Source organism: Quercus robur, chromosome 11, assembly GCF_932294415.1.
Source record: "Quercus robur chromosome 11, dhQueRobu3.1, whole genome shotgun sequence".
NCBI classification, from domain to species: Eukaryota; Viridiplantae; Streptophyta; class Magnoliopsida; order Fagales; family Fagaceae; genus Quercus; species Quercus robur.
In genome coordinates, this window is record NC_065544.1 from 53,184,436 (window position 1) to 53,256,524 (window position 72,089).

The window sequence follows — 72,089 nt, forward strand, 5'->3', positions numbered from 1 at the left end:
CTTTGTAGTGGATATATACTCATTATTCTGCTCCATGATTTGGAGCATAATATGAATTGCCACATTGCATTGGAATAACATATATATTTTGAGACTACAAAATAATATTGTCATCTCTTTGGCATTGATCTCCACCATCAATTTTGGGATATATGGGATGACAGACTGATTTTTAGTGGAGGTGATTCTGATCAGTTGTATTTGAAGCTATGTTTGGAGGTGATTTTTAGTGGATGACACACTGTTATGTTTTGAAGCTATGTCAGGATTGAAGGGTAATGTAGCAAATCTTAATTGGTAATGTAGCAATCAGCAAATATATGAAGATTTTAGTCAAAGTATTTTTGCTTATATGTAATTCCTTTTGTTTATGAGTTTTCTTTGATGAGTTTTTGACTAATTTGAGCTGCATTATAATAATAACTTTGTGCTAGCGTTGTATAGCTGGTATGACAACATGGTCCTTAGAAATTAGCTATCTTTAAATATGTATAAGTTGTTTTGAACATGGTCCTAAGATTGGCCTAAAGTTGAGGTTTTGTATAAGTTGTTTTGAATTTCAATTAAGTTTGTGGCTTAATATATGTGGCATTAACGCGGCAATCTTTGAGGGCTCTAGTCAAATTATTTTTTCTTACATGTAATTCCTTTTGTTTATGAGTTTCCTTTGATTAGTCGTCGACATAATTACTGTACTTTTTATATTAGTTCCAAAAGCCATAAATTTGAGGAGGGTTGAGTCAATTCATTAAAGACTGCTACATCAAAATTTCTTAGCCTAGGAGTAGGACTCCAGTGAACTTGCCTTGAGGTTTTTACTTAAGCCAATTCCCAATAGATAGAGTTCTATCATGCTTGTTTGTAGGCGATGGATATGCACTGCCATGCTTATCCTTAACATATATTATAAACATCATTGTATTTTAAAGGGGAGAAAATCCTATTGTCTATCCCTAACTAGCAAAAAAGGAGAAAATGGTCACATAGCATTGTTAACAATACGATTTTAACTCTCTTCATATCAGACTAGAAAACAGATAATACTAAGCACCATTCTCAGAGTCAGAATAGGAAGTTAAATTACAACCATATGGAGCATCTTGAATACGATTTCCTAACATATGACATTGAAAACTTCCTTCTATCCAATAAAACAGTAAAATATAAGTTATCAGAGTTTTGCTATCCCACTATGCTGACAGTGTGGGTCTGCAGTTGTATTTTGCGGCTAGTATTTGAGTTGTTGGGCTTTGTTGTAAATCTGAGTTTAATTTTTTTATTAATAATAGAATCTTATTCATAAAATAAAAAAAATAAAAAATAAAAAGTATTTAATCTATGAACTTGTGTGTTTTTTTTTTTTTTTTTAATAATCTTAATTTAAAAAAAATTATAATTAAAATAAATCCTTAAATTTGACTATTTTTTAAATGAGATACTGTATTAGAACACTCGTTTCTTCATAACATGTATTCAAAGGAACCCAGTAGAATGCATTTTGATTTGTTGATTTAAAAAAATACTGAACTTTAATTTTCATTGTCTTTTTGCTTGCAATCTTCTCTCTTCTACTTTGTTTTATTTCAAATTTGAAGATGAAGTTGACTGAAAAAAGAAGAAGTTCAAAGTAGATGTGAATTGAAATTTAGGTATTTAGAATTTATCATATTCCTATCCTAACAGAATTTTATTTTTGATTTGTTGTGATTTCTGTGATGAGTGTGGACACCAAACAAAAATACTCCAATTATACTAGACTAGTATGGATAATCATCAAATAAAAAGTTATTAATAAGTATTGTATGCATAACCTAAATAATACTCCCTCCATCCCAAAATGGAATACAGGACTATTACATTGTATTCATTACATTGTGTATGCTTCTCAATATAATTTTTGTTGTCTTCAATCAAATGATGTTGCTAATTTCTAATTATTTTGTTTTGTTCAAACCCAAATATCAGGATAAAATGAAGGAGTTGTTGGCTGAATCTTCGAATCAACTGCAATTAGATGACATAAGTGGTAGTATTGCATGGGCACCGGATGATGTGTTTGTCAAAATGATGGGTAAGGAGTGCAAAGGGCGTATTCGTGGGGTAGGCTTTGGTCCAAGCCCAAGTGGCCGAAGTAGCAAGAGTGCTATCACGGACCTTCAAATATGATCAAGTCAATCAAGGGATGACGAAGTTGCACATCTGAAGGCTTCCTTGGTTGAGATGCAGGAGAAATTGTTTGCTTTTGATGAAATGAAGGAAAGACTTAGCCAATTCGAAGAGATGGAGCAAAGAATGGTCCGCATGCTTCAACAAGTGCAACAAATAACTTCACAATGTAGTCAGGTTGGCATTAATGATTTTGATTTTGGGGTTTCTAATGGTTAACTTCACATACATTCATACATACATGCCTAGGGGCTTTTTTGAGAAAAAGACATTGTGCATATCCAAAGAACTAATTTTACACAGAGAGATATTTTGAGAGATCATTCTAGTTTCTTAAAAGATTTCCTGTAATTCATAGGGCTTTGTGAAGATTCAAGTTTGTAAGTTTTTCCTTGTGATCTTGTGACTTAGTTAAATATAAATTATTTCAGCTTATATAACTCAGTTTAATTCAGCTCGATCAAGTTTGATGTTTAGTCTTATGCTTCAATATGAATTGCATGATATATTTTATATTGTTGTGTTTATAATCTTCTTTGGCTTTGATAATTTATTTTTCCAGATTTAATTTTTTGATTTCAAATAAGGTTGTGTCATTGATATTCTTCTTAAACGTCAAACAAGATAGAATTACTCATTAAGAATGGTGCACATTTGTGAGCCTATGTTTCAAGAAAATGGTCAGTTATTTATATGCTTAAAAGCCTATGTTGGAGGGGTTTTGTTTTTAGGATGCAATGATGAAATTTCTGTTTGAATGTAAGTAAGTACTATACACTTTAATTGAATACTAATCCAGTACTAATCTTTATAAAGAATATCATAATGGACCATACTCTAGAGGAAGAAATTCTAGAGGGGAGGCTTGGGATGGTTTGTAGACCCCGACATCCTAGGTTTGATCCCCAATAGGTTGCTTATAGTTTTGGTTGATTTAGGCTGGTTTGTTTAGTTTGTTAACTGTAGGGTTTTATTTTTTTGCTTGGTAGCTGGGTTGGGTAGTTCTGGTATGGTGGTTTGCTTGTTTCCTTGGTTATGGCTTAGCTGCTTGTTATGGGCTATGTGCTGTATTGTGACCATGTATCTGATATAATGTTGAAATGATTTAATGAACTTATTTGAATGGGGTTGTTGTTTCATTGAGCTTGTAAGGTACAGTGGATGGCTGTAATACTGTAAAGAATAATAGGCACTCAAAGTTATACATGGGACTCATAAGTCTGATACCTTTACATGAATTTGTTTACAAGGCTATATGTAAAAAATAAGAAGGAAATTGTTTACAAGTCTGGATTAAGTTGCAATGTGAAATATGAAATTTTCTTTTCAATTTTTATAGTTTCCTCTATCATGAGCTAACAACCTTTTTTTATAGTATGTGATTTCATTGTGTCCTAATTATTGCCTTTTTTTTTTTTTTTTTTTTTTTGTATGTAGGACATTTCTTAGATCCTACAATCCCCAACTCTCCTACAATCATCAGCTGCATCCCATCAACCAGCCAGTTTATAAATTTTATGTTAAGGACATTTAGTGTACAAAGCACCACATTTGAAACACTTTGAAAGAATTTTTTGTGTACAAAGGACATCTTTCTTTTGTTAATTTTATGATAATAGTTATAGGCAATGTACGTAGTTAATATAATGTTGTTTATAAAGGACCACATCTTTTCTTTTGTTATGTATTTGATAATATATTTTGATGTCAATATTATGTTAGTTTGGAGATATTTGTGGTGTCGTTAATTAGTTACATTTGTGGTATTGTGTTAGTTAGTTACAGGTTCTTTGTAACAGGTTTGTAAAAAAAAATAGTGGTTTTAATATAGGCTATTTTGGGCGGGGGAATTCTATAGCGGTCAAAAGCGCCGCTAAAGGCGCATATATTATGATTTAAATGATTCCCCATAGCAGCATTATCCCCCATCGCTGAAATGTTTACACATATAGCGGCGTTTCTACTCGCCGCTAAAAGTTCAATGAGCTCGTTTAAATTCGTTCCCTATAGCGGCACTTAATGACTGCCGCCACAGGTTGCCATAATAAAAATCGATAGACACAAATTTTGACAACATATGACGGCGGTTTTCTGCCCATCGCCATAAACCTCAAACACCACTAAAAGGTGTATCTATAGTAGCGTTTTTTTGTTACTGTCGCAATTGAACTATTGCAGCAGTGCATAGCAGGTGAGTGGAACCACCACAATAGCACTCGTCACAATAGGCCAAATGGGCCTTTAGCGGCGGTTTTTTGGGCTTTTGTGGCAGGCCAAAACTGCCGCAATAGCCCCCTTTTTTTTTTTCTTTTTTTGGTAGTGATGCATGGTTTAATTAACCATGATCTTGAAAAGTGCTCCTCTAAAGTGGATTTTTTGAAATATTGATTTTATTGGTTTGATTTATATATACATAAGATTATTAAGATCTATCAAAATGTCCATTTAGTTTTAAATCCATTGTACGCAAATGCATTTACATATTTCAAAGCAGTGAAAGTGTTTTGATTATCTTTGCAACAAGAAGTCATGCAGATCAAAGGATGAGAGAGTGCTGGAAAGAGACAAATGAAAAACAAGAGAAGTGAATTCAAGAAAGAAAGATAAAAAAAAAAGTTGTATTACTCTGTCAATAAATTATATAGCTGCCTTGTATATATAGCGTGGGAGATGGAATTCTTTGTTCAAAAGAGTACAATTGGATTTGGGATGTGTTTGTTTGTTTAAACCCCTTAAAACAGATTGTTTAATCTAATATATTAGCCAAGTGATTAATTAGGTTAATTATGAGATCTAGGTTAAACAATGAAGGATCGTATCATGCATAGCAGCGGAAAAATAAATAAGACAACGATATGATTACTCAGGAAAACCAATAAAACTAATCGTTTTAAGGTAAAAATCTGGGGGGAATTTAACCCAACCTATCCTCAAGGCAAACAAATCCACTAATAGAGAATTGAAGATTTTACAAAAGATTTAACCCTAAATCTATTGCTATTTCTAGCAGTAATTTATTGACACGACCACATACAAGTTTTGAATCTACGGATTCCTTCTCTCTTGGATTTGTAGAACACAAACTCCCACGTTTGTGACTTTGAGATCCTGCTCAAAGGTTTCGGATTATCATTAGTAATTGATCTTGTATGCAACAACTTCTACAACACCAAATCTTTAGATTTTTCAAGAAATATTGCAGGTAGAAGACTTTAGAGAACTTTGGGTACAAAAACTCGAGATCTACAATTGGAGGCACAAGATGCACTCTTTTCTCTCTAAAAACTTCTAAAAAACCCTTCTAGGGTTAGCTTGTAATGTCCTTTAAATATTGGAAAAAATGGATCGCGATTTGGACTTCAAACGAACAAGTTATGGGCTTTTTACGTTTGTTGAGTTTTGCTGATCCGCGACATCTGATTGATCGAGCCTAATTGATTGAACCAGTCTGATTTTGACTTTCGAAACCTGCAGCTTGTATGTTCTTTGAATTTTGACTTGCAGCACTTTAAGTATAATCTAATATGACTTCATAGACTCTAAGATTTATATTTAAACAAGTTTATGTTCATAGTTTTTCAATTGTTCTATACTTTTAGAACCTAATAGGATGACCTTAAGATACTCACTCCTACACAAACACTGAAGAATGGTTTTGGAGATTGACTCTTCCTTGTAGGGCTTGTTGATGTCCACTCCAATGATAAAATCAGATACATGCCTAAAGTTTCTTAGAGTAACAATGGGAAGCTTTGTCTTTAAGGTTTGCATGTCTCCCTTTTGATATTAATAAATTATTTTATGAAACTTTTTATTGGAAAATGACAAAAGTAATTAATTTTTTAAATAATTTTTTTTAAAAATTTCATAAAATGGATAATTAATGTATATCCTTAGGATATATACTAGTAAACCATTTTAAGAACTTTTTATTAGAAAATGAAAAAGTGATTAACTTTTTAAATAGTTTTTTCAATTTTTTGAAATTTTTTTTTCATAAAATGAATGATTAATATATGCCTTAAACTCTTTCATAATTGTTCTTTGTGAGCTCTTTTCTTGCCAAAAAGCTTTCACAAAACCCAAGCATCGGTTGATGTGATGCCTATTTTTCTGGCTTGTGGGTTGGCAGGGCATAATGGGGTATCCTTCTGGCTTGTTGGCAGAGGAGATAGATCATAATGGTTTTTGTATTTTGCTTTCTTCTTCTTCTTCTTTCACGAGTCAATACCACAGCTGCATCTTCTAATTTATAATTTCCCTAGAAGCATGCGAGTACATGGAAAATTGGTTAGGGATGCTGCTATGTCTGTGGTTGACTGGTTAACTTATTTGACCAAACCATAGTAATATTAGGATCATAGTCGACCGACTCCATTAGACCTTTTTTTGGTCTCAGGCATACATTTGGCCACAGACCAAAGAGAGAGTTCAAGCCATGGCATTGGTTTCGAGAAATTGAGGATTCTCTCATGAAGTGCTATGGTGTTTGGAACTTCGGTGAGAGTGCTTTTATGTCACCCCATGAGAACGGTGAAGCCTTAAAATTGCTATGCTTAAGACAAAATTGTATGAGTAACAAAAACATAACATAGATATGCACCCATCAACGATTGGATGAGGCTGTTATTAGATTTGCAACATACATATTAGCAATAACTATACTTAGCTTGTTGTATCTAAGTCATAATTTTATTTCATATGTTCAAGGGCGATTAACTTAACATTGAAATGTACCATTTCAGCGAGTGATTGGAAGCAATGGAGATCAAATGTATTGGCTTTGAGAAGCTCAATGCCTGAACAAGCTACAACTGGCAAAAATTTGCTGAGAGATTGTGTGCATCAAGTGCCATAAACTCGCGACCCACAATCCTAATTGTCAAACACACACAGATTTCCAGGATTCCATTTTTTAGTGAGAAGGGAACCCTTAACCATTTTTTAAGGACAGGGCCAAACCCGGCCAAGGCTAATAGTTTTCAACCAGCAATACACTTCCGCGGTTAGAACCTAACAATCTGCATCATATAGACCCAACTGCAAAGGTGATATTTTACAATATTGCACAGCTCTTCTTTACATATAGCTACTTATCAAATTAATTGAACTTAATCTGTCTCACCTCTCCGATATGGGATGAAAACTTTAGATATAGCTCTATCCCTCAATTAATTTCGTCTCACCCATGGTTACTTTAGCTAACTGAATATAATTTGACTCATAATTCAAAGAATGTAATAGTTATAGAAAAAAAAAAAAAAAAACCCTAATATTGACCAAGTGGGGGGAATGAAAGATCTTTTTTTGTAAATAGGATTTGGTAACACAAGAAATGATTCCCTTAATTTAGATATATCTTTAAACTATCTTTACTATGTAATTAATAAAACTAAACAACTTATATGGACAATCAGATCCCATCTTTCTTTTATTTATTTATGAAAAATGATAGGACCATAACAAATTACACTACTTTTGCTATAACTCACAACATGACGAGTTGTGATTGATAGAAAAAATGGTAGATTTATGTGGATCCACACATCCACCACATGGTGGTGAGTTGTGACAAAAGTGATATATTTTATCGTGACCCTAGCATTATTGCTTATTTATTTGTAATGATGACACTTTGACGAAATCTAATATTCAAAATTTTTTTTCAAGCAAGTTACAACTTACCCATTTGTAGTTTGGCCAAAATTTAAACTGCCTATTTGTGATTTGAAATTTGACACTTTATTCACTCGAGGTTTGATTGAAATTTAAGTTGCCTACCTATGGTTTGAAATCTCATGATACAAGTGTTCCATTGGATTCTTTTTTATCTTATTTAATCTTGTAATTTTTTTTTTGGTGTTTTTGTGTTTTTGGAGGAGAGAAACATAAAAGTGAAGAAAATCACATATTTAGCTATATTTACAATAGAGGTGGGTTAAGGAAATCTAACTTAACTAACTTAAAGTGGGTAAATTGTCAAACTTCAAACGACAAGTAGGCAACTTAAATTTCGACCAAATCATGGGTAAGTTGTAATTTGCCATTTTTTTTCTTAGAGGTGGAAACCCCCACTCCATGCACGTATGCTAAAATTGCTGTATTCCATTTACAAAAGGGTGTTTGACATATTTTGTGCTAGGTTTCTTTGAGGAAAGTACCATTTCATATGAAGATGATTATTGACTTAGTAGAAAAAAAAATATGTGCCATGTAATATAACTTTAACTAAACTTGGTAAGGGGTTTAGGTTAAACCCTCGAAAAATTAATGTATCCCGCAATAAGTGGCGAGCACACGGTATTCTTTAGTAAAAGGCGAAAGAAAAGTTCGCTTTGTGCTCACCACACGGCTCCATGGGTTAAGTCATCTGATTAGAGCATCTTATAATTAAGAGTTCCCCAATTTTTGTTTTATCTTCTGGACAATGTGGGACTACGTTATATCATTCATTAGGTATTAAACAAGGAGTTATAAAATATTGACCTACGGTATGCTTGATGGAATTTGTGCATACAAAGTAAGATAATCCAAAAGGGACAAGAAATATTGAAACTAAAAGGAAGTTAACAAGAAAGGTGCAAAATTACAAGCGTGTTTTTATTTACATCCATGAAATCAATTATCGTGATGACAAATTTTCAATTCTTGGTTTAATTAACCATGATCTTGAAAAGTGCTCATGTAAAATGGATTTTCTGAAATAGTGATCTTATTGGTTTGAATATTTATACATATAAGATTACTAAGATCTATCAAAATGTCCATTTAGTTTTAAATCCATTGTACGCAAATGCATTACATAAATGTTTTTTAAAAAGAGTCTCAAAAGTATTAGGAGGATATTCAATTTTTTAACAGAAAAAAAAAATACAAAAAATTGGGTTTTGCATTATTTCTCATCCTATTTTTAAGTTGATGTGTCTTTGAAGAAGTCAACAAAAAGCCAAATATCTTCAGTTTTATATATACTAGCCTAAGAAGTACGGTGGTATGATTATGTACTAGTTGAGAATTGAAAATATGCGGTTTAAAATAATAAGTATTGAAATTAGCATTATAATTAAAAGAAGAAAATAAATATCATATATGAATAGTGCACCCTTTGTTTTTTTTGTTAGACAAAGCTTCTTTTATTTTTTATTCTTGATTTATCAAATATATGAAGTTGGAACCATTTTTTGTTAGTATGAACAAAGTTGTGAAGAAACACAATCATTGGCCTAAGCAAAAGCTATGGCCCTTGGGAATAGTGTAACTCCGTCACTGTGTTTCATCTATATAAGCAACTTCCAATTGATTTTTTAAAGTATATAAAATGACATAAAAAAATTACGCTTCAAAAGAAAACTCAGTTACATTAAATCCCAATTGTTCTTTTTGCTAAGTTGAAGCTCTAAAATTCCTCATTTGAGAAGTTTGTTGTGTCAATAGTAGTAGCTATTATGGCGTTTTATGCTTGTACCATGCTATATGGAGAGAGAGAGAGAGAGAGAGAGAGAGAGAGAGAGAGAGAGAGAGAGAGAGAGAGAGAGAGAGAGAGAGAGAGAGAGAGAGAGAGAGAGAGAGAGAGAGAGAGAGAGAGAGAGCAAATCAACCAAAAGTTAAAATAATTTACTCATATATTTCATATGTTATTCATACTTCATTCATACATTTTATATGTTTTTACCAGCCTCCACCGCCTACGTGCGGTGGTTTCGAACAAGTTTGGCAGCAAAAAGCCTCACGAAAACAACAAATTGGCTGCCCTTGTGTGCTTCCAATAAAAGCTAAGAATGCCATTAATACGATCATAAAAGCCTTCGCAACAAATTGTTTGTAGCCTTCCATCAACACTTACTCTTGAAATTCTTTAGATATTAAGTGTTAATCGTCTTCAGTTGTAGAATGAAAGATATGTAACTATTTTATAGAAAAATATGGAACCGGCACAACTAATTGAAAATACTTGTGTTCATAAATAGGTGAAATATTAATTTTGATATGGAAACTCTTGAGAACACACTAAAGAGCTCATTTATTGAATTTCTGTTTTTCCACCCTTATTGAAGAGTTTAAAGAACGTTTCCCCCCTCTCTCTATTGCTCTCTCTCCATATAAATTGTTATTTATTAATCACTTAACTTTAGCCATTTCGTATATCATAAGAGCATTCACATCAATCTCTACAAGGTTTTAGCCAAATTAATCCAAAAAACTTATATGTCACTATTTTAACAAATAGACACCTACATCAACGTCCTTAATATATATATATTTTTTCTTTATCCATCTAATGCAAGAATAGTTAACAAATTTGCATTTAGCTTCAATGGCCTTTAGAATCTGATATCACAAGCACAACAACAGTATACCAAAGCCAAATAAAATCTCATTGCATTGCAAATAATTTTGAAAGGTACATAATGGATTTTAGCTAACCAGCTTCAATATAACATGCTAGAATGTACAAAAGCCCATTAATGTTGGTCACAAAATCCCCGTTACTCTATATTTCAACAATTACATTTATATTATTTTATTTTTATTGGTTCAACCCTCCGACAATTGCCTAGGGTTACCAAATAGAAATGGCCTCATAATTTTGGTCTAAAAGAATATATTTCATACTTATTTACCATTTCTTTTGGAAAAAGTTTTTGTTTCTAGCTAAATTTAAAGAAATCCATAAACATTTTTTTTTCTTTCTATCCCACTTAAATAAAAAGTACTCTCTCTCTCTCTCTCTCTCTCTCTCTCTCTCTCTCTCTCTCTCTCTCTCTCTCTCTCTCTCTCTCTCAAGAATAACTCTCAATTTTGAGAGAGAACAAACCCCCTCGACTTGGACCTATTATACATCCCTAATGGGACTCCCCCACTCCCCATCCCTATGAATCAATCATATCTCTAGATAAACATCAAAATATTGATGTAGACACCACCACCCTAGCATTGCTAATAATATTATTTGATAACTTGACCTCTCTATATTGATAAGTGTAGAAATGCAATAACCATTGATGTCACTTGTTATGAATGATGTATAATAAAGACGATATCAATGATGAATTCATGTAAGTATATGTTACTGATCACAAATTTCTATATTAATAAGTTGTGAAAAGATTTGTATTTATAACATTTCTCTTATATTTATCCACATCCCTTTCAAAAATTTGATGTGCTTTTCTTCTTGGCAAGAAAAAGTTACTGCAATTAATAAGAGTTTATTTATTATTATTTTTTAATATTCACAGGTTAGCAATTAAATAAGACAATAAGTTTTGAGAACTAGTAATTGTAGGGCTTTACCCTAAAGAGGCAGCCGTTCCAGAAATTCTCAAAGGCCAAGGCTGAACCCAGGCCTAAGAGGGGGTTTGGAAATAGTTTTCAACCAGCAATAAACGCACCTCAATTAGAACCTCACAAGCTGCGTCGTTGCCCCAAGCGCAATGATAGATTGTTAATGCATGTGGTTTTGCTCTACATTTATATTCAGCTGTGTAGCACAGTCTGCCAGACATAAACGATGTGGGTTGCAATTCTCTTTTTTAAAGGAAAAAAAAGAAAAAAGAAAAAAGAAAAAAATTTGTGCTCAGTTTCTCCCTTGTTCACTGTAGCCTATATATGATAGGAGTCAGTTTCAGTTTTATAACTAATTTTAAATTAAAATTTTTTTTATTCAGCATGTCTTACTATTTGAATGCACTGAAGTAATATGTGGAAATGTTTATAATTTGATGTAAGTTTGTTAAATTAGTATAAGACTACAAAATTATTTTCTAAACTGTGGGGCATATTTGACTTTTTTTTTTTTTTTTTAATGAATGAAATTTTCTAGCCAAAAAAAAAAAAAAAAAAAAGTTTCTTCAGAAATTTTCGTTTCACCAATGTTTTCATTGAATTAGGATGGAAAGACATAATAAAGAAGAGGAAAAAAAAAATGAAAATTTCGATAGTCATATAGATGCACTTAATACCAAGCAAACTAGATCAACTTAAACTGGTTTTATTGAATTAAGTAGCCATAACAACAGAGCGAAAGAGAATCAATACTTAGGACCAAAGATCCACAATAGTTCATATTTTTAAGTAGAGATAATCCTTATTTCTTAGCTACTTTAAATTATGGACATGCCTCAATTACTGATTGCAAAGCACGAATTGGTTTCACTGTGTATCTACTAAATCCAGCCTCTCCAAGAACAAATCCCCACTCTTTCAAGGTCCTCTCTTTGCATTTTTTAAGGATTTGGATGCACTCGTTGTCTGCCCAATCAAGCAGAACCCGGTGCAATTCTCAATGCAAACTACTTAAGCCAAAGAACCGGATATCATAAAAAGGGTACAGTGTACTTAACTTGAGAAATACCAAACCAATTTTGATTCTAATAGAGAATCATATGCTATTACATTTTACATAAAAGGAGCACGGGAGCCGAGGAAAAATTTAAGCTTACGGTTGAAGTAACAATATTGCCATTTTAAACCTAAGAAGTTCGGACGCCTCAATAAAATCCTTGACCTGTCCTTGTCAAGCATGACAAACAAAAACATGTCTAGGACAATTTTGCGTGTCTGAAGAGAAAAACAATATAACTTCTTATTTAAAAATTCCTTCTATTTTAAACATAATTTCAATGATTTTATTTTGAAAACTTAAACATAAAATATGTTTTTAAAAATATACCGAAAGATATGTATTAATTAATTATATAATTTTCGTATATTGTGTGTCGTGTCTTGTAACTCTTGTTCGTGTTTCTTATTTTCAAATAGAGAGTATTGTCTTATCTAATAGGCTTAATGGCATATATTTCGGAGGTATGAAAGATTTGAAAGTTGAAACTACTTGAAGACCTTTTACAAAACCTTTTATGTGTGTGTTTCAACTAGGTTAACAGCAGGTCTTCATTCTGAAGTGGCTTCCTAAACACATAAATGGCCTATACACTGAGGGCGTCATTTTCATTTGCATGAACTTACCATTATGAAAGCAGCATCAGCCTTTGGAACACTTTCAAACATATCACCCCCAGCATGTTCAACTCCGGTGATCTCTGCGGCAACAGAGACAACATGAGGAAAATCAAAGTTGATGCCACGAAGCCATGGACATGCCTTAACCAACAACTTTATAGTGGTTCCATTGCCTCCACCCACATCTACCAAACTGCTAAGCCCATCAAATAATCCTGGACAACCTTGAATCATCGCTGGCACCACCAGCCTTGCGTCACAAGCCATTGCTTCATTGAAGAGCTAGCTATGATCAGGATTTGCTGCTGTATGGCTCCATAAATCTTCACCATGAGCCTTCTCAAATGATAGAGTCCCATTGGCTAGAACTCGGGCACTTAGACTAAGCCATGGTGCCAGCATCACTGGGCTACTCTCCATCAAAATAAAAGCAGCCATGCTATGTTCTCCTTGTCTCATCAAACGGCAAGATAGAGGTGTTTGTGCATAACCTGGGAACAGTAGCGAGCCAAGATTTAGCATCAGAAGACAAAAATACAACATACTTAGCTTGTCTTCCACACTCACAAACATGACTAGATGCACATATAATGCACACACATTTTATATATATATATATATATATATACAGTATATATGATACTTAACATCACTTTAAACAATACAGTGCTACTTATTTGAATATTACATTATATTTTAATGGTAAGAAAATTCATGGACAGATAGCATATCAAATATATTATGTTATTTATAAAGATACTTTTATATATGTATAAATTGTATTGTCATAATTTTAAATAGTCAACGTTCTAATTAAATTTTTCATAAAATGATTTTTAGTTATTAGATAAATCTCAAATAAAGCTTCCAAGTTAGTTTTTGTTAAATTCAAATAATTAAATGATAAAAAATTTTAATCATATAATTTTTTTTTTTTTTTTGTATATTTAAAACTCCATAATTTAACTTGAAAATAACATCAAATTATGTAGTTTATAATATTATAATTAATCCTAAAATTTATTACTTATACACTCAGTTTGTGAAAAATGATAAAATATTAGATAAAGAAATTTATAGAATGATTAAAAAATAATCAAAGTTGGGGGGTCTCCCCCCTTGCCTGGGGAGCCTTGGGCAGTGAGTTTCTCTTTGAATATTCCACGGTGCATTAGGAACCTCAGAATGCGATAGAGTGGGGAAGGAGCACATCCTAGAGTTGAAGACAAGTCCGAGAGTGTAATGGGTCTTCCATGTCTTTCAATAGCATCAGCTATCCCAAGATCAATGGCACACTTGACTACAGCCATTTCTGAAAAGCCCAGTATGTACTTCCAGATATTTACGTCTGCATGTTCTTCTTTTCTTCACGGTGAAACTCTCTTCGTGTTTCTTCCATCTCTTTCTCTCTTCCCTCCTCTCTCGATCAGTATGAACAATCTATTAATTCTACTTGAGGTAAGACATTTCAAGTTGACGGTTCATATACACAAGAAGAACTGTTGCGCAATAGGAAAGTGAAGCTATCACTATGATTTGCTTGCAAGATTTTACTACTATTTTTATTTTATTTCCTTTAGTGCTAATCCAGCCAAAAAGATTTGTCCTACATTTGGGAGTACATAAACATGATATTATAGTAATATTTGAACTTAAGTCCCTTGAACTTAAGTCCCTTGTTAGACATTAGATGACAAGAACTGCTTGAATTAATTGAAACCATCAACCCCAACAATTTATCAACCACGTGTGCAAAGGTAGATGTGATTAGATGGACAGACCCTTAGCTTTTTGTTTGGTAGAACTCACTAGATGGAGATCAGATTCTTAGGCGGGTATTCTTTAGTAAAAGGCGAAAGAATAGTTCGCTTTGTGCTCACCACCCGGATCCATGAGTTTAATTATTTGGGTATTGCACCTTATAATTATGAGTCCCCTATTATTTGTTTATCTTCTTTACGATGTGGGACTAAGTCATATTCAGCATTAATTAGGTGTTAACAAGAATTTATAAAATATAAACCTACGGTATGCTTGATGATTTGTGCATACTGAGTTATATAATCCAAAAGGGTCAATAAATATTGATACTAAAAAAAAAAGTCAACAGGAATGGTGCAACATTATTAGCGTGTTTTTAATTGCATCCTTGAAATCTATTTTCAATTCATGGTTTAATTAACCATGATCTTGAAAAGTGCTCCTCTAAAGTGGATTTTCTGAAATATTGATTTTATCGATCCGATTTATATATACATAAGATTATTAAGATCTATCAAAATGTCCATTTAGTTTTAAATCCGTGGTACGCTAATGCATTTACATATTTCAAAGCGGTGAAAGTGTTTTGCTTATCTTTGCAACATGAAGTTATGCAGATCAAAGGATGAGAGAGAGCTGGAAAGAGACAAGTGAAAAACAAGGAAGAGAAGCGAATTCAAGAAAGAAAGATTAAAAAAAAAAAAAGTTGTATTATTCTGTCAATGAATTACATAGCTGCCTAGTATATCATGGGAGATGGAATTCTCTAGACAAAAGAGGACAATTGGATTTGGGATGACCTCAAGATACTCACTCCTACACAAACACTGCAGAAGGGTTTTGGAGATTGGCTCTTCCTTGTAGGGCTTGCTCATGGCCACTCCAATGATAAAATCCGTTATATGTGAAGTTTTACGGTTATTTTGTTGAAATGAAAAACTTTATGCTGAAAATATTATAGATAAATGTAAAAGTTAGTTGAAATAGTACAGTTGGACCCAAGAATAGTACCAAAAAGTGCACTGAAACCCATATATAATAGTAAAAATAAGTTAAATAGTAAAGTAAGTTGGCAAAAATAATTTTTGCCAAATGGACACTAATAATGGGAATCTTTGTCTTAGGGTTGCATGTCTCCCTTTTGATATTGGTCTGTTTTAAAACGGATTTTATTAATGTATACCCTTAGAATATATCTTAGTAAATTATTTTATGAAACTTTTTATTGGAAAATAAAAGAGTAACTAACTTTTTAAACAATTTTTCCAATTTTTTATAAAAATGTTTTATAAAATGGATAATTAATTTATGTCTTTAGGGTATATATTAGTAAACCATTTTATAAAACTTTTTATTGGAGAATGAAAAAGTGATTAACTTTTACAATAAATTTTTCAAATATTTTGTAAAATTTTTCATAAAATAGATGATTAATGTATGCCTGAAGGACATACATTAACCAAACCATTTTATAATTGCTCTTTATGAACTCTTTTCTTGCCAAAAAGCTTTCACAAAACCCAAGCATCAGTTGTTGTGATGCCTATTTTTCTAGCTTGTGGGTTGGCAGGGAATGATGGGGTGTCCTTCCGGCTTGTTGGCAGAGGGGATAGATCATAATGGTTTTTTTATTTTTATTTTTATTTTTTATGAGTCAATACCACAGATGCATCTTCTAATTTACAATTTCCCTAGAAGCATGTGAGTATATGGAAAATTGGTTAGGGATGCTCTAACTTTCTTGTGTCTTATAGTCTTGTCTTTGTTGGTATTTTCCGTTACCTCAACTTCTCCTGTCAATAAACCTTTTCGGTGCCCTCTCATTCAGTGAGTGATTGGAAGCTATGGAGACCAAATGTATCGGCTACGAGAAGCTCAATGCTAGAACAACTTGCAACTGGCGAAAATGTGCTTAGAGATTGTGTGCATCAACTGCCATAAACTAGGGACCCACAATCCTAATTTTTAAACACACACAGATGTCATCAAAGGCCAGGATTCCATTTTTTAGCGAGAAGGGAACCCTTTAAAAAAATTTCTAAGGACAAGGCCAAACCCAAGGCTAATAGCTTTCAACCAACAATACACTTCCGCAGTTAGAACCCCACAATCTGCATCATATAGACCCAACTGCAAAGGTGATATTTTACAATATTGTGCAGCTCTTCTTTACATATAGCTACTTATCAAATTAATGGAACTTAATCTGCCTCACGTCTCCGATATGGGATGACTCTCAAACTTTAGATATAGCTCTATCCCTCAATTAATTTTGTCTCACCCATGGTTACTTTAGTTAACTGAATATAATCTGACTCTGGTTATATAATATATTATAAGCCTGTTTAAAAAATTTTATATGTTACTTTCATGTTTGTGGGTTCTAATAAGTATTACTGTTTCATAAAAAAAAAAATATATATATATATATATATATATATATAATCTGACTCATAATTCAAAGAATGTAAGAGTCATATTAAAAAAAAAAAAAAAAAAAAAAAAAACCCTAATAATGACCAAGTGGGGGAAATGAAAGATCTTTTATTGTAAGTAGAACTTGGTAACCGAGGAAATGATTCCCTCAATTTAGATATATCTTTAAACTCTCATTACTATGTAATTAATAAGATTAAACAACTCATAAATGATAGATTTATATGGATTCACACATTTATTACGTGGTGAGTTGTGACAAAAGTGGTGTATTTTATTGTAGCTCTAGCATTAATGCTTATTTATTTATAATGTCAGTACTTTGATAAAATCTAATATTCTAATTTTTTTTCCCTAGAGTTGGAAACCCCCACTCCATGCACCTATGCTAAAATTGCTGTATTCCATTTACCAAAAGGGTGTTCGACATATCTTGTGCTAGGTTTCTTTGAGGAAAGTACTATTTCATATGAAGATGATGATTGACTTAATAGAAAAAAATATATGCCATGAAATATAACCTTAACTAAACTTGGTAAGGGGTTTAGGTTAACCCCTCCAAAAATTAATGTATGCCGCAATAAGTGGCGAGCACACGGTAATATTTAGTAAAAGGCGAAAGAGTAGTTCGCTTTGTGCTCACCACACGGCTCCATGAGTTAAGTCATCTGATTAGAGCAACTTATAATTAAGAGTTCCCCATTTTTGTTTTATCTTCTCGACAATGTGGGACGTTATATTCTGCATTAGGCATTAAACAAGGAGTTATAAAATATTGACCTATGGTATGCTTGATGGAATTTGTGCATACAGAGTAAGATAATCCAAAAGAGACAAGAAATGTTGATACTAAAAAGAAGTTAACAAGAATGGTTACAAGCGTGTTTTTAATTTATCAGACAATTAAGAAGAAAGGATCAGAGAATAAGAAGAAAGAAAAGCAGAGTAAAACGACACCACAAACAAGCTAAGCTACAAGTCTACTTAGAAGAGCAGCTAAACGACATGTAGTCTTAGTTGTTTATTTAATTCAGATTATATCACACGTGTGTTGTAACTGATTCCTACACGTGCTGTAACTAACTCCCTTAGCTCCCTTAGCTTCTGTTATTCCGTTACACTCTGTTTTGGGTATTTAGGTTCAGAGATGTATATAAGCCTAATAAGTGTACAGATTCATTCATTACAAGAATTAGAGAAAGTTTCTTATCTTTTCTCTCAATTTCTCGCTCTTTTTCTTCCTGTGTGTTCACACATCTTTTCTTCCTTCATCTCTATTTTGTTACATGGTATCAGAGCTCGAGCCTTCTTCAATGGTGTCGAATACTCAAGCTACTCAGGCTACTCAGGTTTTCTCTTCTCAACGAGAACTGACTCCGATGGAGGATCCACGAAGTCCATTTTTCTTGCATCATGGTGAAACACCAGGTGCGATTCTGGTTACTCAACCATTAATAGAGGATAATTATCCTATGTGGTTCAGAGCAATGAGAATGGCTTTGGATGCCAAAAGCAAGCTTGGATTCATTGATGGTACTGTTAATGCATCAATGGCTATCACACCATTAGAGAAGCAAGCTTGGTCCAAATGCAATTCAATGATCTCCTCTTGGATCTTGAATTCAGTCTCTCCTCACCTCACTGCTAGTGTGATTTACAGAGACACTGCATTCGAAGGTGGAATACTCTCAAGAAACGATTCTCTCAAGCAAATGGACCTAGGATCTCTCAACTTCAGAAACAAATCTCAACTATGATGCAAGGTGCTGCTACAGTCACAGGTTTCTTCACTGACCTTCAAGCTGCCTGGGATCAATTATTGAATTTCAGCCCTTCACCTTGTTGTTCATGTGGAAAGTGCACCTGTGGTGTGAATGATAAGATCACAACCTTCCAGCATCAAGATTCTCTCATGCAATTCTTTTGTGCCACATTTGTAACCTGCCTATATATTTTGTTGGTGAGATTTTTTCTTAGATGTCGCCTAATGGACGTAGGTTTAAGACCGACCTACATAAATATTTTGTGCTCCTATGTGAATGTCTTTTATATTTTTCGATTTTATTTTTGCATAAATGCACTATTCTTTGGTTGCATGCGCAGAAAGCTAGGTATAAAAGCTTCCACTATCTCAACTAGGGGTAGCAATATTTGACATGATTCGTGAATATGATAAGAACAAGTGTTTTTTATGGATAGTATTTAGTATAAATGAGTTCATGTTAAATTGAGTCGACATGCTTCAACACAATTACTGAATGAGTCAATTATGTGTTGACCTTCTTAGCCCACAATCAATCTAAGATGACATGATTCGTATAAATAAATACCATTTTATCTAACATTTGTTTAAATTTTAATATAATTGAGTAAGGAAAAGAATTTAATGGTTATATTGATAAATTCTTCATTGAAACTTTGAAGTTCCTATATTATATCTCCAAAAAATCACTCTTTTAGCATTATCTTTCTTAAATTGTGTATTAAATGGGTTGAAATGAGTTATGTTTTGTAAACCAATAAACAGTTGTGTTAAGATTGAGAGGTTCTTTCTCAAAAACGAAAAAAGATTGAGAGGGTTTGATGCGATTATTAATTGGGTTGCATTAGGATGACATGACATGAGCATATGACCTGCTAATGTGAATTGTCACCCCTGTTCAAATGATGCTTGGTTAGGGATGCTCTAAAGAGCAGTCTTAAACTGGTCACAGAAAATAAGCTAGTAAAGAGTGGTGTAAAATGCATCACCTTTAACATACATGTAAAAACAGACCCCTAGAATTTGCCAACAACCTGACTTGAGGTTTGTTTATAAGCGAGTGTATTTAATTTTCTATATTTATGTGCTTACAAATAATAAAGAAAGGTCATTGATTTTTAAATGATGTAGCACTATACAAACTATTAAAAAAAAAAATTGTAAACTGAACTCTCTCCATTTTACCATGAAATGGAATTAATGAATCTTATTCTAGTCAGGCAGAGGGCAAAATCCATCATACCATTAAGCCATTTGCAAAAGAAATACTATCATTAAAAAAAAACATAATATTATAACTCTAAGTTTTTCAATACAAATTACATTAGAAATTGGTCAATGTTTTTAATTTTATTTTATATTTAAATCGGGTTACATGACAGTTTAGAAGACCACATATGTATATTAAATCATATGATCTATTTAATAATTTAAAAAAAATTACAAGACTATTAAGTACATCATGTACTTGTTGCAGGAACTTATTCCAAATGGTTTTAGAAGAAAATTCCAAACACTTAGATAGTGACCTCTAATATATACTAGTTTGAACGTGAAAGCGGAAATTTTGATACCACTTATTAGAGAGGTAATTCTTTGATGAGATTCTGATGAAGACTTAAAAGTTAAAACTTTTGAATTGAGTAATATCCTATATTATATTAAGGCCTTAATTGCTATCTTTCCAAGATTTTATCTCCCTGAAAAGTAGATTGAAATACACTTAACTTTTCATATGATATCTAACGGACAACTATTCAACAAATTAATACATAGATGATATCTTGGTATGTTTCAATTAGCCTAGCCTTATTCAATATAAATTTAATAATCTATCTTGCTAGTTGTTTACTCGAGGGAAAATGCTAGAGATATAAATTTTTTTATAATTTTTTTTGTAAATTGTTGATGTGGTGAGTGATTATTAGTAAATAAAAAAAAATGATATTATTGGCATGCCTAGATGAGAACTAGTAAGAACTTAACCACAAAAAACAATTTGTAAAAATGTTGTAAAATAATTTGTGATTGTAGCATTACTATTTTTCAAGTAGTTAATAACCACTAACCAAGTAGGCAAGTAGTAATTATACTATCTAGTTGGCTGATTGAAGACAGGTTTTTCGTGGAATATTCACGTAAAACAGGTGTTTTAGTTTACACTTCTCAAAAAAAAAAAAAAAAAAACAAAAAAAACAAAATAAAACAAAACAAAAACAAATGGTGTTTATGCTTCACACTCCTATTTACAATTCAAAATCCTTAACAGTTACGGTAGATATGGAGTACCAACCCGAAATGTAATTGGCAGGTAGATTTATTGGTTACTTTATATATTGGCTATTGTGTATCTTTGTCAGCCAAAAACTTATTATATGCAACAGAAGCTTCGCAACTATACCGCTAATAGTAATTGGCTATTTTTTGGTCCTTTTCTTTTAGCTAGTAATTGACTATATATAACAAGTTGATACTGGTTATATTCGTTTTTACCTATGATTTAAACAAGATTAAAGTGTTTGGGTGGAGAGCTTGCAATGATATATTGCCAACAAAACAAAATCTGTCAAAGCGAAAAATAATTGAGGATGAGATGTGTCCTATATGTATGAGATTTCTAGAGTCAGCAATCCATGCTTTGTGGGAGTGTGAAACGGCCAAGGATGTGTGGGCTGGTAGCTTGAAAATTCTGCAGAAGGGAGTATTGGGTTTGGCTGATTTTACTCACCTAATAGAGTACTTGCTAGATCGGATTGAGCTACATGACATGGAGGAGTTTCTGGTGCAAGCTTGGTAGATTTGGAATCAAAGAAACCGGGTTGTATATGGAGGGAAATTCCATGACCCGGGATGGTTGATCACTCGAGCTAGGTCGCTGTTAGAGGACTTTTGGACTGCCCAAGATCAGAAGAGAACTGAATCAACTAGGCAGCCAGCTCAGGATACTTGGCAGCCTCCTCTCTTCAAGCTTAACTTTGATGCAGCAGTGTTTTCAGGCCTCAACAGTTCTGATTTTGGTGCTATTATACGCAATGAGAAAGAAGAGCTTATGGTAGCCATGGCAGCTAAGGGTCCGAAAGTGTTTTGCAGTACGGAAGCTGAACTACATGCTTGTAGGAAAGCGATTGAGTTTGCAGTGGATGCGGGTTTCTCAGAATTAGTTATTGAGAGAGATAATAGTTCGGCCATGACAGCAATTTCAACGTTGAAGATTGATCAGTCCTTGTTAGGGAATGTGGTTGGGGATATTCAACATTTGATTCGTAATTTGCAGTGGGTAAGGATTGATTGTGTTAGAAGAGGGGGAAATCGGGTTGCTCATGTATTAGCCCAATTTGCTAGGAATATTACTGAGGATATGTATTGGATGGAAGATGTTCCTCTGATAGCTAGAGAAGCTTTGTACCAAGATGCTAATTTTGTTGAGTGAATGAATGATATGCTTCTGTTTCAAAAAAAAAAAAAAAAAAAAAAAAAAAAAAAACCATCAGGGCCTAAGGCCCATTGTACTCCAAAATTTTATAAAAAGACTCTAAGGCTCTCCATTGGAACAAAAAAAGGCCCCCAAAATGTTTTTTAACAAGAGTCTCAAAAGTATTAGGAGGATATTCAATTTTTAAACAGAAAAAAGGTACAAAAAATTGGGTTTTGCATTATTTCTCATCCTAGTTTCAAGTTGATGTGTCTTTGAAGAAGTCAGTAAAAAGCCAAACATCTTTAGTTTTATATATACTAGCCTAAGAAGTACGGTGGTATGATTATGTACTAGGTGAGAATTTGAAAATATGCAGTTTAAAATAATAAGTATTGAAATTAGAATTATAATTAAAAGAAGAAAATGAATATCAGATATGAATAGTGCACCCTTTGTTGTTTTTGTTAGACAAAGCTTCTTTTATTTTCTATTCTTGATTTATCAACTATATGAAGTTGGAACCATTTTTTCTTAGTATGAACAAAGTTGTGAAGAAATACAATCATTGGTCTAAGCAAAAGCTATGGGCCCTAGGACCAGTGTAACTCTGTCACTATGTTTCATCCATATAAGCAACTTCCAATCGATTTTTTAAAGTACATAAAATGACATAAAAATATTACACTTCAAAAAAAAAAAAAAAACTCAATTAAATTAAATCCCAATTGTTATTTTTGCTAAGTTGGAGCTCTAAAATTCCTTATTTGAGAAGTTTGTCATGTCAATATATAGTAGTAGCTAATGTGGTGTTTTATGCTTGTACCGTGCTATATGTTGAGAGACTAGCTATTGTGGTGTTTTATACTTGTACCATGCTATATGTTGAGAGAGAGAGAGAGAGAGAGAGAGAGAGAGAGAGAGAGAGAGAGAGAGAGAGAGAGAGAGAGAGAGAGAGAGAGAGAGAGAGAGAGAGAGAGAGAGAGAGAGAGAGAGAGAGAGAGAGAGAGCTTTGGAATAAAAAATAATTTTCCTTTTGATGTAGCGATGAATAGTCCTTAATACTGTTGAGGCTGATGTAGGGTAATTTTGGTTGAATTTAGCCAAATTTTTGTTGAAAAACTGTTTAATTTGGCGAGGCTAATGCTAATGCTTTAAGAAAGAATTGGGAAACGTTGTATCAAACACCTGAAAGTAAAAGTAGTAATTGTACACTATTTATCTTTTTATCTTTTTGGGGATACAAATTTGTAATTTTTGCAGAGAAAGTACTCTAAATAGTTGTATTAAAAGTACTCTATAGTGTTACTTATTCAGATGAAAGTAAAGATTAGTCAAACAAAAATAATTGGATGAGTGACATATTTTAACTTATGCAATTGTATTATTATTATTATTATTATTTTATAACAACACATGTATAGAAACTTAATTATGATATTTTACTAATAAATGTTTATTTGATAATCTTTTTGGGTGGAAGAATTTGCAAGTTCTACAAAGAAAATAATCTCAATAGATTATTAATAACATATTGTTTTCCTAATTTGTCCAATAAATCATTGTAAAGTTTCATTAATTTTTGAGTTATATTTTTGGTGTTTTAAATTGTAAGGTAGAAAAAATAGGGTTCGAGAAAATTTGAAAAATTTCCCTAATTTTTCCAACTAATAATTGTTAAGTTTTATTAATTTTTGAGTTACATTTTTTGGTGTTTTGAATTGTAGGGTAGAAAAAATAGGATTTGAATTTAAAAAAAAAAAAAAAAAACTAAAATAATAATTTTGAAATTTTTTATACTTTTTAATGTTATACAAAATGTAATAAATAACTTTCATTAAAAAATGAATATTTGCGTTAACTTGCATTTTGAATTCTTGAAAAAGAAATTTTATTGTTTACATCTCGGTATGTTTGATTCATCTTTTGGGCTCTATAACTCTGACATCGCAGATTCTTTTGATGTAGAAAAGAGCCATAAAAAATGAGTTTCAGTTTGCTCAATTGGTAAAAGTTTTTATTGAATAGAAGATCTAGGATTCATACCTCGTTTACACCAAAAACCAATTAATATCTTGATTTGATAATAAAAAGCAATCATCATGAGTAATAAAGGCTAAAAGGTAGGGTTGAAAATTGGAACGAGAGATAGAGGAGATTAGGAATCTCCAATTCTTTTATAGTACTCTTAGTCTTAATTTGGCTTGCATAAAGAATCCTTGGGCCTTAATTTTGTAGGCTAATTAGCTACATTATTCTGGAGTGGGCTGCTTCCTATATTCTATTTGACCATGTTTTGTTTTGTTTTTTTAAGAAAAAGATAGAGTTTTGTTTCAAGTAATTGGGTTCTAAAGTTATGCATTTGGTCCATTCAAAAGAGATAAGAAATTGAAAATACAATTGTTGTTGGCAATAATTTTGTAGTTCAACAAGAACCTCAAGGTGTTTCTAATGAAAATGTAAATGATTCCAATATCTTTTACTCATGTTGTGACTATTATATAGATGGACAAAATTTATTTATATAAATATATAAATATATATATATATATATATATGCTTTTTTGGACAATTCATTGTTGTTTAACATTTAACAATGGTTCTAAGTTCTAACTAGTTAATTTGGTCATAATTGGAATTTTTTTGCATATTATAATTGGCACCTAAAGTCTAATCTATAAATACTATATAATAGAAGCTAACATTTTTCAAACTATTGATGTGGCAAATTCTTATTAATTTTAATATGAATGTACCACTAATATCACATTTATGTTTACCAATAGTTATTTGAAAATTACTAAAGCCAAATCAGCTGTTTGTAAAAATGTTGTAAATTAATTTGTGTTTGTAGCATTACTCTTATGTTTTAATAGGTTCTACGAAGTAATGAAAATGAACAAATAATTTCATTATTAAAAAAAAAAAAAAATTTATGTTGGTATATTTCACCGTAGAATCTTATATTTAGGTTTTTTTTTTGGGAGGTTGAACCCCCAACTCCACCTTTGCTAGGCCCAGATTTGGGCTAGGTCAATACTATACATTTAAGAAAATCAATTGCCATTGCTTAGAATCTAGTAGTTCTTCGAAATTGTCATTCTCCTATAATATAGAAAACGGGAACCTATAAAAGGAAACTTGGAAAACTTGTAGTTTAATTACGAATAGGGTTAATTTCAAATGGTCAATGTAGATATTACTGGTGCTAGATTTGTTTTGAATTAATTAAAAAAATGTCAATATTGATTTCTTTGCCACGAGATTTGATTAATGTAATGTGCATCACATTATAGTGAATCAAACGCCCCCAGATGATCCTTGGATTGTAGAGAGAATATATATATACATATATATATATATATATATATGTGTGTGTGTGTGTGTGTGTGTGTATGTCATTTAAAAAAAAAAAAAAAAAAACTTAAACTAAATTGGTAAGGGGTTTAACTCAACCCCTACAGAAATTGATGTATGCTGCAAAATAAGTGGTGTGCTGCAAAATAAGTGGTGGCAAGCACACGGTATTCTTTATGTACTAGCCTAAGAAGTGTGGTGGTATGATAATGTACTAGTTGAGAATTGAAAATATGCGGTTTAAAATAATAAGTATTGAAATTAGCATTATAATTAAAAGAAGAAAATTAATATCCGATATGAATAGTGCTCCCTTTGTTTTTTTTGTTAGATGAAGCTTCTTTTATTTTATTTTTTCTTGATTTATCAAATATATGAAGTTTGAACCATTTTTTGTTAGTATGAACAAAGTTGTGAAGAAATACAATCATTGGACTAAGCAAAAGCTATGGCCCTTGGGAATAGTGTAACTCCGTCATTGTGTTTCATCCATGTAAGCAACTTCCAACCGATTTTTTAAAGTATATAAAATGACATAGAAAACTCAATCACATTATATCCCAATTGTTATTTTGCTAAGTTGAAGCTCTAAAATTCCTCATTTGAGAAGTTGTTCGTGTCAATAGTAGTAGCTATTGTGGTGTTTTATGCTTGTACCATGCTATATGGAGAGAGAGAGAGAGAGAGAGAGAGGGTCAACATACAAAAAATGTAACAAATCAACCAAAATTTAAAATAATTTACTCATATATTTCATATGTTATTCATACTTCACTCATACATTTTATATGCTTTTACCAGCCTCCACCACCTACGTGCGGCGGTTTTCTACAAGTTTGGCAGCAACAAGCCTCACGAAAGCAACAAATTGGCTGCCCTTGTGTGCTTCCAATAAAAGCTAAGAATGCCATTAATACGATCATAAAAGCCTTCACAGCAAATTGTTTGTAGCCTTCCATCAACACTTACTCTTGAAATTCTTTAGATAGCTAGTTTTAATCGTCTTCAGTTGTAGAATGAAAGATATGTAACTTTTTTATAGAAAAAAATGGAATTGGCACAACTAATTGAAGATACTTGTGTTCATAAATAGGTGAAATATTAATTTTGATATGGAAACTCTTGAGAACACAGTAAAGAGTACATTTATTGAATTTATGTTTTTCCACCCTTATTGAAGAGTTTAAAGAACGTTTCCCCTCTCTCTCTCTATATCTTTCTCTCTCTCCATATAAATTTTTATTTATTAATCACTTAATTTTAGCCATTTCGTATATCATAAGAGCGTTGACATCAATCTCCACAAGGTTTTAGCCAAATAAATCCAAAAAACTTATATGTTGCTAGTTTAACAAATAGACACCTACATCAACCTTAGTATTTTTTTTCTTTATCCATCTAATGCAAGAATAGTTAACAAATTTGCATTTAGCTTCAATGGCCTTTGGAATCTGATATCACAACCACAACAACAGTAGACCAAAGCCAAATAAAATCTCATTGCATTGCAAATAATTTTGAAAGATACATAATGGATTTTAGCTAACCAGCTTCAATATAACATGCTAGAACTTACAAAAGCCCATTAATGTTGGTCACAAAATCCCCGTTACTATATATTTCAACAATTACATTTATATTATTTTATTTTCATCGGTTCAACCCTTTGACAATTGCCTAGGGTTACCAAATAGAAATGGCCTCATAGTTTTGGTCTAAAAGAATATATTTCATACTTATTTACCTTTTCTTTTGGAAAAGTTTTTGTTTCTAGCTAAATTTAAAGAAATCCATATACATTTTTTTTTCTTTCTATCCCACTTAAATCAAAAGTAATCTTCCTCCCTCTCTCTCTCTCTCTCTCTCTCTTGATTAACTCTCAATTTTGAGAGAGAACAAACCTCCTCGACTTGGACCTATTATACATCCCTAATGGGACTCCCCCACTCCCCATCCCCATGAATCAATCATATCTCTTGATAAACATCAAAATATTGATGTAGACACCACCACCCTAGCATTGCTAATAATATTATTTGATAACTTGAACTCTCTATATTGATAAGTGTGGAAATGCAATAACCATTGATGTCACATGTTATGAATGATGTATAATAAAGGGGATATCAATGACGAATTCATGTAAGTATATGTTATTGATCACAAATTTCTATATTAATAAGTTGTGAAAAGATTTGTATCTATAACATTTCTCTTATATTTATCCACATCCCTTTCAAAAATTTGATGTGCTTTTCTTCTTGGCAAGAAAAAATTACTGCAATTAATAAGAGTTTATTTATTTATTATTATTATTATTTAATATTCAGAGATTAGCAATTAGATAAGACAATAAGTTTGAGAACTAGTAATTGTAGGGCTTTACCCTAAAGAGGCAACCCTTCCAGAAATTCTCAAAGGCCAAGGCTGAACCCAGGCCTAAGAGGGGGTTTGGAAATAGTTTTCAACCAGCAAAAGACGCACCTCAATTAGAACCTCACTAGCTGCGTCGTTGCCCCAAGCGCAATGATGGGTTGTTAATGTGGTTTTGCTCGACATTTATATTCAGCTGTGTAGCAGAGTCTGCCAGACATAAACGATGTGGGTTACAATTCTCTTTTTACAGGAAAAAAAAGAAAAATGAAAAAAGAAAAAATTTGAGCTCAGTTTCTCCCTTGTTCACTGTAGCCTATATATGACAGGAGTCAGTTTCAGTTTTATAAATAATTTTAAATTAAAAAAAAAATTATTCAGCATGTCTTACTATTTGAATGCACTGAAGTAATATGTGGAAACGTTTATAATTTGATGTAAGTTTGTTAAATTATTATACGACTACAAAATTATTTTCTAAACTGTGGGGCAGATTTGACTTTTTTTTTTTAATGAATGATATTTTCTAGCCAAAAAAAAAGTTTCTTCAGAAATTTTCGTTTCACCAATGTTTTCATTGAATTAGGATGGAAAGACATAATAAAGAAGAGGAAGAAAAAAAAGAAAATTTCGATAGTCATATAGATGCACTTAATACCAAGGAAACTACATTAACTTAAACTAGTTTTATTGAATTAAGTAGCCATAACAACAGAGCGAAAGAGAATCAATACTTAGGAACCAAGATCCGCAATAGTTCATATTTTTAAGTAGAGATAATCCTTATTTCTTAGCTACTTTAAATTATGGACATGCCTCAATTACTGTTTGCAAAGCACGAATTGGTTTCACTGTGTATCTACTAAATCCAGCCTCTCCAAGAACAAATCCCCACTCTTTCAAGGTCCTCTCTTTGCATTTTTTAAGGATTTGGATGCACTCGTTGTCTGCCCAATCATGCAGAACCCGGTGCAATTCTCAATGTGAACTATTTAAGCCAAAGAACCGGATATCATAAAAAGGGTACGGTGTACTTTAACTTGAGAAATACCAAACCAATTTTGATTCTAATAGAGAATCATATGCTATTACATTTTACATAAAAGGAGCATGGGAGCCGAGGAAAAATTTAAGCTTACGGTTGAAGTAACAATATTGCTATTTTAAACCTATGAAGTTCGGATGCTTCAATAAAATCCTTGACCTGTCCTTGTCAAGCATGACAAACAAAAACATATATGTCTAGGATAATTTCGCGTGTCCGAAGAGAAAAACAATATAACTTCTTATTTAAAAATTCCTTCTATTTTAAACATAATTTCAATGATTTTATTTTGAAAACTTAAACATAAAATATGTTTTTAAAAATATACCGAAAGATATGTATTAATTAATTATATAATTTTCGTATATTGTGTGTCGTGTCTTGTAACTCTTGTTCGTGTTTCTTATTTTCAAATAGAGAGTATTGTCTTATCTAATAGGCTTAATGGCATATATTTCGGAGGTATGAAAGATTTGAAAGTTGAAACTACTTGAAGACCTTTTACAAAACCTTTTATGTGTGTGTTTCAGCTAGGTTAACAGCAGGTCTTCATTCTGAAGTGGCTGTCTAAATAAATGACCTATACACTGAGGGCGTCATTTTCATTTGCATGAACTTACCAGTATGAAAGCAGCATCAGCCTTTGGAACACTTTCAAACATATCACCCCCAGCATGTTCAACTCTGGTGATCTCTGCGGCAACAGAGACAACATGAGGAAGATCAAACTTGATGCGTTGAAGCCATGGACAAGCCTTAATCAACAACTTTATAGTGGTTCCGGTGCCTCCACCCACATCTACCAAACTGCTAAGCCCATCAAATAATCCTGGACAACCTTGAATCATCGCGGGCACCACTAGCCTTGCGTCACAAGGCATTGCTTCATTGAAGAGCTAGCTATGATCAGGATTTGCTGCTGTATGGTTCCATAACCATGAGCCTTCTCAAATGATGAAGTCCCATTGGCCAGAACTCGGGCACTTAGACTAAGCCATGGTGCCAGCATCACTGGGCTGCTCTCCATCAAAATAAAAGCAGCCATGCTATGTTCTCCTTGTCTCATCAAACGGCGAGATAGAGGCGTTTGTGCATAACCTGGGAACAGTAGCGAGCCAAGATTTAGCATCAGAAGACAAAAAATACAACATACTTAATTAGCTTGTCTTCCACACTCACAAACATGACTAGATGCACATATAATGCACACACTATATATATATATATATATATATATATATATATGGAGATGATTTCAAGTTACACTTGGCTTAATTCTTTAAAATTACACATTTTCTAAACCATTGGATTTAAGTAGATTCAATAGTAAAAAAAGACACTCATTAATACTAATATTCTGATTTATATCTAATTAATTATCCCTTATTTATTGCATTCCATATCTATCTCTAAACTTAAAAAAACACAAAAAGTGTATGTCTCTCTTTATGTTTTTTTTTTTTTTTTTTACCGTTTCTCCAAAAAAAAAAAAAAAAAAAAAAAAAAAAAAATTCCTCCATTACACGCCTCTCTATCTCTGTCTCTTACTCCTTAATCACTCTTCCACCTCCACTGCCAGGTCGCTGACAAAAAAAAGAAAAAGAAAGAGACCAAACAATCCAGTTAAGGTATTGAAAAAAAGAGGGATGGTTAGAGATTATGCTCGACCACCGATTGGTAAGAGATGATGGACGTGGCCTTGGGCAAGAAGTGATGGATAATCATCCTATGAATGTAGTCTTCCACATCCTTGTGGAATCCAACATTTCCACCACTCTAAGCTCGATTTCCAATCCTTTTCCCTTGAGCCCCTCTCTTCTTTCTCATCGTGTTGGTGCTCATTTGAAAAAAAAAAAATAATAAATAAAAATAGTTGAGACTGCTCTGTCACATGACTCACATCTGGGTAGTTGTCTAGTTGACATTAAGGTCAGTAGTCATACTATCAAGAAGAGAAAAAACTATTCAATAAGGTCATGAGTCTCATATGTTGATAGCTGATAGAGTTACATAGAGGCATGGCAATTGACCTGATAGAGTTACACAGTTTCAGTAGTCGTACTTTCAAATTATTTTACCAACTGTACAACTTGTACATTGTCCATCAATCTGATTCCCTGATTGTTGGAGAAAAAAATTACTTCAACAATCTAGGAAAATCACAGGTCAATCAAATTTAAAATTTAATTGTGAAGTATCACACATCTCTATAGTAAAAGTAATAAAATTGCATTATGGAAAATCCATCCCGCTAAAAACATGATAGAAAGTTGTTATGCTGCTACTCTAAGGTTTATAAGACTTATCTTTTCTGGTTTATAAGAAAATTCAATAAAATTGGAGCTGTCATTGAAATTTGATGGAAATTTCCAATTTGGTTGCCCATGAATGAAAGTGTTCGGCTTGGTGTTTTTTTTTTTTTTTTTTCTTCCGCTGGCAACCTGTTGGGGTGGAACAATGGTGGAGGAGCAATGGTGGAGGAGACAAATAGAGAGAGAGAAACGTAGAGAGAGAGAGAGAGAGAGAGTCAGACGTTAAATGTTTTTGGGTATAGAGATAGGTTTAGAATGTAATAAATGATGGTAATTAATGAGATCCTAGTAAGAATATTTGTAATAATGAGAGATTTTTTTAACCGTTAAATCTATTTAAATCTAACGGCTTAAAAAATGTGTAACATTAAAGAGTTACACCAGGTGTAACTTGAACCCATCTCATATATATATATATATATATATATGATACTTAACATCAATTTAAACAATACAGTGCTACTCATTTGAATATTACATTATATTTTAATGGTAAGAAAATTCATGGAAAAATAGCATATCAAGTATATTATGTTATTTATAAAGATACTTTTATATATGTATAAATTGTATTGTCATAATTTTAAATAGTCAACGTTCTAATTAAATTTTTCATAAAATGATTTTTAGTGATTAGATAAATCTCAAATAAAGCTTCCAAGTTAGTTTTTGTTAAATTCAAATAATTAAATGATAAAAATTTTTAATTATATAATTTTTTTTTGTATATTTAAAACTTCGTAAATTAAATTAAAAATAACATCAAATTATGTAGTTTATAATATTATAATTAATCCTAAAATTTATTACTTATACGCTCAGTTTGTGAAAAATGATAAAATGTATGTTAGATAAAGAAATGTATAGAATGATAAAAAAAATAATCAAAGTTGGGGGGTCCCCCCCCTTGCCTGGGGAGCCTTGGGTAGTGACTTTCTCTTTGAATATTCCACGGTGCATTATGAGGCCTCATAATGCGATAGAGTTGGAAAGGAGCACATCCTAGGGTTGAAGACAAGTCCGAGAGTGTAATGGGGCTTCATGTCTTTCAATGGCATCAGCTATCCCAAGATCAAGGGCACACTTGACTACAGCTATTTCTGAAAAGCCCAATATGTACTTCCAGATATTTATGTCTACATGTTCTTCTTCTTCTTCATGGTGAAACTCTCTTTGTGTTTCTTCCATCTCTTTCTCTCTTCCCTCCTCTCTCGATCAGTATGAGCAATATATTAATTCTACTTGAGGTAAGACATTTCAGGTTGGCGGTTCATATACACAAGAACTGTTGCGCAATAGGAAAATGAAGCTATCACTATGATTTGCTTTCAAGATTTTACTACTATTTTTATTTTATTTCCTTTAGTGCTAATCCAGCCAAAAAGATTTGTCCTACATTTGGGCTAGTACTACTTTAATATTCTTTATGATAAACATGATATTATATACTTATCGTTTCTTATCATTAGATGAAAATATTAATTGATTTTTTTTTTTATGTAAGTAATATTTGAACTTAATGCTAGGGTGTAATTGGGATTTGGGTTTCTTGAGAGTATTCTTGTGCACTATTGTATTTTTACTGATAATAGTGAAATCCCTGCAACTCCGTGGACGTAGGCAAATTGCCAAACCACGTAAATATTGTCTTGTGCGTGTGATTATTTTCTTTGACGTGTGTTTTCTCTATTTGTTTTGTTTCTCACAGGTTGGGATTTTAGGTTAAATTCCCTACAACTGGTATCAGAGCCTAGGGTTAGGTTTGAGTGGGAGCAATGGCAGAGGAAGCAGGAAAGACGTCTGGAATAGAAAAGTTCGATGGCACAGACTTCGCGTATTGGAGGATGCAGATTGAAGATTATCTCTATGGGAGGAAATTGCATCTGCCTCTTTTAGGGACAAAACCTGAGGCTATGAAGGCTGATGAATGGGCTCTTCTTGACAGACAGGTACTAGGAATTATCAGGTTAACTCTGTCTAGGTCTGTTGCACACAATGTTGTAAAGGAGAAGACCACAGCAGATCTGATGAAGGCTTTGTCTGGTATGTATGAAAAGCCGTCAGCAAACAATAAAGTGCACTTGATGAAGAAACTGTTCAATCTGAAGATGGCAGAGAATGCATCAGTAGCACAACATCTGAATGAATTTAACACTATCACAAATCAATTGTCGTCTGTAGAAATTGACTTTGATGATGAGATCCGTGCACTGATCGTTTTGGCTTCTTTGCCAAACAGTTGGGAGGCAATGAGGATGGCAGTAAGCAATTCTACAGGAAAGGAAAAACTCAAGTACAATGATATACGAGATTTAATTCTGGTTGAGGAGATTCGCAAAAGAGATTCAGGTGAATCCTCAGGATCTGGTTCTGCCCTAAACCTTGAAACAAGAGGCAGAGGTAATAACAGAAATTCAAATCGAGGCAGATCAAAATCCAGAAATTCTAATCGGAACAGAAGTAAATCTAGATCAGGCCAACAAGTACAATGCTGGAATTGTGGGAAAACAGGTCACTTTAGGAATCAATGTAAAAGTCCTAAGAAGAAGAATGAAGATGATTCTGCTAATGCTGTAACAGAAGAGGTACAGGATGCATTACTTCTTGCAGTAGACAGTCCACTTGATGATTGGGTTTTGGATTCAGGAGCTTCGTTTCATACCACTCCACACCGAGAAATCATACAGAATTATGTTGCAGGTGATTTTGGTAAGGTGTATTTGGCTGATGGTTCAGTCTTGGATGTTGTGGGTATGGGAGATGTTCGAATATTGTTGCCCAATGGGTCTGTTTGGTTACTGGAGAAGATTCGACATATTCCTGACCTAAGGAGGAATCTGATTTCTGTTGGACAACTTGATGATGAAGGACATGCAATACTATTTGTTGGTGGTACTTGGAAGGTTACAAAGGGAGCTAGGGTATTGGCTCGTGGAAAGAAAACTGGTACTCTGTACATGACCTCAAGTCCAAGAGATACAATTGCAGTTGCTGATGCAAGTACTGATACAAGCCTATGGCACCGAAGACTTGGTCACATGAGTGAGAAAGGGATGAAGATGCTGCTGTCAAAAGGAAAATTACCAGAATTGAAGTCCATTGATTTTGACATGTGTGAAAGTTGCATCTTAGGAAAGCAGAAAAAGGTGAGCTTCTTGAAAACTGGCAGGACACCGAAGGCTGAAAAATTGGAGTTAGTACACACTGATTTGTGGGGGCCTTCTCCGGTTGCATCCCTTGGAGGTTCAAGGTACTACATCACTTTCATTGATGACTCAAGTAGAAAGGTATGGGTTTATTTTCTGAAAAATAAATCAGATGTATTTGAAGCCTTTAAGAAGTGGAAGGCCATGGTTGAGACAGAAATAGGTTTAAAAGTAAAATGTTTGAGGTCAGATAATGGAGGAGAGTACATAGATGGAGGGTTCAGTGAGTATTGTGCTGCACAGGGAATTAGGATGGAGAAGACTATTCCTGGGACACCACAGCAGAATGGTGTGGCTGAGCGCATGAATAGAACTCTCAATGAGCGTGCTAGGAGTATGAGGTTGCATGCTGGACTACCAAAAGCTTTTTGGGCTGATGCTGTTAGCACTGCAGCTTACCTGATAAACCGAGGACCTTCAGTTCCCATGGAGTTCAGACTTCCTGAGGAGGTTTGGAGCGGTAAAGAGGTAAAGTTTTCACACTTAAAAGTTTTTGGTTGTGTTTCCTATGTTCATATTGATTCTGATGCTCGTAATAAACTTGATGCAAAGTCTAAAATATGTTTTTCATTGGCTATGGTGATGAGAAATTTGGCTATAGGTTTTGGGATGAACAAAACAGGAAAATCATCAGAAGTAGAAATGTGATATTTAATGAACAGGTTATGTACAAGGACAGGTCAACTGTAGTGTCAGATGTTACAGAGATAGATCAAAAGAAATCTGAGTTTGTCAACTTAGATGAATTGACTGAAGGTACTGTCCAGAAAAGGGGTGAAGAAGATAAGGAGAATGTAAATTCACAGGTAGATCTGAGTACACCTGTAGCTGAAGTCCGCAGATCTTCCAGAAACATTAGACCTCCATAGCGTTATTCACCCACTTTAAATTATCTCCTGTTGACTGATGGTGGTGAGCCAGAGTGTTATGATGAAGCCTTGCAAGATGAGAATTCAAGCAAGTGGGAGATAGCCATGAAGGATGAGATGGATTCCTTGTTGGGGAATCAAACATGGGAACTGACTGAATTGCCAGTAGGAAAGAAGGCTTTGCACAACAAGTGGGTATACAGAATAAAGAATGAGCATGATGGTAGCAAACGTTACAAGGCCAGATTAGTTGTTAAAGGGTTCCAATAGAAGGAAGACATTGACTACACAGAGATATTTTCTCCAGTTGTGAAGATGTCAACAATCAGATTAGTACTGGGAATGGTGGCTGCAGAAAACTTACATCTTGAGCAGTTAGATGTGAAGACAGCATTCCTTCATGGTGACTTGGAGGAAGACCTTTACATGATTCAGCCAGAAGGGTTCATTTTTCAAGGACAAGAGAATTTAGTTTGCAAATTGAGAAAGAGCTTGTATGGCCTAAAACAAGCTCCTAGACAGTGGTACAAGAAATTTGACAGTTTTATGCATAGAATTGGGTTCAAGAGATGTGAAGCTGATCACTGTTGCTATGTTAAGTCTTTTGACAATTCTTACATCATATTACTGTTGTATGTGGATGATATGCTTATTGCAGGGTCTAGCATTGAGGAGATTAATAATCTGAAGAAGCAATTGTCCAAACAGTTTGCAATGAAGGATTTGGGAGCTGCAAAGCAAATCCTTGGTATGAGAATCATTAGAGACAAGGCTAATGGTACATTGAAGCTTTCATAGTCAGAGTATGTGAAGAAGGTTCTCAGCAGGTTCAACATGAATGAAGCTAAACCAGTGAGCACACCCTTGGGTAGTCATTTCAAACTAAGCAAAGAACAGTCACCGAAGACAGAAGTAGAAAGGGACCATATGAGCAAGGTGCCCTATGCCTCAGCTATTGGCAGCTTGATGTATGCTATGGTGTGTACAAGGCCAGACATTGCACATGCAGTGGGAGTTGTGAGCAGATTCATGAGTAGGCCTGGAAAGCAGCATTGGGAGGCAGTCAAGTGGATTCTGAGATATCTGAAGGGTTCATCAGATACATGTCTTTGCTTCACAGGTGCAAGTTTGAAACTGCAGGGTTATGTAGATGCTGATTTTGCTGGTGATATTGATAGTAGAAAGAGTATTACTAGGTTTGTTTTTACTCTGGGTGGTACAGCTATATCATGGGCTTCAAATCTACAGAAGATTGTTACTTTGTCTACTACAGAAGCTGAGTATGTTGCAGCAACTGAAGCTGGAAAGGAGATGATTTGGCTACATGGTTTCTTAGATGAATTGGGTAAGAAGCAGAAGATGGGCATTCTACACAGTGACAGTCAGAGTGCAATATTTCTTGCCAAAAATTCAGCTTTTCATTCAAAGTCGAAGCACATACAGACAAAATACCACTTTATCCGTTACCTTGTTGAAGATAAGCTGGTAATGCTTGAGAAGATTTGTGGATCTAAGAACCCGGCAGACATGTTGACTAAGGGTGTCACTATTGAGAAGTTGAAGCTGTGCGCAGCTTCAATTGGTCTTCTAGCTTGAGGACAGGAGGATGAGTTGCAGGGATGAGGGATTGTGTTATGGAGGATTGTGGCTAATGTTTGCAGCTTGTGAGCCCTTAAGGGGTAAGGTGGAGCTGATGGAGGAGTTTGCTCGTGTAGCTTGATCAATTCAAGCCAAGGTGGAGATTTGTTGAAATGGGCTGTATATGTGACTTGAATTGTCAAGCCCAAGTCCACATAAGTTGATAGAATCCTAGTTGAAAAGGGAATCCCACTCAGCCGACTTTTATAAAGTAACATATATATTAGGTTTTGAGAAGCAAGGTGTAGCCGTGAGATTAAAGAAAAGGAGTAATTCCAATTAACCTAGCCGCATGAGAGAAAATAGAGAAAAGAGAGGCAGCCAACTTCTATTCTTATTTTTTCTGTGAGAGAGTGTTAGGGTGTAATTGGGATTTGGGTTTCTTGAGAGTGTTCTTGTGCACTATTGTATTTTTCCTGATAATAGTGAAATCCCTGCAACTCCGTGGACGTAGGCAAATTGCCGAACCACGTAAATATTGTCTTGTGCGTGTGATTATTTTCTTTGACGTGTGTTTTCTCTATTTGTTTTGTTTCTCACAGGTTGGGATTTTAGGTTAAATTCCCTACACTTAAGTCCCTTGTTAGACATTAGACGACAAGAACTGCTTGAATTAATTGAAACCATCAACTCCAATAATTTATCAACCACGCGTGCAAAGGTATATGTGATTTGATGGAGAGACCCTTAGCTTTTTGTTTGGTAGAACTCACTGGATGGAGACCAGATTCTTAGAGGGTGTTTAGTACAGTTGTTTAAACAATAGTTTTCAATGTTTAAACACTTAAAAAACGATACTAAAAATCTCTAATTAAATGAACCCTAAGCTTTTTGTTTGGTAGAAGTCACTAGATAGAGAGAAGTCACTTGATGGATAGACCCTTAACTTTTTGTTTAGCTATTTAATAAAAAGCCTGATAGATAGAAGTCACTAGATGAAGAGACCTTTAGCTTTTTGTTTGGTTATTTAACAAATTAAAAATCTGCTGGGTAGAAGTCACTAGATGGAGAGACCATTAGCTTTTTTTGTTTGGTTATTTAACATAAAAACTTGATGCATCGAGATATGTTGGTATGTCTAACGATAGGGGATTTAAAATTATTACCAACCTTAATATATAAAAAATATAAAATTATGTGACAATAAATATGATCACTTAATAAATAAATATTTAAATAATTTCTTTATAAGTAGTGATGCACCCGTTTGTAAAAATTATATGGTAAAATTTGTAACATTCTGTCATTGCTCTTTACATTAGCTAGTTCCGTACAATAGACATCTTAATAATCTATCAAAGAGGACTGTTGATGTGGTCCTTCCTGGCCTTTCAAATAATAAAACGCTGTTATTTATGCAAATGTGACATTACCTGTTAATTTTTTATTTTTTATTCCTTGTGCTGATTAGAATAAATTATTAGGTCCACCAGAAGAACTGCTGATGTGGTCCTCCTAACCAATGAGATAAAACCATTTATGCAAATGTGTGGGTGAACTTCTTAATCAACACAAAGAATAAAAAATACTAAAAATTACCAAGTGATGTCACATTTGCATAAATAAGAGCATTTTATTGGTTGGGAGGTTAAGGAGGACCACATCAACAGTCTTTCTAGTGGAACTAATAATTTCTCGCCTTATTAGAATTCTCACTCACATATTTACATAAATGACATCATTTCATTAATTGGGAGCGCCACATCAACAATCTCCTGGTGAACCTAATAATTTCTCATATGAACTAAGCTATATCTAGATCTAGTTGGCTAATTGTGGTACACGTGTTTCACGGAATAGAAAATGTAAAACATGTGTTTTGCTTCATATTTGTCTTTACTATTCCGAATCCTAAATTAGCTCTGGAGTACCAAACCCGAAACTATGATTGGCAGGTAGATTGATTGGTCGATTTATATTGATCATAATGTATCTTTGTCGACCAAATACTTATTATAAGCAACAGGACCTTCTAAACTAGAAGACACATTTTTAGGCCCAGGAGCTGATAGGATACGGAGTTTGCAATCAACAAGCAATATAACAACTCCCTATAAAAAGGCAATCAATAAAACAACATGACCTATCCCATATCTTCAAAGAATCAAAAGTATATTTACATTAAATTTTTTCCCTTTTGTCTTTTCTTTTAGCTAATGATTGAATTTAATTAGCATATACAATTAGATTTTACTTATAGTTTTAAAAATTACCAGACCAGCTAGTCAAGCTTATTCAACCATATGAACGTAACAAAAAGTCAAAAACGCTAAGAGCCACTTGTAACTCTGGGATTCAAATCCCGATAACATACCCCAGTTGTAATTATTGAATTATCTAAAAAATGAACAAAAATTTGAACCAATTCCAACAATATTTTTTAATTATAATTTCTACTAATTGGTTAAAACCCAAATAAATCATGAATAAATTCAGAAATTTAAGCTTATATTATTAGTAAAAAAAGCAGTCCATTTTTTTTAATAATTAATTGAATTTTTGTTCTTTTATTATTCGCCCACATTGATTTGTCCTCCATTATTTGTTTTATCTTCTTTACAATGTGGGACTAAGTCATATTCAGCATTAATTAGGTGTTAACAAGAATTTATAAAATATAAACCTACGGTATGCTTGATGAAATTTGTGCATACTGAGTTATATAACCCAAAAGGGTCAAGAAATATTGATACTAAAAAAAAAAGTTAACAGGAATGGTGCAACATTATAAGTGTGTTTTTAATTTCATCATTGAAATCTATTTTCAGTTCACGGTTTAATTAATCACGATCTTGAAAAGTGGTCCTCTAAAGTGGATTTTCTGAAATATTGATTTTATTGGTTTGATTTATATATACATAAGATTATTACGATCTATAAAAATGTCCAGTTAGTTTTAAACCCATTGTACGCAAATGCATTTACATATTTCAAACCAGCAAAAGTGTTTTGATTATCTTTGCAACATGGAGAGAGAGAGAGTGAGTGCGGCAACATACAAAAAATGTGGCAAATTAACCAAAAGTTAAAATACTTTACTCATATATTTCATATGTTTTTGCAAATTTCAACTATGTATGTGCGGTGGATACATACAAGTTTGGCAGCAACAAGCGTCACAAAAGCAACAAATTGGCTACCCTTGTATGCTTCCTATAAAAGCTAAGAATGCCATTAATACGATCATAAAAGCCTTCACAACAAATATTTTGTAGCATTCCATTAATACTTACTCTTGCTCAGATAGCAAGCATTAATCGTCTTCAGTTGTAGAATGAAAAATATGTAACTTTTTTTTATAGAAAAATATGGAATCAGCACAACTAATTGAAAATACTTGTGTTCATAAATAGGTGAAATATTAATTTTGATATGGAAATTCTTGAGATCACACTAAAAAGCTCATTTATTGAATTTCTGTTTTTCTACCCTTATTATTGCCAAATTTAAAATATTAACCTCTCATGCATCTCTTGTTTGTGGCTGACCCCTGCTGTCTGAGCTGAGCTTTTGAACTCCAATGGTCGTAACATAAAGAGTTTCAAAGTGTGGTTTGATTTGGATGTGTTATTTCAACAAGGAATTTATTAATAAGCAAGGAAATATTTTTTCTTTTGTGATCGAAGTGAAAGTGCCTGGTGGGTCAAGCAAGAAGAGGAACTTGATCTTCTGAAACGGTTTTGTGGGGGACAATCACAGATGGAGTAGTATAGCAGGCAAGAAAGGGCTCGAATCTAATGGCTCATAAAGATTACATCTTGACCAACAGAGTTTAAATTTGGAAGATACTCGCACCATGTGGTCTGTCTGGCTCACGAATTTCTTTGAACGATGTATAGTTACAGTTAACATATTATAGCTGCTTTTGCTTTTGATAAAGTGATGTAGCAGCTGGAAGAAGACAAGGAAAATAAAATAAAGAAATAAGAGAAATTTAATTCATCCAGTTTAATTAGTGCTGCTTTTGCTTTTGCTTTTGTTTCTCCAACGACCCAATTTCATTAAAAGTCACATGCAACTTACATGAGTATAAAATGCTAAAGACATCTATATAAGAGATGGCTAGTGTTAAGTGATTAATAAATAACAATTTATGTGGATAGAGAGAGAGGAAACTTCATTAAACTCTTCAATAAGGGTGGAAAAACGGAAATTCAATAAACTCTTGATATTCTATCATGAATAATGATCTGTTTTTTGTAGGGGTAACAAAATCTAACATGACCCACGAACTCGACACGACTAACCCGTTTAATAAATGGGTCGTGTTCGTGTTTAATATGCAAACCCGTTTGACCCGTTTGACTCGTTTAGCTTATAAAACTATTAGATATTTTGATATTATTGCTTAATTAATGGTTGTTTTTATATGTTTATTACTATATTTATAGTTGTAATTGTATTTTAATTTTAGATATATGGGAATTGATAAAAATTATATAGATTTGGTATGACCTATTAATCATATAGATTATTAAATGGGTCATTTGTATTGACCATTATATGACTTGTTAATTAAATGAGTTAAACATGTCGGGTCGGGTTGACCTGTTTAATAAACAGGTCGTGTTCGGGTTGAAAATTCCTAACACGTTTACTAAACAGGTCGGGTTCGGGTCAACCTATATAGTCGAATACACATGGCTCGACACAACACGAACCCGACCCATGAACATGAATTGCCACCCCTAATTTTTTGGGCCATCAGCATCATTGATACAAAAATGCTTGAACCTGAAAATCTCTTTGATAACTAGATAGGTCAGCACAAAAATGAACATTTGCAGAAAAGAGGGATACTTCGTCACAATTGTTTTTTCCTCACAAAATCGCTTTTCTAATATTGAAAACTGACTTGGAGCCCTTTAGATATTGAGTTTATATAGGCATAAAGATATAAATGCTTCCTACGGGGGCATTTATTTTTAAATATTATGAAATATATTCTTCATAATTTTTAGAGTACAATGTGCACAACTCTTCTAGATATTATCATTCTTCCCATCTCTTGTGAACCCTCTTTTTTTTTTTGGTAAAAAAACCCAACCAATCATGCAACAACTAATAAATATCCATATTTTCATTAATTCTTGAAATTTTACAAAGATATTACTAAGAAAATTTGCTAAATTTAGCTAGGAAATAACTATTATTATTACATTTTGCAAATGCCCACAAATGTTTTCTTTTTTGAGCATACGTAGAAGACAAGTAGTCTTAATTTCTTTTCAAATAAGGCATTTCTAATATTCTATAGAGATATTGCTAAAATCACTTGCTAAATTTAGCCATGACTCATTATCATGATTAAATTTTGGAGATGCTAAAAAATGAGTTCTTTCTTAAGCAAATGTGGAAGACAAGTAATCTTAATTTCCTTTTTAGATAAGGCCTTATGTGTTGTTAATCTCGTGGATACATTCCTTAGGACATTGCTTGGAAGCATTGATAAGTTTTTAATACTTATGGATACATTCGTAAATTAGTTGTAACCAAACCATTTGAAGCTCGAGTTCCATTGGTCATCGAGGAACTCATGATCAATGATTTAATAATCTTTGGAAACCCTAACATTATTAGTTGCCAACCTTCTTTTTTGATGCCTGTCTTGTTCTCTTTAGTTTATTTTATTTTATTTTATTTTTAAATTTTTATTTTTATTTTTATGTGAACTTCCTCAACTCAACGGATCCAAATTTCCATATTGCTAAACTACATGGAAATATAACCGAATTATGGGTGAGGATAGGAAAGTATCTCTCCTTACTAAATATAATCATTTCAATTTTTAGCAGGGTAGGTCTATTGGTTTATTGTATGCTTTTAAAAATTGGATTGGACTAGTTGGTTCAAATGATAATTGGACCCTAAAGCGGTTTAATAAAAACCATTGGTTCTACGGGTAAAAATCGGAAACCGAACCCTTTTTTGGTTCTTGAGTTGGTTTGTGCTAAAAGAAAAATTACATTTTAAACCCTATAGTTTTGGGTTGTAAGTGTGTAACAAATAAAACTTGAGATTTTAAAAAGTAAAAAATTAAATGTTAACTCTGAGTTTGTTGATGATAAATGTAGTTATGTCAAGGTCAAGATGGAATGGTGCATTGCATTGTGTAAAACAAAAAGGAAAAAAGAAGAATAGTAATCCATTTGATGAGAGAGAGAGAGAGAGAGAGAGAGAGAGAGAGAGTACGGCAACATACAAAAATGTAGCAAATCAACCAAAGTTAAAATACTTTACTCATATTTCATATGTTATTCATACTTCACTCATACATTTTATATGTTTTTGAAAATTTCAATATGGTCCGCACGGCCCACGACGACAAGTTTGGCAGCAACAAGCGTCACGAAAGCAAGAAATTGGCTGCCCTTGTGTGCTTGTGATAAAAGCTAAGAATGCCATTAATACGATCATAAAAGCCTTCATGACAAATTTTTTGTAGCCTTCCGTTAACACTTACTCTTGAAATTCTTTAGATAGCAAGTGTTAATCATCTTCAGTTGTAGAACGAAAGATATGTAACCTTTTTATAGAAAAATATGGAATCAACACAACTAATTGAAAATACTTGTGTTCATAAATAGGTGAAATATTAATTTTGATATGGAAACTCTTGAGAGCACACTAAAGAGCTCATTTATTGAATTTCTATTTTTCACCCTTATTGAAGAGTTTAATGAACATTTCCTCTCTCTCTCTCTCCACATAAATTATTATTAATAATCACTTAACGCTAGCCATTTCTTATATTATAAGAGCATTCACATCAATCTCTACAAGGTTCTAGCTAAATTAATCCAAAGAGCTTATATGTTACTATTTTAACAAATAGAAACCTACATTACCTTAATATTTTTTTTCTTTATCCATATAAATATTTTTCTCTCTCTCCTATCTCTACCCAATTTTCAGCCAAAAAACACAAATCATCGTGCTGCACCAACCAGCCCCAAACCACCACCCATACTAGCCACCACAAACCACACCAAAGAGCCACCTACCACCCAAATTGTCACCCACACAAACCATTAGGAACCAAAATCTCTTCAACCACATATAACGAAAATTTTCTTCACTTTTATAATTTTCCCAAGAATATAAGATAGAAAAAACATTAAAAGTGACCTATTAAATCCACAATGATTAACACAAAGCGGTGGTTGTGATGATCATCAAATATCCAATTGCCCTATTATTTCTAGCAATCTCCACATACCCATTTCATAAAATCCATCATCATTAATTTTCTCCTATCCACCACATCTAACCCTAAAAGCAAACCGACAAGAACTTCTAAACTAGTTGATGATTTGGACACCCTTTTGAGTGAATTGTAAAACCCATATTTGGGCACTGGTTTTGTGAAGAGATAGGTTGGTGGGAAACAAGAGAGAGTCACAGATATGTGTGTGTGTGTGTGTGTGTGTGTGTGAGAGAGAGAGAGAGAGACAGAGAGAGAGTCAACTTTGGAATAAAAAATAATTTTCCTTTAGATATAGCGATGAATAATTCTCAATACATGTAGCGAGATACTATTCATTAATAAAAAAAATTGATAAATTGTTGAGGCTGATGTAGGGTAATTTTGGTTGAGTTTAACCATATTTTTGTTGAAAAACTATTTAATTTGGTGAGGCTAATGCTAATGCTCTAAGAAAGAATTGGGAAACATTGTATCGAACACCTGAAAGTAAAAGTAGTAATTGTCCATTGTTTATTTTTTAATCTTTTTGGGGGGGAAATTTGTAATTTATGTAGAGAAAGTACTTTTAATAGCAGTAATAGAAGTACTTTATAGTGTCACTTATTTAGACAAAAGTAAAAGTTAGTCAAACGAAAATAATCAAATAAGTGACATGTTTTAACTTTTGCAATTTTATTTTCATTATTATTATTATTATTATTTTATAACATTGAATACATAGAAACTTAATTATGGTATTTTACTAATAATTTTTTATTTGATAATCTTTTTGGGTGGAATAATTTGCAAGGTCTACAAAGAAAATAATCTTAATAGATTATCAATAACATATTGTCTGCCTAATTTTTTCAATTAATAGTTGTTAAGTTTTACTAATATTTGAGTTACGTTTTTTAGGGCATGTTTAGTAGACTGTAATAGGTAATGTAATGTAATAGTTATTCCTATAGTTTAATTATTCTTTAGTTTGGTTATGTTTTTATTACAAGAAATAATAATTTCTTATGAATAGCTATTCTTCAAAATGAGGAATAACTATTCCTCTTTAAAAGATTGTATTAGCTATTCCTTAGTAAGTGCAATAATTTCAAAACTTAATATATTTCCAAGTAAACAAACTTTCTATATACATCTAACAATTATAAAAATAAAAAATCATAAAAAATAACACATATCTCTTTTAAATTTAAAAATAATAATTTTTAAGGAAATATAATTGTACGAGTAAGAAATTTCCAAAAATAAATATTAAGTTTCATTCTAATGTTATAACTTACAACCAAACTAATGAATAGGTTTAGTTATTACATTACAACACATTTTATTCCTAGTAATAAAGATTACAATCCCTGTCGTAATTCCCATTCAGTGTACCAAACGTATCCTTAGTGTTTTGAATTGTAAGGTAGAAAAAATAGAATTTGAATATTTTTTTAAAAAAAAACTAAAATAATAATTTTCAAATTTTATATACTTTTTAATGTTATACAAAATGTTATAAATATGCTATCAAAAATAAAAAAGTTTTAAATAACTTTCATTAAAAAATGAATATTTGCATTAACTTGTATTTTGAATTCTTTAAAAAAAAAATTGTATTGTTTACATTTTGGTATGTTTGATTCATCTTTTGGGCTCTATAACTCTGACATCACAGATTCTTTTGATGTGGAAAAGAGCCATAACAAATGGGTTGCAAGAGATCTAGGATTCATTCCTTGTTTCCACCAAAAGCTAATTGATATCTTGGCTCGATGATAAATAAGCAATTATCATGAGTAATAAAGGCTAAAAGGTAGGGTTGGGAATTGGAACGAGAGATAGAAGGAAGATTAGGCATCTCCAATTCTTTTATAGTACTCTTAGTCTTAATTTGGTCTACATAAAGAATCCTTTTGACTTAACGTTGTAGGCAAATGAATTTTAGATTTTAAAGCAGTGAAAGTATTATGATTAAAGGGAAGAGAGAGGGATCAAAAGAGAAAAGTACGAAGTATTCTGCAACAACCGCGTTGATGTAACTTGTTATGAATGATGTATAATTTTTTTTTGTTTGAGAGAAATGAAAAGAATGATGTATAATAAAAATAATATCAATAATAAATTCATGTAAAATTATCATAAATATCTATATTAATAAGTTATGAAAATATGATTTTTTTTTTCCATATGCCAATAAAAAGTTACTGCAATTAATGGTACATGGAATTGGCTAAAACAAAAGGTTAGCAATTAAATAAGACAATAAGTTTTGAGAACTAGTAATTGTAGGACTTTGCCTAGAAAAGGGAGCCCTTCTAGAAATTCTTAAAGGCCAAGGCTGAACCGAGGCCTAAGAGGGGGTTTGGAAATGGTTTTCAACCAGCAATAAACACGCCTCAGTTAGAACTATTAGAATTATGTGGTCATAATAGCTTAAGCTTTTAGGTTAATCGATAATTTAACATGGTATCAGAGCATGAGATCTTGAGTTCGATCCTTGTGTGCTCTATTCTACCTCCCATTTAAAATCCCAAGGCTGAACCCAGGCCTAAGAGGGGGTTTGGAAATAGTTTTCAACCAGCAATAAACACGCCTTGGTTAGAACTATTAGAATTGTGTGGTCTTAATAGCTTAAGATTTTGGGTTAATCGGTAATTTAACATGGTATCAGAGCATGAGATCTTGAGTTCGATCCTTGTGTGCTCCATTCTACGTCTCATTTAAAATTCCACGTGTTAGGCCTCACCTATCAAATGGTAGTTTCGATCCACATGTGAGGGGGAGTATTAGAATTATGTGGTTAAATGACTAAATTTACCATATCCCAATAGCTAAGCTTTAAAGACAATTGGTAATTTAATAAGAACCTCACTAGCTGCATCATTGCCCCTAGTGCAAAGATGGATTGCTAATGTGGTTTTGCTTTACATTTATATTCAGTTGTGCAGCTTAGTCTACCATACACAAACGATATGAGTTGCAATTCTCTTTTATAGGGAAAAAAAAATCATGCTTGGTTTCTCCCTTGCTCATTGTAGCCTATATATGAGTTAGTTTCAGTTTTATAAATAATTTTAAATAAAACAAGTTTATTTGGCATATCTTACTATTTGAATGCACTGAAGTAATATGTGGAAATGTTTACTATTTGATTCAAGTTTGTTAAATTATTATAAGAGTACAAAATTATTTTATAAACCGTGGAGTAGATGTAATATGGGAGAAACTTTTTGTAAAGTTGTGATTTACAACTACGTTTTATGTTGGCTTTATTTCATGACAAAAAGCGTTACAATTGCATTAATTTATTTCTTTGTATTTTATGGGATTTTATTGTGTTGGGTTTAGTATTAAGTTGGTGAAGAATCAAGCATGCAATGAAGATTAGTGCGATTTCGCAACTAGCTCTTAAGAAGTTCGCGAGTAAAGGTTGCCGCAAAAGGCCACGTGAGAAGTACATGCTAGAAGCTAAAGAGTTAAGTGCCAGGCTGCATTTCGTGAGTACTTCGTGAGATAGGCCATCTCGCGAGGTACTCGTGAAACTCTCTGCCTGGAGGATTTTAAGTGTGACTTTGTTACCCTTCACCCATACTATATGTATTCTCATTACCCACAAAAGTAAAATAGGCTATTCAGAGAGAAAACCTTAGATAGGTTTCTACAACACAACACACCCACCTTTTAGAGAGAGAGCTACTCATCCTTTAGTGAGAAATCATTGTAGTATCTTCTTCTTCCTTCTCCCATTATTATACCTTGAGAGGAGATTTATATCCAAGCACAACCCACACATTTTCAGAGTGTAAAGAGTGTTTTGGAACTTGGGAAGCATTTGGGATTTGCCAAAAGAAGCCGGTGAGGCTTGGCGGATGCAATTTGGCAGTATTGCGGGATCCGAAAAGCTAATGAAGACAAGACTCAGAGAAGTCCGTTAGTAGCAGGAGCTTTGAGGGTTCAAGCACATTGGGTAGACTAGGTTTGGAATGTCTTTTGTTATTCGTGTACTCTAACTTATTCACTAGTGGATCGATTTTGACTTGGAGGGTTGCAGATGGGTTTTTTGTCAAGTTTTTCGGTTTCTCTTCGATAGTACATCTTGGCATTATTTTGTATTTGCATCTCTCTTCCCTACTCTTAAATCTTTACTTTTATTGCTCATTGTGGTTGCATATGGCTTAGAGTAATGTTACCGGTTTATTGCGCACATTTACTCTTGTTTCGCACTTTGATAAGTTAGAGTAAAAACAATTTAGCTGTAATTTTAAAATTTAGGGTCTAAACAAGTATTAGTGTTTTCACACTAATTGAGCTTTCACTTTCCAAAGGTAATCTATTGGATTTAAATATACCACGTAAGTTTAAGTTGGGTTGGGTGGGGTGGTTATGGTTACACTATTCCAGTCCCAATCCTTTTAGGAAAAGGATTTGGGAGATATATATAAACACAAGGGGTGTAGGTATAGACATCTTAAATTTATTTGAGTGAGTGTAATCATGGATTAGAGAGCTTAGTAGATGATGATGAGCGTTGTTGGGAAAAGAATGAGCAAAGTGGAGGAAGAGGAGGAGACAAACCCGTTTCTGTTTCTGGAAGAGGAGTTTAAGGAGGAAGAGGCGGGGTTTGAGTTTGAGATGGTGGAGAAGGAGGATAAGTTTGATGATGAGATGGAAGAGGATGAGGAGGAGGAGGAGGAGGAGGAGGAGGAGATGGAGGAGGAGGATGAAGAGGAGGAGGAAAAGGAAGAAAAGTTTGAAATGGTGGAGAAGGAGGAGGTGTTGGGGAAAAATCCTAATCCCCTCAATGTCTATGTGTGAATTAAAATTAATGACTACCAAGCAATAGAAATATTATGGAAACAAAAAAATTCCAGCAAGCACCACATAAACACAACCACACAGGAACACCAAATCTTACATGAAAAACCCTCCAGCGTAGAGGGAAAAACCATGGGATAGCTCTGAAAAATATCTACTATGAAATAGAGATTACAACTATCAAGTTTGTACTAAACTTGAGTCCACAATAAATTGGATATACAACAAATAAATCTCAAGGAGTAAATACAATCTCACCACAAAGCCAGTAGCGAAATCTTCCTCTAAATACTCCAACTCTCCACGGTTGTAGCACTCAAAAACTCTATGAGAATTCCACCAATTTTATCTTCCTTGTGTGTAACTTGAGTAAAGAAAAATGTCTCCTTTTTCTTTTTCACTCTCTCACACTCTCTGCGTTTCTCTCTATCTCTTCACACAGATTGCATCTCTCAAGCTGAAGCTATCTCTTTCTCTGTGTCTTGCTCTCTCTGGAACTCACACCAAAATGGCCAAATATGGCTCTCTTGCCTCAGCTCTCCTCACTAGGCCGAATGGCCTCCGTTTTATTTCTTTCCTTCTTTTTCAGGAGCAACATTTGGTGCGCGATCCCATTGTTGAGGTGTTCTATGATTTATCATGGAAACATGCAATTATCTGGAAAAAAATGTAAGAAAAATGGCCGTTTCTTGTTTCGGTTGCGACTTAGGGACAATAAGAAGAATTCAGTGAAGCAGGTGCAACTCCATAAATCCCTTATCAGGAGCTGCACTATAAAGGTGTCCCGTGACTGGTTGCGTTGCTCGCTATCTCAAAATACATCTGCAAAGTATGAGGGGAAGGGCAGAAATGAAGGGGTGCTAATTTGGTTATTATCATTACAACGTTGTTTTAGAACATGGCTTTGGGATAATGAGAGTGACAACTTGGACGACGACCAAAGTTTTGTGTGGGGTAGACGGTTGGAGCCTAAGCTTGAGCCTGAGCCCGAACTCGATGATGCTCAAGACACCAGCAATCTTGACTCAAAATCAGATTTGGCCTTAGAATCTGATCAGGACCGGCACTACATCCACATGCTGAAAGAGACAAGTGAAAAACAAGGAAGAGAAGTGAACTCAAGAAGGAAAGATAAAAAAATAGTTGTATTATTCTGTCAATGAATTAGAGAGTTTTTCTATTTATGAAAGAGATTTTTTTTTTTGGGTATATTTGAGTTTTGAATTTTTCTGAGAGTGCTTTTGTGCCACATTTGTAATCTCCCTATATATTTTGTTATTGAGATTTTTTCTTAGACGTTGCATTGTGGACATAGGTTTAAGACCAACCTACAAAAATATTTTGTGTTCCTAAGTAAATGTTTTTTATATTTATCAATTTTAATTTTGCATAAATGAACTATTCTTTAGTTGGACACGCAAAAAACTAGGTATCAAAGCTTCCATTATCTCAACTAGGGGTAGCAATATTTGATATGATTCGTGAATATGATACGAATACGTTGTTTTTTTTTTTTTTTTTTTTTTTTTTTTTTTAATGGTTAGTATTTAGTATAAATGAGTTTGTGTTAAATTGAGTCGACATGCTTCAACATAATTACTAAATGAGTCAATTATGTATTGACCTACTTAGCCCACAATCAATCTAAGATGACATGATTCATATAAATAATACAATTTTATCTAACATTTGTTTGAATTTTAATATAATTGAGTAAGGAAAAGAATTTTAATGGTTATATTGATAAATTCTTCATTGAAACTCTAAAGTTCCTATATCATATCTCCAAAACAAAGATTAAAAATTCTCTCTTTTAGCCTTATTTTTCTTAAATTGTGTATTTAATGGGTTGAAATGGGTTATGTTTTTTCAACCCACATAATAAACATGTTGTGTTAAGATTGAGAGGTTTTGGCACGATTATTAGTTGGGTTGCATTAGGATGACATGATATGAGCATGACCTGCTAATGCGAATTGCCACCCCTGTTCAAAAGATGCTTGGATAGGGATGCTCTAAAGAGCAGTCTTAAACTAGTCACAGAAAATAAGTTGGTAAAGAAGTATTATAAAATGCATCACCTTTAACATAAAAGTAAAAACAGACCCCTGGAATTTGACAACAACCTGACTTGAGGTTTATTTATAAGCGAGTGCATGTTATTCTTGTCAGGAAAAGCGTAAAATCTATCATACCATTAAGCCATTTGCAAAGATATACTATCATTAAATAACATAATATTAAGTTGTTCAATACATAATTAATTAGAAAATGGTCAGTGCTTTTTCATTTTATATTTAAATCGGGTTACATGATAGTTTAGAATACCACATATGTCCTTCTCAAAAAAAAGAAGACCATATATGTGTATTAAATCATATGATCCATTTAATAATTTAAAAAATTACAAGACTATTAAGTTGGTCATGTATTTGGTTGGAAGAACTTATTCCAAATGGGTTTAGAAGAAAATTCCAAACACTTAGATAGTGACCTCTAATATATACTAGTTTGTATGTGAAAGCAGAAGTTTTGATACCACTTATTAGAGAGGTAATACTTTGATGAGATTCGAACGAAGACTTAAAAGTTAAACTTTTGAAATGAGTAATATCCTATGTTATATTAAGGTCTAATGAAGACTTAAAAAGTTAAAACTTTTGAATTGAGTAATATCCTAAGTTATATTAAGGTCTTAATTGCTATCTTTCCAAGATTTTATCTCTCTAAAAAGTGCCTTTAGATTGAAATACCCTTAACTTTTCATATGATATCTAACGGACAACTATTCAACGAATTAATACACAGATGATATGTTGGTATGTTTCAATTAGCCTAGCCTTATCCAATACAAAATTTAATAATCTATCTTGCTTGTTGTTTACACGAGGGAAAATGTTAGAGATGCAATTTTTTTTTTTTTTTTTTATAAATTGCTGATGCAATTGTAAGCGACTAAATTTCTCGGTTCGAAATAAGTCAAACAAGTGAAATAGTTTCACAAATGTGAATTTGTATTGATGATTGTGTGATACAATTCTCTGTAATTACAAAAGACTGATCCTCTGATTTGATCTCCTTGAAAGATTTGTTGATTGGATTTGTAGTGATGTGATTTTGATTTAAACACAAGATATCCTTCAATTTGGTTGAGGGATGGATCGAAGATCTTTGGAACAGAATTACAATGAATCTTTGGCTATGAGCTTGTTAGAAATCCTTTGTTCTTCACGTTCTTTGTGTTCTTCGTGTGTTCTTCGTCTTCGAAGATTTGTGGTGGAAGTTCTTCGGGGCTTTAGAGGCTTGAATCCGTGGAGCTTCACCGATTTGTGGTTGTTTAAGGTTTCTAGAGGCTTTTGGGCTTGATTCCAGTGACCTTTGAGATCTAGACAGGTAGTTTGGATGATTCTGCTTCGAATGTTCTTTGTATTTGAAGGTTTGTGATGGAAGTTCTTCAGGGCTTTGGAGGCTTGAATTCGTAGAGCTTCACTGATTTGTGATTTATTGATGTTTTCGGACCTTTGAGCTTGATTCCCGTAAACTTTTGGATCTAGGCAGATGGTTTGGATGATTCTGCTTCGAATGTTCTCCAATTTTGGGGTTGAAGTTCTTGAAGTTCCTGGAGGCTTCAGGGCTTGATTCCAACAGAGCTTTTTCACTTCTAAATCTTGGTCCTCCTAAATGTCTTAGGAAGGCTTCTATTTATAGGAGTTTGGAGGTGGGTGAGCAACACATGGCGAAGTCTGATTGGTGACACATGTCACAGCCTAATTGGTCCGCTTATGTCATCGCTTACACGTGCGAGGCTGCTTGTGTCATCGCTTACACGTGCGAGGCTGCTTGATTGGTTTTTTGCATGACAGTTGGCAAATTTCCGTTGGTTTCTGAATAGTGATAGTAAAACCTAGCAGCAATACTTGGTGCTTTGTAATTAGCTGTATTTTGTGAACTTGGAAATGTGACGTGTCAGTTTGTGATAGGTCGGGAATTTTCCCTCTCTACAAATGCCCCCTCGAGACTCGTTCACGCACATAGTCTCGGAGTGTGGTGTGGGAATGAGTTTCGAAAAATGGATTTTTGTACTTGACTCTGGTGGTGGAGCTTTCAGAAGGATGAGATAATTTTCGAAGAGTAAACCCACCCATATGAAAGGCTTTGATGAGACCAAAAAGGGGTCTGCTAGTATTTGAATGTACTTGCGTGACCGAGCCTTCTCAGCATAGTTTAAGCTGAAGTAATTTCAAAAACATTCTATGGTATTTGAAGTGGGTTGGTGAGGCTGAAAGTTATTTGAAAGAAGTTGGATGTACTTGCAAGATTGAATTATTTCAGCAGAGGTTAAGTTGAAGTAATTTCAAAAGAGTATTTTGGATCGTGGCGATCACAAGATGTTGAAGATGGGGAAGATGAGAGAATTGTGGCTGGATACAGCATGCAAAGTCATGGAGCTAGCCTCGTGTTCTTAAGAACTTCTGGTGAAGTTATTTCAAAAGATCATGCTTTGGATTACGGCTAGGACATGTGGGAAAGTGGTTGAATGCGCATGCGTAATTGTTTCACTCAGTTTAAGTTGAGGTAATTTCAGAAGAGTATGGATTTTGGGTATGCTGGCGTTGAAGAAGACGAGGATGAAGCAAAGCGAATGGGTGAAACATATGCCACCATGGTGCTGCCCCTATATGCTGGGGACCTTCTGGTGTAGATGTCTATGGGAAGTACACCTTTGAATATGGGACTGACTGTATGTTGAATGAGGTCCGACGACAAGTAGTAGAATGTGCATGCATGATGGGACCATGCTGACGGACGTTAAGTTGAAGTAATTTCAGAAGAGTATCTTCTGAAATTCTTCAAGCTGATTTTAAGTTGGAGTAATTTCAGAAAGTGAGTTTTGAGGTACCAGCAACGATGACCTTTGGGTCCCATAGTAGTGGGGACATGGAATGAGGCTTTGGTGACCATTTACCGGCACCAAAGGCTAAATTCTGATGAGTTGGTGCCTTGGAGGTTGTTTTAAGTGTTGGATGGAAGACAATTTGTAGGATACCCCAACACTTTTTACCATCTTCACCTACTACCACTTGTTGGAAAAGCACAGAAAAATGAAAGATGGAGCTAACTTGTGATTCTGGTTTTAAAAACCAGCTAAGTTGCTGTTTGTTCCGAACCACTGCTTCTGCTGGAAGACCAAGCAATTGGAAAGAGACTACGGGAGCCCTGAGGTTAGGAACAGGTGTGTCTGCTGGACTTGGAATTCCTGGCCAGTCAAGTCCGAGGAAGCATGGAACCAAAATGCAAACCTTGTTACGAGTAATTTTATGGGCAAATGTGGTCATTAAGGGGAGAAACAAAATTTGCTTGGATCTCAAAACTGTAATGATGTTGTAAATAGGGTTTCGACCGAACCATGGGAGGGTTGATCTCAAATCGATTATGAAGCAAAATCGGTTGCTAGGTGTTGAGAATGATGAGGTCATAGTGAGAAATGGCTGTGAAAAGGAGGATTTGAAAATTTGAAAGAAGCAAATCTTCATTTCATGATTTAGTGTTTTTTTTTTATTTTTTATTATTTTTTTTATGAGTTTTTAATGAACCTGGCCCTCCTATTTATAGTAGAGAGATGAAGAATGGTAGATAGGTTGTTGAGAATGGTAGTTGAGAATTTTTGGTGAGAACGTTAGATGGGAACGGTAGGTGGGAATGGTAGGTACCGAACGGGAATGGTAAGTTGGAGACTGGTAGGCACTGAACGGGAACAGCAGGTTGAACTAATGACCCAGTGTAATTTCAAGACACACTTGTGAGAGTTCATTTGCACTTTGAAAGGAAAGTCTTAATGAAGTCTGGAGAATAACCCTAAGGGGATCCCAATTAAATGGATGAATATCAAATTTTGATCTTGAGAGCCTAAGTTTTGAACACTTGGAATCGAGTCATTTGTGCAAGTTCCGAGTCTTAAATGATGGAACGGGCTCCAAAATCGGAATGTATGTGAAAAATTTAGCAGGATAGGTCCATCTTAAAAATTTTGACCTTTGGTCAACATTTGCACAAATGCCAACTTTTTTTTTTTTTTTGGGAAATTGGAAATTTGCACAATTTCTGAGCTTCCAATGAAGAAACGGGTCCCAAAATCGGAATGTACTCGAAAAATTGAGTGGGACAGGTTCGTTTTGAAAATTTTGACTTTTTGGTTTACATTTGCATAAAAGTCAACTTTTTGGAAATTGGACGTTTGCACAATTTCTGAGCCTCGAATGAAGAAACGGGTCCCAAAATCGAAATGTACTCGAAAAATTGAGTGGGGCAGGTCTGTTTTGAAAATTTTGCCGGCGCGTGAATCGACCCTGGTGATTACCAGTCCCTCTTATGGTGCGTGGCAGCGCGTTACAGCGTTTTTGGTCCCAAAATTTTTGGCCTTTGTAGTTCTAAGGCCGTAGAAGACCCCTGTATGGTCAGTTTTGTGAAATCATAAACAGATATACACAATTTTGAGGGACTAAGCCGCTGGTCATCGCGAGTCTGTGGCGGCGCGTGGTGGCGCGTGGTGGCCTTGTTTTTGATGACTTTTCTGGGTTTTGCTCATCGAGGGCCATTGGATTGAGTGGTATGCTTAGTTTATTGAAATGATGCCTGGATTTGTACAGACTTGTGTGAGAAAGCCACGGGTCACTTACGGCCTTTTCGTCTACTCTTGCGGCGGCCATTCTGACAAGGCCGTGCTTGTATTTAGACTTATGGGTCTTGAGATAGTTGGTGAGCTACCGTAATCTGTATGTTACCTTGCATTTCAATATTCGGTGCAGTTTTCTTTGATTTTGAGTGCATTCGAGTTGCAAAGTCTGACTTTGAATATTTTGGTGGCAGCATTTCTCCTTTTTTTTTTTTTGTCTGTTATCACTGAAATTTTCTATATAAAACCACTCGGGTATGCATTAAGCTGTGCAAGCAGTCCCCAGTAAGTAGCATGATACTTTGAGTGAAGAGAAATTATGCAGAAAAATTATGCCTTCTTTTTTTTTTTTTACTAACCCTTTTTTTTTAACAGGCTAGTGGTTAAAATTGGAGCTCTCTCTCTGTTTATCAATTTTATTTTTTTTTAAAGGCGTGCTGAAAGTTCAAAAACGTGTACAAAAACACTTTTGAACGTTTAGACCCCCAAAAACCAAATTAATCAACACACGCAATATGTTAAACAACTAGTGTGCGGAAACTTAACATATGCTATAACATGGTATTGATTAAACAACTATCTAAGCCACAACAAAATAAACCACAGCAGATAATGTAAAGGCAGAGATAGAGAGGAAGGAAGATGCAAACACAGCGATAACACCAGATATGTTATCGAAGAGGAAACCGAAGACCTCGGCGAAAAACCTCTCCGCCGCCCTCCAAGCGGTAATCAATCCACTAGAAAATACAGTTGGGATACAAGGACAGCAATAGACCCTCCAAGCCTAATCTACCCAATGCACCTAAGCCCTCCAAGCTTCTTGCTCCAACGAGGTTGCGCCGAACCTTTTTCTTTTCTAGCTTTCCGGATTCCGCTACTACACCGTAGCATCAACCAATGAATATTGGCTCCTTCCTAACTACTTCCCAGAACTCCAAACGTCTGTCTCACAGAGATGATAATGGTGAGAACCAGGTTTGGTATAATGGCCTCTCAAGGATTTGACAATGGAGAGGAAGAGAGTGAGGGATTTTGATGAGACTCTAAGGTAGAGATTGTGGGTGAAACAATCTGGTTTTTCTTTAGGGTTTCTCTCTCAAAATTCTCTCTCGAAGCTCTCTTTCAATCGTGGGTTAAAAGGGTATTTATACTGAAGAGGAGTGGAATGCGAAACGTCAGGTTTTTCCAAAACAGGGGTGGCTCGCGGCTTGACCTCGCGGCTTGACTAAGTCGCGAGTTCCAGTCGCGAGTTAACCGTATGGCCAGTTGTCCTGTTTTGTCCTGTAGTGCTCCAGCTAGCATGACTGTTCATCTTCCAGCATGCTTGGCACGTGTGCATCTTCTGGCGGGTTGAAGCCGCGAGTCCAGCCGCGAGTCCCAGCCGCGACACTCTGTTTTCATGCACACTCTTGAGCAATCTTCACACTATCTCACTCACTACCCTTACAACAATCCCACCTAAATACAGGGTTACTAAATGCTGAATTACAAGCAAATTTGGCACGGAATAAAGCCAATTAGATGGTTGAATAAATTCAACCTTACACGTGCCATGAGATTTTCTTCTGACAAGTTTTTTTTTTTTTTTTTTTTTTTTTTTTTTTTTTTTTTTTTGCAACACAGTTTCCTTGATCTTTAGGTTTTGACCTTAAACTTTACGTTGACATTCTTATAGAAGTGTTTGCCTTCATTTATCAAATTATTGCCCTTTGTCTTAGTAATTAAGCTGCACAAACACTTGTCTTTTCAATGCAGCCATCTCAAGACTCTTTGCAATGCAGCCACGTCAACACTTCATTCGCATCGAAGCAACCACGTCAACACTTCATTTGCATCGAAGCCATGCCAACGTTCATCTTTGTCATCAAGTCACGTCAACACTTCATTCGCACCAAAGCTGTGCCAACGTTCATCTTTGTCATGAAGCTATGTCAACACTTCATTTGTGCCGAAGCCATGAAGCCACGTCAACACTCTATTTTTACCGAAGTCGTGCCAACGTTTATCTTTGCCATGAAGAAATATTTGCACTTGCATCTACTATGAAGTCGCACTATTATTTGCATTGAAGTCATGCCAATATTCATCTTTGCCATGAAGCCATGACAACACTTCATTTGTACTGAAGTCATGCCAATGTTCATTTTTGCCATGAAGCAATGACAATACTCCACATTAGCACTTGCACTCGCATTGAAGTTGCACTGATATGGACTTTTATAACAAAGCTACAATGGCACCAATTTTCAAAGGCAATATAGCACAGACATCAAGGGTACATAGCACTATAGCCAGATATCAAGAATTCAGAGATGCCAACAAGACTTTGAAGATGCAAGGACTTCTCATTAAGATTTCGGAGATGCCAATGAAACCTTGAAGTTTCAAGAAGAATGCCACTAAGACTTTGACATTGCAAGGAGCTTTCATTAAGACTTTGAAGATGCAAGGAGATGTCAACAAAACCTTGAAGTTTCAAGAAGAATGCCGCCAAGACTTTGACATCGCATGGACATGCCCTTGGAGGAGAGATGATGCAACACCAACTTCAGATGCTGGAGGAAGGTGACATTGTCCAACTTTTGGAGACATGATATGAAACTGCACCACTTAGAAGGGAGATGATGTAGTTCAAATTTCAGAGTTGTGAAGTGCCACAACCTAGAAGAGAGACGATGTAGCTTAGACTTGTAAGGTACAAGAAGATGCCCCCAGGAGATAAGTGATGCAAAGTATACTTCAGAGATGTGGGAGGATGTCTACAGAAGATAAGCAATGCCATGAAGACTTCATTTCTTGCAAAAGAGGTTGGAGATTTTATTTTACTCCATAACCAAGCATCAACTTATGTTTATCATCATTTCAAGGAAAGTTAAGCAACGTCAACTCCTTACAGTCTTCATTTTCTACTACAACGATCTTTGATCATCCTATTGAGCAATCGACTATCTTTAAACAATGCCTTGCCAACCAAAGGGACCTTAAAAGCCTATTGATGACCGTTGGAAAACTCTTCAAGTTAGACTAGCAATCCTTCTTCTTTTGATGTGACTGAATTTAGTGACAAGTACTAAGCTGCCTACGTACCCCGGAGAGGGATCAAATCATCACGTAGTTCAACTTTTTTTTTTTTTAATGATTTTTTTTTTTTTTTTTTGTGTTTTTTGCAAAAAGGAGGGCGCAGTGTGTAATAGTGGGTATCACCACTAATCGAACTCGAGACCTTGGCCTCAAGAGAGACACGGGCATCCAACCAGTACGCCACACTCGCAATTGGTGACATGGAGTAGGATTAATTTCTCCTTATTGGTACGCTTTCAAGGGTAATGAGAAGACATCATGTACTCTTGCAGCACTACAGTGGGTAGTTTAAGCTCTTACCGAGGAGCAATCCTCGATTTTCAAGTGTAGAAGTGTTTAAGGAACTTCCCATTGATGGGGCCAATCCTTGCGCCATTATTGTCAATCAATTTGTAAACTCCAATGGTGTTTGCCCCCTGCCTGAGAGTTGGAAGTACATCACAAGCAACAGTCATGTGGTTTGACCCAACAACTTCATCAAAGTTTAGATCAATCTTGTTTTCTTTGGCAAGCTTCATGATTTGTTTTTTGAAGACGAAGCATTTTTGGATTGGATGGCCAATGATGCGATGATATTTGCAGTAATTAGGGTCATCAACTTTCCCTATGTCTTCTGGCCAATTGCATTCTGGCAATTCGATCAGCTTTAACAGCAATAGTTGTTCTAAAATGTTTGGCACATCTTCATCGGGGAATGGATATACTTTTTGCTCACGTTCCTTAAAAGTCAGACGACACACTTCGTTCTTTTGTCATCCTTCAAGTTGTTCTTCATTAGCCTTTGCTCCTTTTCTTGGAACCTTGACTTTGGCAGTGTTAACAATCATTGGGTCTTCGAGGCTGACTTTTATATTCTCGTCATTCCTCCTTACTTCCTTTATGCTTTCCTCAAGTATGGGAGGGTTTGTACTTCCGCGGCTAGCAATGCTCAACTCCATGTCATGGGCACGAGTTGCTAACTCTTCAAATGTTCGAGACTTTATCCCTTGAAGGATGTAAAGAAGTCTCCAATGCATGCCTTGGATGCACATCTCTACAGAAGATATTTCAAAAAGTCTATCCTTGCAATCTAGACTCAAAGAACGCCATCGATTGATATAATCAACGACAAGCTCATCCTGCCACTGTTTAGTATTGGTAAGCTCCATCATGCCTACCGTACACCGTGTGCTGTAGAATTGGTTGAGAAACTCTCTTTCTAGTTGTTCCCAACTATTGATTGACTCAGGTTCTAAGTCTGTATACCAATCAAAGGCATTTCCCTTAAGTGAATGAACAAATTGCTTTACAAGGAGGCCTCCTTGAGTCCCTACATTCTCACAAGTTTCTATAAAGTGAGCAATGTGTTGCTTAGGATTTCCTTTGCCATCAAATTGTAAGAACTTGGGGGGTTGATACCCATTTGGCATTCTCATGTTGTCGATGCGCTTTGTGTAGGGTTTTGAATATGTGAGAGAACTTGTAGAAGAACCTCCATATTGTGCTCGGATGGTATTTGTTATCATGTCTTGTAATTGTTGGACTGATATCGAGACCATTGAGGTGGATTGTTCTCGTCGGGGAGTGTTTTCAATTTCTCTCCCTTCGTCATCTTTCGTAGATGTGAATTTATGACCATGGCTTGATTCACCAAGATCTTGTACTTCGAGTTTGTTCATCAAAGTTGCAATTTGGAGGTCCTTATCTTCAAGTGCTTTTGTGAGAAGGACAACCTTTGTTCCATTTCGGCCATCTTTTCTTCCATGGTAGAGGTGTTAGTCATCATGACTGACACAACTTCCCAAGATGATGGAGAAGAAAGTCATTTGATGTGAGCACATGGAATCTCATTTTTTGGGTTCCATTTAATGGGAGAGAAATCGTGCAACCAACTTCTTGTGTAGGAAGAAGGGGATTTGCCCCCATACTTGAGGTGTTCCAAGGTGGAGATGTCCTTGTTGATGACATTGTTTCTTGTAAGAAGGTCTAAGGAGATGATTGTCTGGACCTTGGCTTCCTTGGTTGATTGAGATTGAAGTTAATTATGAGCTTTAGGTTGGCTACAATTGATTGCACCAATGCAGTTGTTGGTGTTAGCCATACCAAGTTTAGTTGAAGTAGTTATTGTTGAAACTTGAATGTTCTTGCTAGAAACCATTGAAGTAGGCAACAAGATGATGAAGATTTTTTTCTTTGAAGAAGAAGGAGATGAGAGGCAGAGAGGTCCCACCGGGCGTGCCAGAATTTGTAAGCGACTAAATTTCTTAGTTCGAAATAAGTCAAACAAGTGAAATAGTTTCTTAAATGTGAATTTGTATTGATGATTGTGTGGTACAATTCTCTGTGATTACAAAAGACTGATCCTTTGATTCGATCTCCTTGAAAGATTTGTTGATTGGATTTGTAGTGATGTGATTTTGATTTAAACACAAGATATCCTTCAATTTGGTTGAGGGATGGATCGAAGATCTTTGGAACAGAATTACAATGAATCTTTGGCTATGAGCTTGTTAGAAATCCTTTGTTCTTCACGTTCTTTGTGTTCTTCGTGTGTTCTTCGTCTTCGAAGATTTGTGGTGGAAGTTCTCCGGGGCTTTAGAGGCTTGAATCCATGGAGCTTCACCGATTTGTGGTTGTTTAAGGTTTCTGGAGGCTTTTGGGTTTAATTCCAGTGAGCTTTGAGATCTAGGCAGGTAGTTTGGATGATTCTGCTTCGAATGTTCTTTGTATTTGAAGGTTTGTGGTGGAAGTTCTTCAAGGCTTTGGAGGCTTGAATCCGTAGAGCTTCACTGATTTGTGATTTGTTGATGTTTTCGGACCTTTGAGCTTGATTCCCGTAAACTTTTGGATCTAGGCAGATGGTTTGGATGATTCTGCTTCGAATGTTCTCCAATTTTGGGGTTAAAGTTCTTGAAGTTCCTGGAGGCTTCAGGGCTTGATTCCAGCAGAGCTTTTTCACTTCTGAATCTTGGTCATCTGAATCTTGGTCCTCCTAAATGTCTTAGGAAGGCTTCTATTTATAGGAGTTTGGAGGTGGATGAGCAACACGTGGCGGAGTCTGATTGGTGACACATGTCACAGCCTAATTGGTCCGCTTATGTCATCGTTTACACGTGCGAGGCTGCTTGTGTCATCGCTTACACGTGCGAGGCTGCTTGATTGGTTTTTTGCATGACAGTTGGCAAATTTCCGTTGGTTTCTGAATAGTGATAATAAAACCTAGTAGCAATACCTGGTGCTTTGTAATTAGCTGTATTTTGTGAACTTGGTAATGTGACGTGTCAGCTTATGATAGGTCGGGAAACTCTCTTTCAAGTTGCTCCCAACTGTCAATTGACTCAGGTTCTAAGTCTGTATACCAATCAAAGCCTCACATTATGTGTGAGGCTGCTTGATTGGTTTTTTGCATGATAGTTGGCAAATTTCCGTTGGTTTCTGAATAGTGATAGTAAAACCTAGCAGCAATACCTGGTGCTCTGTAATTAGCTGTATTTTGTGAACTTGGTAATGTGACGTGTCAGCTTGTGATAGGTCGGGAATTTTCCCTCTCTACAGCAATGAAAGATTATTAGTAAATAAAAAAGTGATATTAATTATTGGTAGGTCTAGATGAGAACCAATAAAGAAGTTAACCACAAGAACAGTTTGTAAATCCCCCTCAAAAAAAAAAAAAAATTGTAAAAATATTGTAAAATAATTTGTGACTATAACATTACTCTTACTCGAGTAGTTACCCACTAACCAAGTGGGCAGGCAGTGATTATACTATCTAGTTGGCTGATTGAAGACAGGTTTTTCATGGAATATTCACGTAAAACAGGTGTTTTAGTTTACACTTTTCAAAAAAAAAAAAAAAAAAAATGGTGTTTATGCTTCACACTCCTATTTACTATTCAGAATCCTTAACTTAGATATGGAGTACCAACCCGAAATGTAATTGGAGGGTAGATTTATTGGTTACTTTATATATTGGCCATTATGTATCTTCGTCGGCTAAATACTTATTATATGCAACAGAGGCTTCGCAACTACCGCTAATAGCATGTGTGGAATTATTGATATTCAATATCAATAAAACAAGAAGTACATTTAGAATTTCCCACATATAGCAAAAAAAAATTTTGGTCCTTTTCTTTTAGCTAGTAATTGACTATAAGGCTTCGTTTGGGAGTTCATAAGGGAATGGAATGGAATTAGGGGTGTCAATTCGGGTTAGCGTGTCATGTCGAGGTAAGGGTATTTGACTAAATGACTCAACCCTAACCCGACTCATTTCATAATTATCTTATGATCCTTCAACCCTAATCCGACCTGTTAATAAAGCGGGTTGACCTGACCCAACCCATTTGATCCATTTAATAAACGAGTCATGTTGAGTTGACACGAATGTAACACAACCCATTTCAACCTGCATAATATTAAATATAACATCCATCTAAAAAATTACTGACATTTAAAATAATATAGTTCAACAAAAATATAACATTCATTTAGAAATAAGTTCTTTACACTCCAAAAGAAGTGCATACACTTCAACCCAAATTCAAAATAACATATTTTAACAAAAATAAAATAATATAGTTTAACAAAAATATAATATCCTTGGAACTCATCAAATGCTAAGTATCAATATTGAAAGTATTGGAGCAAATAGTAGACTAATCCTGACTATGACTACGATTATCATCCATAGATTCTAGTGTTGTATATATAGGTATATACAAGGATAGGTTGTGATAATGTTGTATGAGTTTAGAGAATATTGTTTCATAAAGTGAAAATTCAAGTTCTGGAATTTTTTAAGTGAAAATTCTGAATTAAGCATTTTCTATTGGTTGAAGTTTTGGCTCGATCAATCGAAATGGTAAAGAAAAAAATCCTAGAGTTTCTGGACGGCTTATGACAATTGATCGAAAGAACTTGTCAATCGATCGAAACTCGAAAGCTAAATTTTCCGCAGAATTTTTCTGGTGACTGTTCGGAAAGGTTGAAGAAGTTTCAAGTCTTGTAAACGGTTTTATGAAACATTTTAACTCTCTATATGTGCCTTTTGATGAAACATAACCCTATGAGTATAAATAGAAGCTTATGTTTACTTGAAAAATAGTAAGTTAGAAAAAAAAACACAAGAAATCCTGTGGTTAATATCCAGAATTGCTATTTGTAGAACCCAACATCTTCGTTGTATTCTGGGGACAAATTTGCGATAACCCTTTAGCAACAATAGTGTGGGGGGGGAGGGGGGCAAATATTGTCTAAAGAAAATGATATTGTGCCTCCAAGTTATCTATTTTATGTTTGTCTTTTGTGTTAATTTTGTTCTTCCATTATTACTTTATATAATATCCCTAACATCTAGTTTATAAACTATCTCTATAAACCCACTTACAAGATATGCAGACGGTGTCCAACACTAATACAAACACAAAAAAAAAAACAAAAAAACAAAAAAAAACACACGATATAAGACAAAAGCTACAACCGTGGCCTTAATCAACAATTAATATATCTCATATATTAATAATGGCACATGGGTTCAAAGTTTATGGAACAAAAACATTAGGCAAAAAAAATTATTGCAGAATTTTGAAACACCAAGAAAACGGTTTCTTTAGTTCTAAAACTCACTAAACACATGAGAGAGAGAGAGAGAGAGAGAGAGAGAGAGAGAGAGAGAGAGAGAGAGAGAGAGAGAGAGAGAGAGAGAGAGAGAGAGAGAGAGAGAGAGAGAGAGAGCAATAATCGATTTGAGACTTTGAGTTTGAGAATTGGGTGTGAGACTATAAGATAGTAGAGTGAGTAGTACAGTTAAAATAAAATAAAAAATAAAAATAGATATTTATAAGAATGTTTAGAGATTTAGGGTTTGTAAGGTTTAGAGATCTAGGGTTTGTAAAGTTTCAATTTTCAATTATATCTCTTGTAAGTTTTTGTAATTATTCATTTTTCTTTTTGAATTTAAAAAATGTGTTGGATATAAAAAGTATTTGACAAATCTAAAATAAAATGAATATTTATTTGTTAGACGAGTTAAACAGGTTGTGTTAAGTGGGTCATTTCAGGTTTACACAAATAAATTGACATGTAAAACGTGTTTATTGCGGGTTATGTGGGTTGACCCGCTTATGACACGTTTCTTACCGTGTCGCTTTCAAGTCGACCCATTTATGACCCAAACCCATTAAGGCTCAACCCTAACCCGCAAAAACCCGTGTCGAGTTCATGTCGTGTTCGTGGGTTAGGTCGAACATTGACATCCCTAAATGGAATGATTATAAAGGAATTGAAAGGAATGCAATATATTTAAGTAAGAGAAATGAATGGCAAAGAATGGAATAGAATGAAATTAAATAACCTTGATTGGATGTTTTAAAATAAAAGAATGGAAATGAATGAAATTGAATGGAATGTAAGTAATCTTGTTTGGGAGTAACATGGAGGGAATGTAATGGAATCATTTTATGGCAATATTACAATTAGACCCCTATTTTAAAATAAATGGTTGAATATATAGGGGTATTTTGGGAATTTTAATAAAAAATTCATTAAATCTAATTTCATTCCCTTCCATTCCTCTCAATTTCGAGGGGAATGAAAATTTGAGGTTTTAAGGGAATAGAGAGGAATGAGTGTTCCCTCCTACCTATTCCATTCCCTCTCACTTAAACTCACAAACAAGGGAATGGAAAAGTCCATTCCCTCTATGAAAACTCCCAAATAAGGGAAGGGAAGAATATTCTAAAATTATTTTTTTCATTCCTTTCCATTCCCTCCTCCCAAACGAGGCTTAAATGAAAAGTTGATACCAGTTATATTTGTTTCTACCCATTATATAAAAAACCATTAGGGCTTAAGGCCCACTGTACTCCAAAATTTTATAAAAAGACTAAGGCTCTCCATTGGAATAATAATAAAAAATAAAAATAAAAACACTCCCCCAAAATGTACTAGTTAAGAATTGAAAATATGGTTTAAAATAATTGAAAGTTCAAAAACGTGTACAAAACACTTTTGAACGTTTAGACCCCCAAAAATTAACTTAACCAACACAAGCAATATGTTAAACAACAAGTGTGCGGAAACTTAACATATGCTATAATGTGAAATAGGTGAAATACTATCTAAGCCATAACATAATAAAATCACAGCAGATAATATAAAGGCAAAGATAGAGAGGAAGGAAGATGCAAACACAAAGACAACACGCGATGTGTTATCGAAGAGGAAACCGAAGTCCTCGGCGAAAAACCTCTCCGCCGCCTTCCAAGCGGTAATCAATCCACTAGAAAATACAGTTGGGATACAAGGACAGCAATAGACCCTCCAAGCCTAATCTACCCAGTGCACCTAAGCCCTCCAAGCTTCTTGCTCCAACGAGGTTGCGCCGAACCTTTTTCTTTTCTAGCTTCCCGGATTCCGCTACTAAACCATAGCATCAACCAATGAATATTGGCTCCTTCCTAACTGCTTCCCAGAACTCCAAACAACTGTCTCACAGTGATGATGATGGTGAGAACCAGGTTTGGTATAATGCCTCTCAAGGATTTAACAATGGAGAGGAAGAGAGTTGAGGAATATGATGAGACTCTAAGGTAGGGATTGTGTGTGAAACAATCTTGTTTTTCTTTAGGGTTTCTCTCTCAAAATTCTCTCTGGAAGCTCTCTTTCAATCGTGGGTAAAAGGGGTATTTATATTGGAGTGGGAGAGGAATGCGAAACGTCAGGTTTTACAAAACAAGGGTAGCTCGCGGCTTGACTAAGTCGCGAGATCCAGTCGCGAGATAACCGTATGGCCAGTTGTCCTGTTTTGTCCTGTAGTGCTCCAGCTAGTATGACTGTTCATCTTCCAGCATGCTTGGCACGTGTGCAGCTTCTGGCGGCTTGCAGCCGCGAGTCCACCCGCGAGTCCCAGCCGCGACTCTCTGTTTTCTTGCACACTCTTGAGCAAACTTCACTCTATCTCACTCACTACCCTTACAACAAACCCACCTAAATACAGGGTTACTAAATGCTGAATTACAAGCAAATTTGGCACGGAATAAAGCCAATTAGATGGTTGAATAAATTCAACCTTACAATCTCCCCCTTTGGCTATTCCGTGACAAAACCCTAAAACAGACTCTAGACTTAACATGTGAGTTAGGAACAGTTGAACAAAACTCACTCACACCTAACTCTAGAAGCTGTGAAGCGCTTGAATCATATGAACATAATACTCCTGAAACACAACAATACACCATGATCATTGTAAGCAGAAAATTATAAATGCATATGAAACAGACAATATGTGATCAAGCAAAGATGGAGTTAATAAACAAACCATGGCTTGATCAACCAAGTGAACACCACAAGGTAGTGATCACAGTGCTCATTCACACTTGGAATGAACACAAGGACATACAAGTTAACAAGCACAAGGCAAGACACTTGTATGCTCAACACTCAACCAATGCACAGCACACAAGGCATATGCATCTAGGAACAATCCTACAAGGGCACAAGAGTGACAGTACATAAACCAAAATGCAGATCATTTGGATTAAAGTACTGATTTCAACATAGCATAAAGACTGCACATAAAGCCTACAAACTATGCATAAAACATTAACCCTAAAAGCTTACAAAAACACATGGGTACAAACACAAAACATCCTGAATAACATCATCAAATTATATTAAAGATTAAACCAAGAGTATATGAAATGAGTTAGAAACATCTATATACCAAAACACAGTGTATCAAAACCATAAAAACATTAAAAACAAAAGTATGACAAAAGTATGTGTGTACTCCCCCTATCACTATGCACACTTCCCTTTGAACTTTTCTCCCCCTTACTGAATGGTCTCCCCCTTTTTGTCACGAATAGCTAAAGACTCTCGTCCAACTTTCGTTGAATCTCATCTAGCTGATTCTCCATAGTCTCGAGGCGCATTTGGACATGGTTGTTTGTGGAGTAGAGAAGTGCCACAAGCTCATCAACACGTTTCTGAATATGCTCAAGTACACTCCCGACACTGTCAGTATAAGGAGCAGTTTGTGCTTGCGGAATACCAGCCGGTGAAGCTTCAGGAACAGCACGTGATGCATATGTGGTATGTGCAGGTGTCTCTGAGTCAGGGGCAGATGGAGTAACCGAAGAGATGTGAGCACTTCTTGGTGATTTAGAGGAGTGACTTCTGCTCGCTTGAAGAGTGAACAAGGAAATGGGACGTTGACGAGTCAACATTTTACCCTCTGCAGGAGGAATAATGCCTGCACGAAGAATCAGCTTCATGACGAGACTGCAAAATGGAATAATTCCTCGAGCTGCAGATCGACACGCGGTCTTCCTCAAGGTGTAGTAGATGTGAGCACATATATCAATGGGGGCTCCTGTAATGAGGTCACACAGAAATAGAGCTCTCCCAAGATTGATGAATGTAGTGTTGGACAGTGGGTAGAGATTGGTGAACATGATCAACTTCAGTGTGGTCAGCTCAGGTGTAAACTTTGCGGTGCTGATGGATGTTCCTGCACTGGATACTTCATGATCGTGTCCTAGGATTTGTAAAATTTCTCCAACCTCTGGATTTCGTTCATCATAAGGAGTTAAATTCACATTCTGAGGTCTGGTGATGCTGAGAAGATCTGCGATGGAGTCTGGGGTAACACTAAACTCTGTTCCTCTGACCCAGAAAATGAGTTGAGGTCCAAGATCAGTTGCATTGGAGAAGCATTCTTTGACCAGCTCATCCATTGGATCATCAAAGTTCCCGAACAAGTTTGCCCAATCTCGATTCTCAAAGATTCGAGGGATGAAAGTGGTCCCTAAAGTGTTGAACTCTACCACCCGTTCCACTATAGTGGTTGACTTGTCAAACACATTTGAGTAGGCGTGTGAGTTAAGCGGAAGTCTGAACCTATCCTCATTTGGATCTTGAGATGCCTGAGATGATAGACGAGTCCTTTTAGCAACTGGTGTTGCTGGTTCGTCAGCAACAATGTCTTTACCCCTGGAAGATCGACGAGACATCTGCAAGAGAACAGGCCAATAGAAAAGAACCAAACAACAATACCCCACAAGATGATTGTCAACAAGATTTAGTGTAAACAATATTTCAATATATAAACACAAACTGAAGATAGTGCAGACCCAACCAAAACTTCCAACAATACACAGAAGCACAAACTAACACGTGCAACAAAATTGGTGATAGTGCACCAAGACATAGATAGACAGCACAACTGACAAAACTGTCATTGAGACAGGTTAACATGACCATGATATGCAAGTAGATACAGCATTTAAACATTTAGAGCAGATAACATAATTCACTCCATCAGAGACATGAACAAGGGGAAAATATTTCAACATGAAGAAACCAAACATCCACACTGGAGCACGTGGTTGAGAGACATACATTATGTTATCAAAACAACTCAGTAACCAAAACCAAACACCAACATCAATACTCAAGCAAGTGTAATGAGTAAGTCAAATAGACACCAAACCCATTTCAGAAAAGATTCTCAGATTCAATAATAGGCAAAAATCAGAACAATGAAAAACACATTGTGACTGCTCAACATGAAAACAGGTGAGAACAATATCGAACAAGACACTCCATACCCATTACACAAAGAGATAAGTATAATGAATACGATACCAGCCCAAACAGTAACAGAAATATGCAGGAAAAAGTAAATGAGATTGAGAAAGCAAAACCCATACCTTTTCTTGATGATTTGGATAAGAAATGAAGCACCAATGAGGTTCGAAAAAAATGGATTCACGAAGTGTTTGGAAGGGAAAAAGAATTTAAAGAGAAGATGAACAGTTACAAAAGTTCGAGGGAAAACTGAAAAAGGTTTTAAAAACTGTCCCTGTTTCTGCAAAACACGCGATTTTCGCGACTGAAACAAGTCGCCATACAGTCGCCAGATCAAGTCGCCAAATTACTCAAGAACAAAATTTTGAAAATTTTTCTAAGTGTTTTTCGCGACTGGAAGGTCTACCCGCGAGTGAGTCGTGAGCTGAGCCGCGAAAATCTCTGAGTGAACCTCGCGACTGGACCTTCCACTCGCGAACAAGTCGCCAAACATGACCAGCGAAGATGCGACTGAGGCTCGCGACTTGACATACCCGCGACTGAGCTGCCAAAACAGGGCAAAACTGTATTTTAGAAATTTTCAGATTTTTCAAACAAAATACTTTCCAAAAACATCTAAAACACTCAAAAATCTTTTTGTGCTTGAATTAACAAAGATTGAGCATGTGAAAACACATTTCATCAAGTACAATCACACAAATGAATATGGCATTTATTGAACATAAACTTGTGTGTTGTGTGTGGATATCAACAATGAGATAGTCCTTCGTCTAATGTGAAGCTTCAATGATCAATTCAACCAAGGCATACACAATTAGCACTAGATCATGTGACCTATCTCAATTATAGAAATATGTATATATGACCTCCCACACAACTTGATAGCATAACTTGGATCTTATCATTTTACTCCACTTTCAAACATAACATTTGATCTTTTTGATCTTTTGAGGCAATCATCTCTCATTGTGAGAGTGATATTTGACATTTCACTTTAATGAACAAGCCTTTGGCTTTTTAAATAAACATTCACTTTCACATAAGGTCGCTTACCCTTTTTCCTAGTCAAATACTAGAATGTGCGACAGGCTTTTGCAGCTCAATATCTCTTTTCATTTGGAGATTTACATTTGATGAGCTCTTTTTATAAAAACAAAAAAATAAAGAGTGGGAAGATATATAGACACAAGTCTATGCATGTCTCAAGATCAACAAAACCATTCACTAATCATTCATGACAAGTTTGAAGATCTATTTACAACAATCACATAGATTTCAAGATTTTTCCCACAGAGATATAGGTGCATGAAAACAAGCAATGCTCGAAAATGCACAAAGCCATTAGCACAAAGGTACAAGGCAAAACAAGTTTTGAGACAAAACCCAACAAAGTCAATCAAGCTTTTTGATTTTCTAATTTTTATGTGACTTTTGGATTTTTGACACAAGAAACAAAAAGATTGAAAAAAAAATTCACAAGAAGATAAGCAAACAACCAAAATCAAAAACAACAAGCATACCAAACAAACATAGTCACAAAGCATAGGAAGTATTAATGCATGGACATGTTGTAATGCTTATGCATGAGTACCCCTTTTCACCCACACGTCACTTGCGTTTGGGGTGATTTCCTTATAGGATTGGGTACAAGAGTTAGGGCTTTCAAACCTTCGTGAGAAGCTTTCCAAGCAGTTGGTGAATGCACCAATCATCTTCATCACGTTCATCATTCCGGGATCTCCATTTTGCTTTCTAGATTGATCACCCGCCCAAGTTCTCCTATCATTTTTGGGTCCTCCTGACCTTTGAGGAGTTGCACTGTTCTTTGCTCTCAGCTTTTGGCAATTTGGTTGAGTATGCCCTTGAAGTCCGCAATAATGGCACACATAAGTTCCTCTAGGACCTCTTTGTGGTCGTGGACGTGACTTGGCACGAGATTCAGACCTGCCCACAGACTGATTACGGGGATTCAGCATCCGTTGGTTCACCAAATTCTTCTTCTCCTCTACCTCGAGCTTCTCACCAGTAAGTTCAGCTACAACTGGATCTTTTGCCTTTACAAACTTCACTTCTTTAGTGACATTTACAGATGAACTACTTCCTCCGGTATATCCCAATCCGGATTTGTCTGAAAAGCTCTTTTGAGATGATATAACATCATCTAGCTTCTTGGTGGTAACCCTCTCTATTTTAGCGTTCGCTTGCACAACCTCATTCTCAAGAAATCTCACTTTTGTGTAAGCTTCGGACAACTCACCATTCAGTGTTTCTATCTCACATTTGGCCTCCCTATATCGAATTAGGAGACTTTTGTAGTCCTCCTCAGCCTTCTTCATTTTTCTCACAGCAGCCTTGGCCACCCTTGTGTACTCACCCGACTTCTCCAAGAGTGAGTTATAATTCTCTTGAAGATTTGTTGTGCTTTCATTTTCTTCAGCATCTGATTCTTCAACAATT

General features: G+C 34.7%; 1 protein-coding gene, 4 non-coding genes and 2 pseudogenes across 5 annotated transcripts; all 7 read right to left on the bottom strand.

The window, feature by feature from the left end:
* Nucleotides 1–8,406: 8,406 nt before the first annotated feature.
* On the bottom strand, nt 8,407–8,520 carry LOC126707745 (U5 spliceosomal RNA). The gene has a single exon (XR_007649057.1). It is a non-coding gene; the product is annotated as a U5 spliceosomal RNA (small nuclear RNA).
* Nucleotides 8,521–11,452: 2,932 nt separating this feature from the next.
* LOC126707854 (U4 spliceosomal RNA) lies at nt 11,453–11,605 on the bottom strand. Its single transcript, XR_007649150.1, has one exon. It is a non-coding gene; the product is annotated as a U4 spliceosomal RNA (small nuclear RNA).
* A 669-nt stretch (nt 11,606–12,274) lies between these two features.
* Nucleotides 12,275–14,595, bottom strand: LOC126705227 (acetylserotonin O-methyltransferase-like; annotated as a pseudogene).
* A 3,268-nt stretch (nt 14,596–17,863) lies between these two features.
* LOC126707743 (U5 spliceosomal RNA) lies at nt 17,864–17,977 on the bottom strand. The gene has a single exon (XR_007649055.1). It is a non-coding gene; the product is annotated as a U5 spliceosomal RNA (small nuclear RNA).
* Nucleotides 17,978–28,234: 10,257 nt separating this feature from the next.
* LOC126707851 (U4 spliceosomal RNA) lies at nt 28,235–28,387 on the bottom strand. Its single transcript, XR_007649148.1, has one exon. It is a non-coding gene; the product is annotated as a U4 spliceosomal RNA (small nuclear RNA).
* A 646-nt stretch (nt 28,388–29,033) lies between these two features.
* Nucleotides 29,034–32,774, bottom strand: LOC126706563 (acetylserotonin O-methyltransferase-like; annotated as a pseudogene).
* A 26,606-nt stretch (nt 32,775–59,380) lies between these two features.
* Nucleotides 59,381–60,598, bottom strand: LOC126705228 (uncharacterized). The gene is made up of 2 exons (XM_050404133.1): nt 59,861–60,598; nt 59,381–59,704 (listed from the first exon to the last, which is right to left on the bottom strand). The coding sequence occupies exons 1-2, from the start codon at nt 60,596–60,598 to the stop codon at nt 59,381–59,383; spliced, it is 1,062 nt and encodes a 353-aa protein (XP_050260090.1).
* Nucleotides 60,599–72,089: the final 11,491 nt, after the last annotated feature.

Coding starts and splice junctions, on each gene's coding strand:
- LOC126705228 (XM_050404133.1), bottom strand. CDS start 60,598: ATGGTCTCGATATCAGTCCAACAATTACAAGACATGATAACAAATACC. Junction 59,705..59,860: donor TTAACACTGCCAAAGTCAAG/GTTCCAAGAAAA, acceptor TTGCTGTTAAAG/CTGATCGAATTGCCAGAATG.